This window comes from Polypterus senegalus, chromosome 10, assembly GCF_016835505.1.
Source record: "Polypterus senegalus isolate Bchr_013 chromosome 10, ASM1683550v1, whole genome shotgun sequence".
NCBI lineage: Eukaryota > Metazoa > Chordata > Cladistia > Polypteriformes > Polypteridae > Polypterus > Polypterus senegalus.
The window spans coordinates 56859942-56932030 of record NC_053163.1 but is presented as its reverse complement, the minus strand read 5'-3'; the positions used below and the strand labels follow the sequence as shown (position 1 = coordinate 56932030).

At 38.9% G+C, this 72089-nt stretch overlaps 1 long non-coding RNA gene across 1 annotated transcript; it reads left to right on the top strand.

The window, feature by feature from the left end:
- The first annotated feature begins 26197 nt into the window (after positions 1-26197).
- Positions 26198-33595, top strand: LOC120536229. The gene is made up of 3 exons (XR_005635073.1): positions 26198-26356; positions 30297-30447; positions 33417-33595. It is a non-coding gene; the product is annotated as an uncharacterized LOC120536229 (long non-coding RNA).
- The last annotated feature ends 38494 nt before the right edge of the window (positions 33596-72089 follow it).

Sequence of the window (72089 nt, the reverse complement as noted above, 5' to 3'; positions counted from 1 at the left end):
TTTTTTGCTTTTTTCGTTCTTGAAACAACATGTATATACAGTTTTGCAATATGTGTGTAATCTCGAAACAAGAATGGTAAGTTGCATGGCTTTTTCTATCACACTTGGAAGCCAGGTCCATAGAGCCCCTATTGTCAGCTGGAAAAAGTGTAATTATATTTCACTATAGGGGCAGCACGGTGGCGCAGTGGGTAGCCTTATGTCCTCCCTGTGTGGAGTTTGCATGTTCTCCCCGTGTCTGCGTGGGTTTCCTCCGGGTTCTCCAGTTTCCTCCCACAGTCCAAAGACATGCATGTTAGGTGCATTGGCAATTCTAAATTGTCCCTAGTGTGTGTGCTTGGTGTGTGTGTGTGTGTGTATGTGTGTGTGCCCTGCGGTGGGCTGGTGCCCTGCCCAGGGTTTGTTTCCTGCCTTGCGTCCTGTGTTGGCTGGGCTTGGCTCCAGCAGACCCCTGTGACCCTGTAGTTGGGATATAGCGGGTTGAATTATGGATGGATGGATGAATTTCACTATAGAACATAGTTTTATGTAATGAATAAATACCTGCATATACCATTATTGTGCAGAAATAATTTTGACTGAAACTACCAAACTTATTCTTTAAGGCCCTTTTTAGAGAGCAGAAAGTTTTTTGCAGTAGTTTTTAAGGAACAGCTATTAGTTACGTGCTATTCACCTTTTCCCAAATATGGCCTCATAATACTTTATATGCCAGTAGATTAGTGTAGATTCAGTTAATTTTAGGAAGTGTTGTCTGTACAGTAGATGTACTCCACCAGCCAGGCTTACCTGGCAGGCCAAGGACTCCTAAAATGCCTTGTGTGAAATTTGTGATAGCAGCACTCGGAAATGTGGTGTTACCAGCACCAGTCCAATTGCTCAGTTTAAGCTGTTTTGCAAAACCATAATTAGAAGGCAAGGTTCATAATTTTGTTTTTGACATTGTTACGACTTGAAAAACGTAATAAAAAAAGAAATTTGTGTGTGATTAGGGATGCTGCTGTATTGGTTTGGCAGCCAACACATGTATAGCATAACAGAAATGTCACCTGGAACAAAAACAGTTTGCATTATCCTATTATTTTTTAATTTACAGTATAAAAAATTAAAATCTTGGAAATTAGCCAAGTTAATTATAATAGAGCTCCTCCAGAATGTCACATGAGCTCATGCCCCATTTGTTGTGGGAGTTGGGGGTCTGTAAGCATATGGTCAGTCTGCTCTTTTGCTCATCCTATAGCATGTCTCATCCTATATATAAATGTCCTACAAATCTCAGTGACCCCAAGTGTATAACACCATTGAACAGCTTTTGGGTGCAGGGGCTTCTGGGAAGAAGACTGAGTAGGTATGCCCATTAAAAAGGAAACTAAAAGATGCTGAGGGGTTCATGATCAACCGTCTGTTTGTTAATATGCCTCATTCACACAATTGAATTACGACTTGACCACCTTGGGTTACAGTTTATGTCTGTCTGTGTGTCTGTGTGAGTTTATACTGATTGGATATGTCTTTCTCCAAAGTAGCGCTCCCAATCACTTGAAACTCCACACAGCATCAGGAAACAGGTAGAATAAAACTTTTCATTACTTTCAGAAAGCTGTTCACAGGGTGTTTCAATCACACATCCATCATCAACTCTCCCTGCTGTTTTGGTCTTTGTTTTTAGTGTTTTTTGTTTGCTGTTTGTGTTATAAATTATTATTGCTTTGTGTATGTGGCTTTGGTTATATTGTGCTGTTCTTTTTTCATTATTTGATCAATATATTTCATTGTTAATTTTCTATTAATTTTTCCATAATGTCTCTGTGTTTGAGTATGTGTATGCCAGGTCAAGGCTGGATGTGTTCCTGGGGTCCCCACAATAAAGTAAACAAATCACCATCATCGGACAGAGTGAATCTTAGCATCCCCGTGTCCGCTACAATCCTACACATGCATATAGCTGCAGAACTTTTCTCTGGGTGGGATACAAATCCATTGAAGGCCACACACAGACACACGTTTCTACTTATTCATACTGAGCCAGTTTGGAGCAAGTAAGTAACCTTTGGCTCTAGGTTGTGGGAAGAACACGGGTTATGAGGAGAGCCCAATTAGGACAGAAAGAGAATGTGCAAACACAGCACACACAGTCACTGGGCTGGGAATTAAGACCACATCCCTGAGGTAGTGCAGCAGCAGAAAGAAAATGACATACTCTTAAACTATACTTTAAAACACAGCCTAAATTACAGTATGATATAAATCTTTAAAGCAGAGGAGCCTTATTTAAAATGTCACACTTGACAACAGGCTGAAATTTAAAACTGCAGTGATTCTCTTGATGTTTTACACTGGCAATCATATTCAGTGTTTGACCTTTAACCTTGGTCATTAACTAACTGATCTTTGGAAGAAAGGCTGTTCATTTGTAAATTATCATTTCCTTTTAAAGGAAGGTCTTTTTTTGTGTCACATTTGATATTATTTTTCCCACATCCGACCCTTACATTTATTAAAGATTGATTCAACATTTACTGAAGATGGTTTTACATGTGACAGCAGGGTCTCTGCAACGAAATTAGGATATTTCATCTTTAGATTGGCAAAATGGCTTTGATGCATTTGTAATTAAATGAATTATTGTGGCCTACCAGTCTGAATTCAGGAATGACAATCCTGCCCCCTTCTGTAATTTTTTTGAACTCCATCACTCCCAGGCAGCACGTTGTTCTTTCTTCAAAGATTCTCCAGTCAACCTGTGTAAAAAGAGGTTGTTTTATCTTTAACACTGAGTGTCATTTTCAATTACACACTCAACACTTATTATACATTTTTTCTTGTACTTTCTCAAAGTATAAATAAGGTTTAACCTTGCCTCTCTGTTTCTATTACTTACAAAGTACTGTGAAGATTAAACATATTTTCCTCATGGGAACACTTATTCAAAGAATTGTAATTTTATGATAATTCTACATACTGTATGTATAGATGGACATATGTGTAAAAATGTATTTCTTTTCACAAAAAAGTATAAATTGAGGGGTTGCAGTTAGCAATTTGACATGCTCTGTAAATTAGGTCTTAGAAGTATAAGAAAAAAAATTCAAATAATATAATTAGGCATTTGAAAAGATATTTCAAGCTAAAATTAATGCACCTTTACTAAAGCAAGGTTTTAGAAGCTGGTCCCTAAGTATGATTATTAATAATAAGGACATGATAAGTCATGATAAGTCATGAAAGGCTCCCTGTTTTAGATTAAAACACATTAGCAAAGTGCTGCACAGTGAAAAATATTCTAGGGCTTTATGCCAGGCTGCAGTAAAATTAAAATAAGTATGAATTTGTAATTTTTTCTAACAGATTTTTTAAGAGTATGCTATCATTGTTTGATTAATAATAAACCTGCAAGGAAAAAGGATTAATGTTAGAATTATAACTAATGCACAGAGTATTTTTCGGTTACATTTGCAACACATAAATTATTATTGTTTGAGGTGATATATAGCAAATGGACACAGGCACTACAGGATCTGTAAAAAATATACACGTCTTGGCAATGCAAAGGGTGCCTGTTTGACAAGGGCAAAAAAAAGATACCACAGGGTAGGGGATTGCCTCAAGGAAACCTTCACGGGGACACCCCACTATGGCACCAATATGTGGAGACAAAGGTAGCCAGAGGGAGGTGGGCTCTGTTTGCAGCTGTACTGTGTCCAGTTACAATGTCGTGGAAGGCTGCCTGGAAGCCAGAAGATGTCCAGACCAATAGGTGACAGCCTTCTGTCCCTCACCAGAAAAGCTGGTGCCATGTGGTCCCCATTTGGATTGAAACAGGGTAACTGGCAGCAGGCTAGTGCATCTTGTCCAGGGTGTCAGATCGGAGCACAAAAACCCAAAGCAGTGTAGAGAGAACCCAAGTCCCAAGGTACACAGCATAAAAGCTGTCTTTTTAGTAGCTCCCCAGGCCTCAGGGACAGCAGCAACTGCTGAAGGGGACTCTAACCTGATTGTCTGCAAAGCCATAGAAGGCCAATTTTGACATCCGAGGCGTATCTGGTGTTTGGCCTTAAAATGGCACCATGAAGGGGTTTAAAGCATCTTCAAGACAAAGGGTCCTACTACCAAATTGAGATGAAGGCTCAGTGTCAGGAAGAAGAATTGTCAAGACTTTTAAGAAGAATTACATTCTTAAGAAAGGTGAAACTCGGGAGAGAGAGAGAGGAAGTATTTGAGAGAGAAGAATTTTTGGTGGCATTTGAGCGGTGACCAGTGACATGGATTCATGCCCAGCGGCACAGACAGTCTGATTTGTTTTAGCCCTTTATGCTGTCCCTTATTTTAGTCTTGATGTGGGTTTTGTAAGTGTCAAACAGTAACACTGAACTTCTTGTTACTCCAGATGTGAAGAGCTTTTGGGACAGCGCTCTTCTTCTAACAAAAGCTTAAGAGTGGAGAAATGTATTGTATTGTCTGAACTTGAAAGTAGGAAAAAAAATGTTGTGCTAATTGTGAGACTTTCTTTATACATAAACTGATGTCTGGCACTATGAATATGTTATGCTTACCAAAATAATTGGCACATTATAACTTATACTGGCGAGTTTACATAACTGTATCATTTAGTTACAGCTCCAACAGTTGCTTCTTTGTAATCCTCAGAAAGTAAACCATATTTCAAAGTTAGCCCTGAGAAGAGTAAAGTAAACATTTCTTTAGTATTCAGGCAAAAGCAATAAAAGCTTCTGAGTAGGAAATGTATAAACCTGAAAAGAAATTGATAGTTTTCTTTGATGAAAAAAAAGAAAAAAATCTCCCTTTACAGCGAAATTATCCATTTTAAGCATCCGCTAAGAGATTAAAATAAACCTCCAGCATTTTGTTTGGCTGGCTTTCACTTTAAAAATAGCAAGAAGTAAAGAATCATTTCTTTGCTGTAAACAAGGAGTCTTTACCGTGTCCCATTTATTGTAGTTCTATAGTTATTATTTAAAAGACAGGGAAGGATTTTTCATTAGATGCAGCCAAAGCACAACAGACCAAAGCTTTGACTTGCCATTCCATGGCATTAACTTAGCTGGGTTGTACAGTAATTCAGTTTCAAATTAGTGATAATTTGGTTTTCTGATGTGTACTCATGTACAAAAAGGAGTAGACTGACATTCTCTGACCTCATTTCAGGAAACATGTGCAGCATACCAATTGTTAGCCAGCACGCTTGAATTGTATTCAGTGTGTCTAAAAGGTGAATGGCTTTGCATATTGATGGTGCATTTTATCTACTGCTACACAAAAGCCCTTTAATTTAACTTTAATAACCCTCACTTGAATCTATGTTTGAAAACCACTTTATTCTTTACTACTTAGTGGAGATTTCCTCTCTCACCCTTCAGCAGATTTCACAAAGAGATTAAAACAAGCCCTTGGATCCTGCCTGCCAGTAGCTGAAAGACATCTTAAATAAATCTGTACAAGAGACATGGATATCACTGAGCAAACTCACCGTGCTACGGAGGATGTTAACATGTATTACAAAGTCCTGGCCCTTTGACGGCATGAACAGCCTTTTATCGTTTATGCCCCTTTTTATCCCTATTTTTGTTGTTTCTTAAAAGTTAAAAATTCTGAATTAGAGATAGTGCTTTTTAAATACAGAAAGTGGACCTTAATAAATTCCAAAAGATTTTACATCAGAAATATTTGCAGTAATTATGTTTTGCTTTTTTATTCCAATAAATGGTGCATCACAAACATTACCACTGCTGTAACAAATCCTATACCAAAGATACTGTAGATAGATAGATAGATAGATAGATAGATAGATAGATAGATAGATAGATAGATAGATAGATAGATAGATAGATAGATAGATAGATAGATAGATAGATACTTTATTAATCCCAAGGGGAAATTCACATACTCCAGCAGCAGCATACTGATAAAGAACAATATTAAATTAAAGAGTGATAACAATGAAGGTATAACAAACAGACAATAATTTTGTATAATATTAATTTTTACCCACCTGGGTGGAATTGAAGAGTCACATAGTGTGGGGGAGGAACGATCTCCTCAGTCTGTCACTGGCGCAGGACTGTGACAGCAGTCTGTCGCTGAAGCTGCTCCTCTGTCTGGAGATGATCCTGTTTAGTGGATGCAGTGGATTCTCCATGATTGACAGGAGCCTGCTCAGTGCCCGTCACTGTGCCACAGATGTCAAACTGTCCAGCTCCATGTTTACAATAGAGCCTGCCTTCCTCACCAGTTTGTCCAGGCGTGAGGCATCCCTCTTCTTTATGCTACCTCCCCAGCACACCACTGCGTAGAAGAGGGCGCTCGCCACAACCGTCTGATAGAACATCTGCAGCATCTTATTGCAGATGTTGAAGGACGCCAGCCTACTAAGGAAGTATAGTTGGCTCTGTCCTTTCTTACACAGAGCATCAGTATTGGCAGCCCAGTCTAATTTATTATCCAGCTGCACTCCCAGGTATTTATAGGATTGCACCCTCTACACACAGTCACCTCTGATGATTACGGGGTCTATGAGGGGCCTGGGCCTCCTAAAAGCCACCACCAGCTCCTTGGTTTTGCTGGTGTTTAGTTGTAGGTGGTTTGAGTAGCACCATTTACCAAAGTCCTTAATTAGTTTCCTATACTCCTCCTCCTGCCTACTCCTGATGCAGCCCACGATAGCAGTGTTGTCTGCAAACTTTTGCATGTGGCAGGACTCCGAGTTGTATTGGAAGTCCGATGTATATAGGCTGAACAGGACCGGGAAAAGTACAGTCCCTTGCGGCGCTTCTGTGTTGCTGACCAGAAATGTCAGACCTGCAGTTCCCAAGACGCACATATTGAGGTCTGTCTTTAAGATAGTCCACGATCCATGCTACCAGGTATAAATCTACTCCCATCTCTGTCAGCTTGTCCCTAAGGAGCAGAGGTTGGATGGTGTTGAAGGCACTAGAGAAATCCAGAAACATAATTCTTACAGCACTACTGCCTCTGTCCAACTGGGAGAGGGATCGGTGTAGCATATAGATGATGGCATCCTCCACTCCCAGCTTCTCCTGATATGTGAACTGCAGAGGGTCGAGGACATGGTGGTCCTGTGGCCTCAGGTGGTGAAGCAGCAGCCGCTCCATGGTCTTCATCACATGTGATGTCAGAGCGACAGGCTGGAAGTCGTTCAGCTCACTAGGACAAGATACCTTTGGGAATGGGGTGATGTAAGATGTTTTCCAAAGCCTCGGGACTCTCCCTTGTTCCAGGCTCAGGTTGAAGATGCACTGTAGAGGACTCCCCAGCTCCAACGCACAGGCCTTCAGCAGTCATGGTGATACTCCATCTGGACCTGCTGCTTTGCTGGCACAAAGTCTCCTCAGCTCTCTGCTTACTTGGGCTGCTGTAATTGTGGGTTGGGGGAGACTCTCTCCTATGCTGGTATCAGCAGAAGGATGGGTGGAGGGAGCAGTACTCCAAGGTGAGAGTGGGTTAGGGTGGTCAAACCTGTTGAAGAAGTTGTTCATCTGGTTTGCTCTCTCCACGTCTCTCTCGATGGTGGCACCCCGCTTCAAGCTGCAGCCAGTGATGATCTTCATCCCATCCCATACTTCCTTCATGCTGTTATTCTGCAACTTCTGCTCCAGCTTTCTCATGTACTGCTCTTTCGCCGCCCTGAGCTGGACTCGGAGTTGCATTGCATTTGTCATTCTCTCCAGATGGCACATCACAAACTTTTGTAGTAATACATTTTGTTGAATTACTAGTCATACAAGATTTGGATCTGTGAAAGAAAAAAACTTTATATTGTTAGTTTTGGAATTTACTAATTACATTTCTTCTGTCCTATGATTCCAATTTACTCCTTGAATTGCTTTTGTTTTGGTGACATACTCTGTTTTTAGCTTATGACATTCCCTCTCTGTTTTATGACCACAATCCTGACTACACGTCCTGAGCTTTTCTATTTCATTGTTGCCTTCTTGCTTATAATACTGTATGAATTCCACTCCAATTCCATTTTCACTCAATACTGCTGTTATCTTATGCAGCAGCGCAAAGGATTTCTCTCAGTGCTGTAGTAGGTGACATCATAAGAACCCACTACCCAGCCTTGCAATACTCCATACTTAAAGGAGTACTACACCTAAAAATATATATATTATTACCTAATACCCCATATTGTTTGTAGTGATAGCCAAGAAAATCTTATGTTTTTTATGAAGAACAGAGGTAACAATTTACTGATAAAATGGGCTTTGCAGTGGACCAATGCTAAACAACACCTCTAGTTACTCATTTCACATAATCCATATGTCAAGTGTCTGGTCATATGCCCGCAATGTCTGAACCACTTATAGTTTTGCTGCAGTGTTGTAAAATAAACCACTTTCCCTGGAAAATACTCACTTTTTGGTATTGAATTCCTTTAAATGTTTAATGTGCTTTTTGGGGAATTTGTATCTCTCAACAGTTCAATGCACTGAGAGCCATTTAAAAAGTGCAGTCTCAGTATACCTCTGTGCCTCAAGATGGATGAATGGACAGCAAAAAACATGTCTGTACCAATTTTCAAATTAATTGTAATATATTATTCAAATATATTAAACAAACTTCAGCTTAGGTATCTATACTTTTTGAAAAAGGGGCAATACTAATGGATGAGGATGGCAGAATTTAATGTGAAGAAGAAATGAAAATTTCATACACAATATATTGCCTGATGTGTGTCACAGAATTGTACAGCTTTCATAAATATGGTGCCCTAAATGATACTTAAAACAATTAATTATGGCAAGAACCATTTTAGCCATGTATTAGTATTAAAGAAGCCTCCTTATATCCCTATCCAACACCCCTTACTAATCCCCAACCTAATCATTGATGGTGATGAATGACAGTGCAAAAACAGCCAAAAAATGTAAACTGTCCTAACCAGCAGATCACAATAATTATGGACCTGATTTCAAGTATAGATAAAAGAAACAAATTGCTCACTCAAAATCACATACTGAATTCTGTCGAAGCACAATTTCTAGAATGAAATCTATTATCTGTCTCTTAAGGCCCTGATACACTACCTGATTTTTCCAGCAATTTTCAGTCATAGAATTCATTTATATAATCTTAGCAAGCTAGTGGCAGTGTGCTCCAAAGACCAGGAGTCATGTAGTTTGCCATACCCAGCTACTTAGTCAGACCGGTCAGTGACTAACCCAGGTTGGTGACAGGTCTGACGTTCTCTTATGTAGCAGCATGCTCCATGTGCATGAGAACTAACAACCAAGGAGTACTCATTTGGAATGCATGCAGTGCAGCTGCAAGGAAAAAGAGATTTTCGGACCTCAAAAACAAAAGAGAGTCTCATTTGTCTGATATCTTGTGTTTTATGAACCACAATAGAATGGGGAAAAAATGGCTGAGAATGTGACTGAACTCCCCATACCTTGAAAGCAACATCACGGTCAGGAAGCACATTATTTGCTATCAGGAAAGCCTTGTCTGTAGTAATAGGGTGTTGTACTATGTTAGCCATTATGGATGTAATGTGAAGTAACGCAAAATAACACCTTTATTGGCTAACTGAAGAGATTACAATATGCAAGCTTTTGATTGAGCTTAGGCCCCTTCTTCATGCAAGCTGTGATACTTTGGAAAGTGGTAACTATGATGGAAGTTTGTCATTCCCTGCAATTCCTAGTCATATCAGCTGACATCCTCAGGCGATCAGGAACTGCAGTCATGCCCTCCGACTAAAGGGCTTTAAACGCAGTTGAAACTGCTGTAATTCCCTAACAGTGCAGGAAATGATAAACATGATAAATGCAGTATACTGTATCTTACCAGCCAAAGTACCGGGAATTGCCCAGGTATATCTGTAGAATGGGTTAAGGAAAGAAAGTAAAAGTTTATGAGTTTTTCTGACAGTGGCTCTGTTGTTATTGGTAGCTGTCCCATCCATCACCACCAATGTTTCTCTATCAGGGTCTCAGCTCTCGTGAGTCGAGAATTTGTTCTTTTTGAAAACTGCAGTAACTCCTTGCTGGGTTGTAGCCATGAATGCTGTCATGTCTGACTCGTTCTCTTAGTTCAAGGCGGACAGTTCGTGATGCTTAAATTATGATGAAAAGCTGACAAAGTAGGAGTTAAACAACTCTTTGATTTTCCTTTGTGTTGCACTGCACTTCCACTCTTGATCAAGCCTCACCCAACATCCCCCTGTAAATGCGCACAATATTCTTTGTTAAATTACAACAGATAGAAGCAGAATGCGGTGTTGCCTCGGTAAGTAATGTTAAGCTCTGGCCTTTTTATCTGCTAGTCAGGCTTCATTCTGTTTGGATGTTTCATTTGCTCTGAGCCAGCAGGTGGCACTGGCGTGCAAACTGTAGCGCAAATGAAGAACAAAGCAAAAACTACTGGGGCCCTTAGGGCAGTGGTCCCCAACCTTTTTGACACCAAGGACCGCTTTACTAGAAGCAAATTTTTCCAGGGACTAGTGGGGGTGAGGGAAGGATTCGGGGCGGGTTCCTAGGGCAGTTTTATACACAATTTACATTACATTTCTATTATTATTTAGTTATAATATCATAATAGAAATTATACAATATACCATAATGCAGAATCAGTGGGAATCCTGAGCTTGTTTTCCTGCAACTAGATGATCCCATCTGGGGATGATGGAAGACAGTGACATGCAAAGTGTGTTGCTTATGTTTAGTCTACTCCATAATCTCATTTTAGTTGCTGTCACTGCAGAAGATGCTGCCTCACAAAGATAGGATGTTGGAAATGGAACCAGACTTTTCAGTGCTTTTGTGGCTACCTCAGGATATTCCGCTTTGACTTAAATCCAAAACGTATGGAGATTTGAAGTTGTCTCAAACATACTTTTAAGGCCACTATCATTTGCAACCTCAAGCAGTTGAACTTGAACAACGGGTATCTTCTGCCTCTGCCCCACGTGCTGCTGCTCCACCGCTGCCTCAGATTTTCCTCCTCAGGCTCCTCCAGAACTCCTCCAGCCTGTGTCTGCAGATTGCATAAAGGTGGGTAAAGGTGGGGTGTAGTGCAAATACAGGTACAATTCTGTTACAACGAACTGCCAGGGACCTAAAAAATATTCTGTTGTAATGAATATTTTGTTGTAATGAGATTCTGTATACTGTATGTTGCTATAGTGCTTTCTTTAACTTGCGTACAGGCCTTTGCAATCATTTCAATAGCTTCTTTTGCATTAATTTGAATCTCCTCCTGTTCTACAAGTTATGCTGACAAAATTTTTTCTCAGCATTTACTTGCGATAATACATTTTCAGGGTGAGAATGAATGCACTGCTGTGCAATTGGGTGAGAGGAATTCAACACAAACATTATCTAAATGCGGAAGCATGTTCTGGGCAGCACAGTTATCAATCAGAAGCTGAATCATCCTTTTCTTCTTCTTCATATTGAATTCAGGAACGTCACTCTGAAGTGCGCCCTGAAGCGCGATTGCCGCGTCTGTGTAAGATTGTTTGTCCGTTGCTGGGGAAAGGCAACAGCAGGCTCACAGCGGTGGAGTGAAGAGCCACAGAAGCAAATCCTAAGAGATCGTGGTCGCACTATAAGTCCCTGTCTTACACCTCAAAAGTCTCAGTACTTTAACAAAACCAACTTTATTCAGCTTGAAACAAGAACAGCAGGGTTATTTATTGTAGCGTGATCTGCCACTCTGCTATACACAGACACAGCAGTCAGGCAGGGTTGTGGCCAGGTTAGTGGCCAAGTAATACTGTGCCCTGCATTTACAATGTTTCTTGTATCATCCATCGAGACCTTTTCTATTTGCTTTGGCAGTGAGAAACTCAGCAGAGCTGTGAGCCTGCTGTTGCCCCAGCAACAGATAAACAGTCTTCCACAGACGCGGTGATCGCACTTCAGGATGCTCTTCGGCGTGTTGTCCCGTTGACAGAGGGCCCAAGAGAGTTTAGAAAGCTCACATTAATAGGAATGTTTCTTGAACGATTATCACTGAACCACATAAAAACTGCTTTTTTGGTGACTTCAAATGCAGCAGTTCACATACATTTGCAATCTGAGATTTTTCTTTTTTTGCATATAACAAAGACATATGCATTGTTGTCATTCCAGCAGATTGCACATCACAAACATTAACACTGTTATCATTTTTTCATGTCTGCCGTTTGTATAGGAGGATGTCAATGAGTTAATAAATTCCAATGGATGCTTTTCAAATGTTGACGAGCAATAAGCAAAAGGTATCACTGAAAAGCACAGAAAACAAAAACAGCAAAAAAACAGTATAAGGAATGTTCGAAGAAAGAACATTTTTTACAATGTTTCTGTTTGGGGATCGTTGTGCACAACTGACCTGCGACCACAGAACTAACTGTTCTGTGGATGATTCATTCAAGCATTTCAAGGTCACTTTGTTGTAATGAAAGTATCTGCTGAATGTACTTTATAGTAACAAGATTTCTATAGACTCGTGTCATATGGAGAAACTGTCGGGACCATAAAAATACTTTGTTGTAATACTCTCTCAGCTCTGCGCCGCTGCAAAGCCCTGCCCGCGTTAGCATTCTGAAAAGTATCGTCAGTGAAGTGGGCAGCCATTTTGCTGTATCCCTTCACTGAGTGAGTCTCCGTTGCCAGCAGTTCTCTCCCGGCTGTTAGATGGCAGGCCGCAGACCCGAGGTTGGGTCTATCTGGTCCTAGAGAACAACTATGCAAAATTTATTCTGGATCAGTCAAAAGTTATAGGATTGTACAGGGAACAGACAGACATACAGACATTCAACTTTCTATTTATAGGTTTAATGACATTGTCTCAGATTCCATAAATGAAGCTTCAGCAGGCAAGAAGATCAACCCAAGTCATAACTATAAAAATACAAAAAACAGAAATGCAGAAAAAAAACAAAATAATGTTTACAACTATAATTATATTGTAAACAAGTAAACAAAGTCTCCAGATAATAAATGCCTTTGTATCCTGTTTAGCTCCTACCTACAAATTAGTCAAACATAATGCAAGAAGTTCAGAAAATAAAATAAGAACCCTTTAACTCCTAGTACACAAAATACCCAGACGCAATACACAACAAAAAGAAATGTCTACTCATTTATTCATTTGACGTTGAATGATCAGCTCAGTGCTGTGTTTTATTAAAAACTAGCAGAATACCCGCGATTCGCAGCGGAGAAGTAGTGTGTTAAAGAAGGTATGAAAAAGAAAAGGAAAAATTTTAAAAATAACATAACATGATTGTTAATGTAATTGTTTTGTCATTGATATGAGTGTTGTTCTCATATCTATATCTATATATATAGCAAAATACCTGCACTTGGCAGCGGAGAAGTAGTGTGTTAAAGAAGGAAAGAGAAACAAAAGGCAACATTTTGAAAATAACGTAACATGATTGTCACTGTAATTGTTTTGTCACTGTTATGAGTGTCACTGTGATATATATATATAGCAAAATACCCGCGCTTCGCAGCGATGTCGTGTATTAAAGAAGTTATGAAAAAGAAAAGGAAACATTTTAAAAATAATGTAACATGATTGTCAAAGTAATTGTTTTGTGTATTTGGCGGCAGCGTCACAAAGTTGTTTTCGTCTAGCTGCATCAGAAAATGTACCACGACGTCTGACACGCCTCCTTTTTACTGTTTTCTCACAGCTTGTATTGGTGCTGTCATAATGGGTTTGAGTCTACATATATATATATATATATATACAGTATATATATACATACATATACACATATATATATACACATACATATCTTCATATCTATATAAATATATACATATCTATATACATATCTACATATACACACATATATATATATATATATACATACCTATCTACATCATATATACACACACATACATACATACATACACACAAATTATATATATGTGTGTGTGTATGTATGTATGTATGTATGTGTGTGTGTGTGTATATATATATATAATGTAGACAGGTGTGTGTGTATATATACACAGGTGTATATATATGTATGTGTCTATATGTGTATGTATAGCTTTGGTCACTGAGTGCAAGGGAAAAATAATAAAAAAAATAAAAATAATAAAATATAGTCTACAAGTTATTAAACAGTAAAACATTAACATTTTAAGAAGTACAGGTACATTGAGCATTACTGGAGTGGTTGCGGGTAAACTACATTTTAAAGACTGTGTAACACAACAGGTAAGTAGTACTAACAGCAGCTAAAATGTATATGGATCATCTCTCGGTAGTTGATCCCTTTTGAAAGGCGCTACACGACGGCTGTGGTATAGAAATGACATTTTCTATGTGAACGTTCAAATTTCTGCCTCTGGTAATGTGCCTTACCGGCATTACCAGCAATTAAAGAAAATTAGTTTTGTGTCTTCTGCAGTGTTAAGAGAGAAAGGCTTTGGTTTGGGTTAAAAGGAAAAAAGGTGTAAAGAAAGGAAAGTTGCCTTTTTCTTTTATATACTATAGAGAGATGTGTTCGCTGACGATATGAGCGCCTTTTGGGGTCAGTCGCGGTGGGTCTTGTGTAAACTGGTGAGACGTCCCTGCCATTAATCGGCTGTGATGGCACTGTCAGTCCTCCACTCGTGTGCGTGTCTTCATAATCCGAACTGACGACCTCATAATCGTATACATGCAAAAGAAAGTGTGAATCGCCTTAATATTAGTTTGCCGCAGTGTAGAAAAGGGGTCCCGTGTTTGCACTTGTCTGGGCTATAGCTCAGGGGGAGGATGAAAAAATTTAAAGTGCTCACTTTGACTTAAAGCAGAAGCGCAGTCAGCGTCTCAAAGGCCGGCACAGCTATGCTGGCGCTGGCTGCTCGACTTTTGCTGCACAGGAGACCCCAGTTTTTGCAGACATGTTCACGATATCAAAAGTCTCAGAGCTCTTTGGAGGTCATTCATATATATATATATATATATATATATATATATATATATATATATATATATATATAATATATATATATATATATATATATAGCAAAATACCCTACCAAGCGGAGAAGTAGTGTGTTAAAGAAGTAATGAAAAAGAAAAGGAAACATTTTAATAATAACGTAACATGATTGACATTGTCATGAGTCTTGCTATATATGCCTGCCTAAATAAGTCACCCTCGCTTTGCTCTTACTTTTTTACTGTTTATTTAATCATGGCTAGTGGCGGAAAAATTATAAAATGGAAGGAGGATTACACTGAGTATGGCTTTACCAAAACAATTATTGATAGCGAATCAATTATTCATAAAGCTTGAATTGGTGATCTGTTTTTCTGTGTTAACCTCATATTTTTTCATACTTCTTCTCAAACTAAGGTGGTGCGAGGGTAAAATGAATCTGGATGCATATACATTCACCTAAAGGATTATTAGGAACACAATACTAATACGGTGTTTGACCCCCTTCCGCCTTCAGAACTGCCTTAATTCTACGTGGCATTGATTCAACAAGGTGCTGAAAGCATTCTTTAGAAATGTTGGCCCATATTGATAGGATAGCATCTTGCAGTTGATGGAGATTTGTGGGATGCACATCCAGGGCACGAAGCTCCCATTCCACCACATCCCAAAGATGCTCTATTGGGTTGAGATCTGGTGACTGTGGGGGCCATTTTATTACAGTAAACTCATTGTCATGTTCAAGAAACCAATTTGAAATGATTCGAGCTTTGTGACATGGTGCATTATCCTGCTGGAAGTAGCCATCAGAGGATGGGTACATGGTGGTCATGAAGCAATGGACATGGTCAGAAACAATGCTCAGGTAGCCTGTGGCATTTAAACAATGCCCAATTGGCACTAAGGGGCCTAAAGTGTGCCAAGAAAACACCCCACACACCATTACACCACCACCACCAGCTTGCACAGTGGTAACAAGGCATGATGGATCCATGTTTTCATTTTGTTTACACCAAATTCTGACTCTACCATTTGAATGTCTCAACAGAAATCGAGACTCATCAGACCAGCCTCAAGGTTGTGCGTGTTGTGGCTTCACAAATGCTTTGCTGCATACCTCAGTTGTAACGAGTGGTTATTTCAGTCAAAGTTGCTCTTCTATCAGCTTGAATCAGTCAGCCCATTCTCCTCTGACCTCTAGCATCAACAAGGCATTTTCGCCCACAGGACTGCCACATACTGGATGTTTTTCCCTTTTCACATCATTCTTTGTAAACCCTAGAAATGGTTGTGTGTGAAAATCCCAGTAACTGAGCAGATTGTGAAATAATCAGACCGGCCCGTCTGGCACCAACAACCATGCCATGCTCGAAATACATTACACGGAAGCTTCAGGGCTTTCAAGTGCCAGTAGCAAGTGTGACACTTTAGTATCTGTCCCTTCAAACCCTCCAGTTATTCATTGACATTTAGAAACTCATTGCTCTCCATTGTGAGAAACAGTTTTCTGTGGGATCTTACAAACAACAAAAACAGAGAAAGAGTGATAAGCCATCACACACAGCACTGCCACATGGGGCTATTCTTCACTGATGATACATTTTATATGTCCATGACTTGCTTGATAAGCCCACACATACAATTCTGAAGTTCATTTGTTTTTCAAGGTTAGCCAATAGAAAAAGGCTTTTAAATTTCTATGTAATTCAATGGCCTTTGAAATAAGACTGCTGCTTATAATCCAAGTTACCATTACCACCAGATGTGGCCATATGCCTTTTCTTTCAAAGCCATTTCTACATCAGAACACTGGATGTTTTTTTTACTATCAAAGCATGTGGTGAAATCATTAAATGGCAGTAAGTAGATGGTACATGATGCTGATAAGGTAGAAATTGGCCTTTAGCACAACTATCAAGGAGAATATTATCCATTTTTATTGATTAAAATAGGTTGTGTTAAAAAGAAGAGGAAATTTCTTCACTAAACAATTCTCATATGATAATTACTATCATTGATTTAACTGGTTTGTAGGCATATAAGAAAGAATACAATTTTAGGCTTCCCACTTTAATATTAAAATTGTAGAATTATAAACTCATAGATCATTTTCTTTAAATACTGAAGTCAATAACCAAACCAATAGAATCTGCCAGCTGTAAATTGGCTAGCAATGAATGACAGAAAAGTGTGTGAACATTTCAGATATGAATAGCCATCTGTCTGAAATTCATTAGGATTAAAGTAATGAAATTAAGATCATTTAAACATAATTAAATATATGTTAAAGTGAACATTACCGCAAGATCTATCAAATGTAATGAAAAGGCTGTCATCTATTAAACACAAAGTGACTCAAGGTTTAAATGTTGCATCTACCAAGAATGAAATAAATGATATCAGACCACAAGTTGCAAGGAACACCTGCATTACCTTACAACAGATGGCCTTCTGAAGAAGACTTACATTTTAAAGTGTATACTAATATACAGCTTTCCTATTTTTTGAATTTATGAAAAATTCATACTGTTGAATCCAATTTCAAAATATCGCGATAAATGTTATCTAAATTCTTTTTTAGCATATAAGTAATAGGTGTACCCTCCTAAATAAAAAAGTGCCAGACTACTCCTCGAACAGATAACAAAAAAGCAGTTAGTTACTACCTCAAGAAAAATAAAATGTCATTTAAGGGAGAGCACCGGTCCGATACGTTCCTTTCTGAGAACATGTGCCTTCAAGCCCTCAAAATGGAGTGCCACATCTGAGGGTTGCTATTCAGCCTCATTCTGTTTATAGGAAGAATCTGGATGATATATTGGACAAGGTTAACTATCAGCTAAACAATCGGAACTTGAAGAACTGTGTTGTCTCGTCTCATTTGTCAAATTTCTTATGTTCATAGCAGTGGTTCAGGCAGCCTTGAGTCACCTGTCTTCTGCTGTCCTTGGAGAACATGATCTGCTTTCACCCAGGCTGCACTTCTCTCTCATGGTCCCCCTGTTAAATGCTCTTTAGTGGCATTCAACATGTGAACAGGACATATAACGCCCTGGTAGTGCCCAGTGCTGTGCCCTGACTTGACATAGTATACCGTTACGGGTTGCACCTTGCCAAGCCCTGTTCTTTTTTCATTCCATTTTTCTTCTTTGCCACCTGTACAGAATAGCCATTACAATGTAAAAAAGGTAAAATGAAGATATATTAAATAATTCCACCCTCAAGTTTGATAAGGACAAAAGTTATCAGTGACACTACACTGTGTGTGTTTAGTCAACTGCAGTAATCCCATTTAGTCTCACACCAGACAGTACTATTCTTTTAAATTTTTTAGGATTTGCAAAGATGCCCAGTTTACAAAGGCTGTCTTTTCAGCTGCATGTGCACTCCGTAGTGGTTAGGGATTCTTCATTTCAAAAGAATTTAATTAAAGAGTGGCACAGTGCTCAAACAGTTACATACATAATAAGTCTGGGTATAGTTTCATATTATGACTTGGGGCAGGAAGACCTACAGACATAATAAGATTCTGCAAGATCAACATTCAGTGAAACAACTTTTGCTACACTGCATGGAACTGGTATTCTAGAACCTGAAAACTTTGCACTTATTGCAATGAAAATTCATTACAACAAAGATAAAAACATACAATATATTATCTCTGAAGACTAAATACCAACATCTTAAGGAAAGGTGTTAAAAAAAGGAATGCAGTGTTACAAAATAATTGACCAAAAAAATGAACTTAAAGCTCAGATGTAGATGCAGACTAAAATATTTTGACAGTGAAAATGAGGATCTGTCAGGTTGACAGCAAATGTCATAATAATAAGAAATACAGCCCACTCATAGAATTAGAATTATCGGTTTAAAACAGCAGTGCCCACATCCATATAGCAGTTCTCACGAGCTGAAGCATCCATTGCCACTTAGCCCACAGCATGCACTTGACAATTTGGGAAAACACCTTGTAGTGTTGTAGCACAGCTTACTTTAAAAAAATGCAAGAAAATGTGAATTCAGATTTCATCACTTCAAGTGGTCTGGGAAGGGGCCCTTTTCAACAAATGTATCTACTGTAGTATTAGGGTGTTGAACCATGTTAGCCATTGTGAATGTAGTGAGAAGTTAAGCAAAATGACACCTTTTATTGGCTAACTAAAAAGATTACAACATGCAAGGTTAAAAGGTATCCATCCATCCATCCCGCAATAGCCTAACTACAGGGTCACGGGGGTCTGCTGGATCCAATCCCAGACAACACAGGGTGCAAGGCAGAAAACAAACCCTGGGCAGGGCATGCGCACACACACACACACACAAACACACACTAGGGACAATTTAGAAACACCAATGCACCTAACCTGCATGTCTTTGGACTGTGGGAGGAAACCGGAGTACCCAGAGGAAACCCATACAGACACGGGGAAAACATGCAAACTGCATGCAGGGAGGACCCGGGAAGCAAACCCAGGTCTCCTAACTGCAAGGCAGCAGCGCTACCCACTGTGTCACCATGCCATCCAGGTTTCAAGACAAGAAGCATTATTGTATGACATTTTACAAAAGGAAGGTAGCTCCTTTAAGCTATTTGTGTTGTAATTTAATTTAGAGGATTAACTCACCTGAGAACCGATGATGTTAGTAATAATAATTGGACTTGGAAATGTAGGGATTTCTAAGAGAGAAACCAAAAAGATATTCCATCAGGAAGAAGTTCATTTGTTTAGCCAAAAACTCTGTCACCAAATCTAAAATAAGCTAAACTCTATTGTGAACAGAAAGCAAACCTTGTCTCCTCTCCTCTCCTCTTCTCTTGGCTAAGGTTCCTTTTTTTCCAGATTTTTTGATCAAAAGATTGGACAGGTTTGTTAACTATACTGCCATCTTTATAATTGTCGTGTGTGTGATGCCATTGGACCTGCAGCCAAAGTCACCCATCTTTATCTAAGGACATCTGTACATCTTAGATGACTGGCAGTTTATTTTTAAATTAGAAAATCAAAATAGCAAAGGTGCAGTAAAAAGTGCATCTTCCAAAATAAACAATTAAATAAATAACTAAAATGCATGCCATAAAACCAATGTCTTTTGGAGAACAAATACACAATCCAATAAACAGAAATAAAACCCATATGGACCCAAAAATAAGACTCTTGTAGTCATTTCCATATCTCACACTTGGAGAAACCTCATAGCCTGTGACAACCCCGATCCTCAAACAGATCCAACCTGTGGCAGCCTGCAGCTCCCAGGGCACCTTGTCCATCTAACAGATGCCTCTGTCTCTGACTCCTTCACAGATGCAACCTGCCTCACCACAGCAGCTCCCAGAGCTCCCAGAATCACGTTTGTATCAGATATTAAACTGAATAGCACTGAATGCAGTACAAGTTTGTGTAAAATTTTAAAGGAAATTCACTTTAGCATTTAATATGTAAATAAAAAAGAAAAGCCTGCTTTGATTTAAGCATGTATATCACAGTCATGGATCCATTAATTCACCAAGAAAGTTAAAGAAAAGCATTGAAATGTGCTAACACTAATTTGTCCTTACATGTAATAAACTCAGAGAATGTATGATTTTAAAAATAATTGGTGAAAATCGGAAAAGCAAGATCTATTACAACACAACTAAATTAAAATATTGTTTACTCTCCTTGAGATTTTTTAAATTCTATTTTTAGAGATACTATTTAATGTACATACATACTGGCATATATTTCAAATTAGATATGATGTGTAAAACCAGGAAAAATAGTATTACTAAACTGGTCATTTATATTTGTTCAATAAAAAAATTGTCACATTTGCCTTATGCTAACATTTGTGGTCAATTTTATAATCATTTTGGACAATTTAGGTAATCTGAAAGTATAGAAAACATGTATGCTGCATGTTTTTGAGCTTTATAGTTTTATGACCAGAGGCTGAAGCAAAAAAAAATATATACATTTGCATTGAGGAAGAGGTGTGGAGAAAGGACTTGTTCTTAATAACAGTAGTCAATACCTTCAACTTTACTCTTCCTTAGCTCCCTGTTCTCTATTCCCATGTCAAATCTAATATCCTTAGGTTTGTATTGTTTCTGCAACACAACTGAATTCGTTGCTCCAGGAGCCACAGAAACCCACCGACATGAGATCAACCATTCTCCCATAGACCAGACCACAGTTACACAGCTTGCCAGTCTCAGCCCTTAGTTATCCACTTTGTATAGAAGAGGTTTGTATAGACTGCAAGTACTAATCAAAATGCAGCATTTTGTCATTCTCTTGTGCTACTATTAGTGAATATAATTAACTACCTTATTTTGAAACATATGTCTTCCTCACCTGAAAAATCTCGGAAACAGTAATACATTTCTACATACAAACATTACCATGTGAGTCTATTAAGCTGTGGCAATTAAATATCTCTTCGTGTATCTAAAGACAAGTTATGTACTCACTTCAGCACTAATGACATTGGTATCCTTCTACTAATAATACCTACCAGAAATTCACTTCTTAGAAATTGTGGCAAATAAACAACACAGCAAGGGCCCTACACTTTTATTGTCTAGGAAATAAAACATCAGCCTACCCAAAGGCAGTCTCAGACTTTAGGTATTTGCATATGGAGTAGGATTAATAATTTGAGAAGTGACAAAATTAGAAGTTATAAATTCAGAGAAATCACAAATTCTACCCTTCCTCAACTGCACAAATTGCTACTAGTCTACTGATTTTCAGGTGCTTCTTCACTTTACAAAGCGACTTGAAATTGTTTGGCCTTTCTACCCCATTGCACTTTTGTGAATATTTAAAGCTCATTTGGCACTGTTGCCCGTCAACTAACTCTGATTTTGCTATACTGCTAATTTATCATCAAATAGTAAATGTCTTGTGCTCTCTTAATTGTTCTTTATTAGCTATACACTTTGTACATTCTTGCCAAATACTCAAATTAATAATATGAATATACTGTTTTGTTTTTACATTGCCTTCAGTAAATCTTCCACTGAACAAACATTAAAGATATAATGTAGTGACCCATCTTGGTACAGCAATACACTTAGTCAGTCAAAAATGCAACAATAAAGCTTGACAGACTGCTAGTGAAATCTGTGGTGACCCCAAAGTACAAGCAGTAGATATTGAATAGAGGTGACACACATAAAATAGAAAGAGTATCAACATTAAGTGTGGTGGGCTGGCACCCTGCCCGGGGTTTGTTTCCTGCCTTGCGCCCTGTTTAGGCTGGGATTGGCTCCAGCAGACCCCCGTGACCCTGTAGTTAGGATATAGCAGGTTGGATAATGGATGGATGGATCAACATTAAGAGACTAAACATACACAATTACCTGTTAAAAGCTGTCACCACCTTGCCAACTTCTTCCAGTTTTCTGTGAATTGTAGTTTGGGGCCTCCATAGAAATCAACACTTACACAGCACTTCGAACATGATGTTCCAGTAAAGTCAAGGGCAGCTCTGTCAATACTGAGACATATTGTGTCTTCAGAACTACTAACAAAACACATGAGGCTGCATATGTACCATAAAAAAACAGTGTCCATAAAAAGTGAAAGTAGGCTTTCATATTGATATACAGTAAAAATAGGAATTTCAGAAGAGTCAGAATCAGACAAAAATGGAAGTCAGAAGTACATCGAATACAGCAAGAGATAGTGTCCTCCATCTAAAATAATAACAGGCAATGCAGTACTGACTGCACTGGATGGCAGCAGTTCAAAAGGAAATGGATTGAGGAGAAAAGGAGAGGTCTAAACTAGCCAAGGTCAACTACTAGGAGTCTGAGAATCTAGACAGTGCACAAAACCAAAATTGCAATTGGGAGAGTCAAAAACTGGATATAAACATAAACTGAACCAAAATGTAAGCCGACGGACATGGTCAAAACACTAGACTTTTTAAGGTGAATCCATACAAATTTGGACAAACCCAGAAGTGCACAGCACTGACCTTTCATACCAGTCTGTTAATGAAATTATTATGAACTGATGCTCGTGCTCAGAAATCCCCACTAGAGGGGCATATACTATTAAAAACAGAAAACACTGGATCTTTATAAAATAAAGGATTTAGTCTTCAACAATGAAGCTCAGTAGAGGAAAAAAGGCAATAGGAGTTGCCCAAAACAATAAGGCATTCCAATTCAAACAATTCCCAACATAGTAATTCAGAGAAGTTTGGGGTCATTGGAAGATGCCTGTCCAAAATATCCTCAATTATAAACCAGCTAGCCCTCAACTACTACCTGCAGGCTTTATTTTCTGTACAGCAGGCTCCAAAATGTGTAAACAGGCTTATTCAGTTCAAAATGCCTTAAATATCCTAATCTATCCTTAAATGGCTGTTACGTGAGAGAAACCGTGAATAAACTCTGGCTTACCAAGACAAATTGGAATGAAGAATCTTTATAAATCAAATATTTATTACAAAAGTGAAAAATAACAAAAATGCTGAAAAAGCAAAAAGATTGTGCCTAAAAGGCAACCCAAAGCAAACAAGCCCTGAAAGTATAAACTAAATTCAGAGACAGAGCAAAATTAATCAGAAAACCAGTAAATGCAAATGAAAAGTAAGACTCAAACCAAAACCCCCTAGCACCTTCACCCTACCTGAGATCCTCTTTTCTGGATTTAAATAGCCAAAGGGAGGTCTCAGGAGTGATAACATCAGGGGGGCCCTGCCTCTTGGGGTTCAACCCACTAAGCACAATAGTCATACAAGAACAATACATTACACATAGCTATATTAACAAATGTTGTATAAACACATGACAAATACTTTAATATAAACTAAAACGAAAAAGTTCAACCTAAGCCAGACAAAATAAAACACTGCTCAAATATAAAAGTGTGCCCTACTCCAGGGCCATCATGCCAAACTACGGCAAGCAACATCAAAACAACTGATTCAAAGTCATATCATAGAAAACCATGAATTAAATGTAACAGTATTTAAACACATCAGATCAAGAAACACATGTAAGCACATGAAACTTTTGACTTCTAGAACCCCCAAAATGAAGTCACAATTCTTTATTGAGGTCAGCAAAACTTATTCAAAAGAGTAAAGAACAAAAAGTAAAATTGTGACACATGCAAAGTTCCTCCCAACTAGCATAGAGCAGCGTTTCCCAACCTGTGGGTCGTGAGGACATTGCATGTGTTCTGTGGCCAAACTTGGATGAAAATCCCCCCTACCCCACCGCTACGGTGATCAAGCTTGATTCACAGCAGCAGTACTGCAGCCAATCCTGGACAACTTCCCCAAACTCCTCTCTGACAATTCTGCTCGATTCACCAATGAGGAAAGGAATTGTCAAATGTGCTTCATTAATCTAACGTGCAGGAACCCCCATTCAGGTGATCACATTAAATTCACTGATGGGGAAAACCACTCCACCGCTAACCTGTGGATCTCACCAAAATCATGGAGAGGGAACATGTTGATCATGCTCAATCCAAGGAGGGAGACCTAGGTGAGTCATGCTGACCCATTGTGTCTCACTAAATTCACATAGGGGTAACTCTCCACTTCCCACTCAGGAGATTGCACTAAATTCACTGAGGAGGATAGGTGGGTTGCACTAACCTGTTGAGTCTTGTTATATTCACAAAGCAGAAAACAGCCCAGCAAGGATGGATTGTGAACACACTGGCATGTGAAAAACTGGGCTGTGACACACAAAATTTGGAAAGCACTGGGGTAGATCTTGTTGGTTAAAGAGTCCATGTGCAATGGGACCTTACCAAAGCAAAGCATTATCTACACCTTCAAGAAGACACTAAACCTCATTTTCTATGCCTGAGCATATGAGTGTGTTAGATAGGACAACAGCAATACTCCTACCCAAAATGCTAAGCAATAGAGCTGATGCATTAAGATTTCACATGCAGAGGCACAATATCAAAATACACTGATAAAGAACGCCTGCTGCACAGGAATTAACAATAAATTATTTACCTATAAAACACCACATACTGGTTGAATTTATAATTATTAATTGACATTCATATTTATTAGCTATGGCAAGGAATTGGAAAACTTTCCACAACTACTAACTACAAAATTAAACAGAATAGTGTCAAATACTGACACTTATGTAATTAACAAAATAAAAATCAGAAAAACCTGCTAATGTGTGGTCAGGCCTGGAGCAACCATAGCTGTGAAATCTCTTGAATTTTATCTCTTCATACATCAATACAGATTAACATTTCCATTCAGGTATTTTTGTAAGAATTTTCACTAAAAAAAGAATATTGATTGCGTTCCATACTAGATCATTGAATAGGCTACATTCAAAGAAGATAACATAACCTGTATGCATATATTAGCAAATGTTGGACTCTCTGAACATTTAACAGTTGCTTTAGTCAGCTTATTGGCCAGATTTATGGACAGAAGGTTATTAATACAGAGAAGCAGAGCCTGAGAACTTTAGAAGTGAATTACACAGTTGCTCACTTGACAGGTTAGTAGCAGCACCAGCAAATAAAAGGTCACTGTCTGATAGATGTTCCTGCTCTGAACACCGACTTGTCTCCTAATTCAAGGTCAGTTGAGAGGCATTTCAGTGCAACTCTCTTTGTGGAGGTAGACATGCAGGCAGTTACTGATTTGTAGTCTGCACATCAAGAAAGAGAACACCAAAGACAGGTAACAAGATTGTTGGCAGCGTGTAAATGTTTCATATTTTATTGATTTTTTTTATTACATGTTTACTAACCATATATGTGCTACACTCCTGTTTCACTGAATGTATTTACTTGTCTTTCAAGAAATACATTAAAAAAACTCCAAAAATATTAATCTTTGTAAGTGGTTTAAAGGCCAGTATTTGAACAAATATTTGGTTTGTCTTTTTAAGAGTAAAAAAAAAGGTGCCAGCTGTAAGCATCAGTCTGTTAAAGAGATTTTAAAGGTTGCCTTCCCTTCATCTTGTACCAAAATATTAAAGAATATTACTTGCATCTCTCTCACTAATGATTCTTTCGTACGATTTCATAGAAATATGCTATAAAAATAAGTATAGTAGGATCAAAAAGCATGTCTTTTAAATCAAATATTCATTTAATATATAAAGAAAGAGAGAAAAACCAACTCAAACTGAGTCAGGACTTGGTAATGTTTGCTGGCCTATTTGAATAACCTTAACAGCAGTTGGGCTGTTTACTTGATGCAGCAGCCATAACGCTCATGCATTTTAATGATCTTTATCTCTGAAATGTTTAGTGATAACATTAAAGCAGCATGAAACTCAGTGCACCTCTTGGTGATTTTCTGCACAGCACTCTGTGCCTTTACAGGCTTCACTAGTGTGGCAATACAGCCATTTCTTTACCTGTCAGAGCAATGAGCACCCCAGAGAACTGATGATTTACCGTTGTCAGATGAGGAATGATATGCAAACTCTGAACGGAGGTAAGGGAAGGAGCACTGTGTGGGTACTTGAAACATAAAATAACCACGAGACGCTGTTAACACATTTTTCATTTATGTAATTGTTATCAAGTGTCTCTGGATTAGAACCTATAAAAACATGTATACCTTGTATTTATTATAGGATTTAATTTGTTCTCATTTTTATAATCATAGTAATTCTACACAAATATGAACATAATGTGTTATTTGACATTCACAAATTTCTTTTCTGTTTCATTATTTGCCTTTCAGAATTTTAAAATCTGCATTTTGTTTATAGTGACTACTGATTTGTTCTGTTCTCTGCTATTGGTTATATTGAATGATTATTTGTTTTGTAAATTCTCCTTCATTCTGCAAATTGCATTATGATGTATTTCTATATACATTTTCCCACCTTTCCCTAGTCCTATTTTTTATGTTATACACTTGATCATCATAAATGTGGAAATGTCATATGTTAAATAACATACATTATCATTATTATGTTTATAATGTATTTTATGAGACATTCTTATTTTGATTTGTCCTGGGGATGCAGTAATTATCTTGAAATATTCTGTATGTGTGTGTTAGAATGCTCTATAATGATACATGTCTGTTAGTTAACTGGCCAAAGAAGAAGAAAGAAGAAGATTGGGGAGACGTGTCCAGAGGCAGGAGGAGAGGAGGAAAGTAAAGACAGTGGAACTGAGGGTAGGAACTTTGAATGCTGGCAGTATGACTGGTAAGGGAAGAGAGTTGGCCGATATGAGGAAAGAAAGAAGGCTGATATATTGTGCATGCAAGAGACTAAATGGAAGGGGAATAAGGCCAGGTGGATTGGAGATGGATTCAAATTGTTCTATCATGGTGTGCATGGGTAGAGAAATGGAGTAGGAGTTATTCTGAAGGAACAGTATGTCAAGAGTGTTTTGGAGGTGAAAAGAGTGTCAGGCAGAGTAATGATTATGAAGCTGGAAATTGGAAGTGTGATGATGAATGTTGTTAGTGCATATGCACCACAAGGTGGGTGTGCAATGGGTGAGAAAGAAAAGTTTTGGAGTGAGCTGGATAAAGTGATGAACAGTGTACCCAAGGGACATAAAGTGGTGTTTGGAGCAGATTTCAATGGGCATGTTGGTGAAGGGAACGTGGAGACGAGGATGATGGGTAAGTATGGTGTCAAGGAGAGGAATGAAGAAGGTCAGAGGATAGTGGATTTTGCCAAAAGGATGGACATGGCTGTGGTGAATACGTATTTTAAGAAGAGGGAGGAACATAGGGTTACGTACAAGAGTGGAGGAAGATGCACACAGGTAGATTACATCCTATGCAGAAGAGTTGATCTGAAGGAGATTGAAGACTGCAAAGTGGTGGCAGGGAAAGTGTAGTTAAGCAGCATAGGATGGTGGTCTGTAGGATGACGGAGATCAAGAAGAGGAAGAGAGTGGGCAGAGCCAAGGATCAAATGGTGGAAGTTGAAAAAGGAAGGACTACAAGGTTGAGTTTAGGGAGGAGGTGAGACAGGCACTGGGTGGCAGTGAAGAGTTACCAGACAGCTGGGAAACTACAGCAGATGTAGTAAGGGTGACAGCAAGAAGGGTGCTTGGCGTGACATCTGGAAAAGGAAGGAGGAAAAGGAAACCTGGTGGTGGAATGAGGAAATACAGGAGAGTATACAGAGGAAGAGGATGGCAAAGAAGAAGTGGGATAGTCAGAGAGATGCAGAAAGTAGACAAGAGTACAAGGAGATAAGGCAAGGTGAAGAGAGAGGTGGCGAAGGCTAAAGAAAAGGCGTATGATGAGTTGTATGAGAGGTTGGACACTAAGGAGGGAGAAAAGGACCTGTACCGATTGGCTAGACAGAGGGACCGAGCTGGGAAAGATGTGCAGCAGGTTAGGGTGATAAAGGATAAAGATGGAAATGTACTCACAAGCAAGGAGAGTGTGTTGAGCAGATGGAAAGAGTACTTTGAGAGGCTGATGAATGAAGAGAACGAGAGAGAGAAGAGGTTGGATGATGTGGAGATAGTGAATCAGGAAGTGCAACGGATTAGCAAGGAGGAAGTAAGGACAGCTATGAAGAGGATGAAAATGGAAAGGCCATTGGTCCAGATGACATACCTATGGAAGCATGGAGGTGTTTAGGAGAGATGGCAGTGGAGTTTTTAACCAGATTGTTTAATGGAATCTTGGAAAGTGAGAGGATGACTGAGGAGTGGAGAAGAAGTGTACTGGTGCCGATATTTAAGAATAAGGGGGATGTGCAGGATCTGCAGTAACTACAGGGAATAAAATTGATGAGCCACAGCATGAAGTTATGGGAAAGAGTAGTGGAAGCTAGGTTAAGAAGTGAGGTGATGATTAGTGAGCAGCAGTATGACAAGAAAGAGCACCACAGATGCAATGTTTGCTCTGAGGATGTTGATGGAGAAGTTTAGAGAAGGCCAGAAGGAGTTGCATTGCGTCTTTGTGGACCTGGAGAAAGCATATGACAGGGTGCCTCGAGAGGAGCTGTGGTATTGTATGAGGAAGTCGGGAGTGACAGAGAAGTATGTAAGAGTTGTACAGGATATGTACGAGGGAAGTGTGACAGTGGTGAGGTCTGCGGTTGGAGCGATGGATGCATTCAACTTGGAGGTGGGATTACATCAGAGATTGGCTCTGAGCCCTTTCTTATTTGCAATGGTGATGGACAGGTTGGCAGATGAGATTAAACAGGAGTCCCTGTGGACTATGATGTTTGCTGATGACATTGTGATCTGTAGCGATAGTAGGGAGCAGGTTGAGAAGACCCTGGAGAGGTGGAGATATGCTTTAGAGAGGAAGGTCAGTAGGAACAAGACAGAATACATGTGTGTAAATGAGAGGGAGGTCAGTGGAATGGTGAAGATGCAGGGAGTAGAATTGGCGAAGGTGGATGTGTTTCAATACATGGGATCAACAGTACAGAGTAATGGGGATTGTGGAAGAGAGGTGAAAAAGAGTGCAGGCAAAGTGGAATGGGTGGAGAAGAGTGTCAGTAGTAATTTTTGACAGACTGGTATCAGCAAGAGTGAAAGGGAAGGTCTACAGGATATATAGTGAGACCAGCTATATTATATGGGTTGGAGACTGTGGCATTAACCAGAAAGCAGGAGACAGAGCTGGAGGTAGCAGAGTTAAAGTATGCTAAGATTTGCACTGGGTGTGACAAGGATGGATAGGATTAGAAATGAGTACATTAGAGGGTCAGCTCAAGTTGGACGGTTGGGAGACAAAGTCAGAGAGGCGAGATTGTGTTGGTTTGGACATGTGCAGAGGAGAGATGCTGAGTATATTGGGAGAAGGATGCTAAGGATAAAGCTGACAGGGAAGGGGAAAGTAGGAAGGCCTAAGAGAAGGTTTATGGATGTAGTGAGAGAGGACATGCAGGTGATGGGTGTAACAGAACAAGATGCAGAGGACAGAAATGGTGATGATCCGCTGTGGCAACCCCTAACGGGAGCAGCCGAAAGAAGAAGTCTGTTAGTTAACTAGCCAGTTCTGTTCTGTGAGTCATGTAATGTATAAGAACCTCATTGAATCCTCTGTTGTTAGCTGCATTATTCAATAGTGTTACTGTAATAGAATCACTCTTTTTTTAAGTGTCATGATACCTGTGACACAACACTGCTATGTTAAAAAATAGTTTTATGGACTGAATAACTAGCTTTCGATTAGCAAAGCAAGTGACCAACAGCCATGACTCTCCCAGGAATACTGAATCTTATGGCCTGAAAATTTTTTCACAGCAGGTAAAGAAAAAAAAACATTGATGTGGCGCACCTATGGCACTTAATCACTTAACAAATCTTGATTGACTTGTTCGTCAGTAATGACAACACAACCTACATTTCTTTTTATTCTGTTACTTAAAAAATAGTTGGAAAGTCTAAATGTAGTTTTAAAAATCATATCAATGTGTGTCTCTACTCAGGAATTTCCTTAGGGTGATCCATCCCTCCCAAGACAGCAGGAGTTGGATGCAAACCTGGGACCTTAGGATGACATTTAGCCCTGCTCAGCCAGATGAACAAAATTTAGAAATCTGTCAACCAGCAACTGACAAATCTGAAATTCTAAAGAAGGTGACAATGATCTTAAAAATGTAACTATAGTGAAATGTAATTTATAATATTCTGTTATACTTCTCTATGTCTAGTAAACAATATGATGTAGTTCATCCATCTTTTCTTAAAATTTTAGATATGTCATTGGCATCTTCTTCCAAATTTTTATGTTTGATATAATTTTAAAATCTGTTCTATATTCCTTACACTGTATATGTTAGCAAAAATTATGGACAACATGCCATCCACATTAAATATGATTTTGGAAAGTATCACATACAACTCAATCTTTTCATCTGTAATTAATAAAAGAAATGAAAAGAATATTGTGGTAGATTGAGTAATAAAGGCAATGATTGAGCTGATCATCACTCATTCTTGGAAGTCATAACCAAAGCAGGTTCATCCATTACTGTATGGGGGCATTTCTGGAGCTCTTCTTCAGGAATGTGGGAGTTTGCAAAGGTTCCTTTAAATGCAAAGGGGTCTGTCTTCTTTTAATTTCTAATTTGTGCATCATGACTGGCTGAGTCAGATTTAGTAAAGAAAAGACAAATCAGCATTGTTTCCATGTATTTTTGAGGATTTGTCTATAATTTCTTTGAGCTAAGTGCAGCACTGTTGTTCAGCTCTACAAGTTGTTAGCTGTTAAGTGTTATTTGTTGAGCTGTGCTCCCCCTTCATCTTGTCATTTATTAACACACCCGTCAGCCACATTCCACACTCACAGTGGTATCATAAATGTCTATGAAACTCACATAAAGCATGTAGGTCCCATAATAAACTTTTGAATACAATACACCCCATGTGTCTCACGTAGGCACCCCTTTATCTCTTGTTTCAGTCACGTCCGAAGCGTATATTTAAGATATATAAACCCCTGGGTCTGGTTAGTTGTGGTACACAGCTATTGTCTTTGGTTGTACACCTGTATATACCTGTATGTTTCTTTTGTATATATTTCAGTTTACAACGAGGTACATCCAGTAAAAGCCATCAAGAAAGCCTTGCCGTTTTTATGTGGATGTGCTGAGTTGTTTAAGCTCTCTGCGGCCTCGTTGCACGGACAGCGTGGAGTGAGGCAGAAAAACTATGGTTTAAGAGTGGAGTACGAATTCTGTTTTTTGAAAAAGTGGGGGCAGCGGTCTTAAAATTTTGTTGGTTTTCAAAAACACGGGAACAAATTCCATGCTTTCAAAACTGTTGTGGGATATCTCCCTCATGACCCCCATATCCATCCATCCATTATCCAACCTGCTATATCCTAACTACAGGGTCACGGGGGTCTACTGGAGCCAATAAGTTAAATATATGAATTTGATTATTATTAAAACAAACATACAGTTTTCTGGTTATAACTTATTTCTCTAATTTAACAGTTGTTTGGAAAGACCTCAAGTATTCTAGATAGATAGATAGATAGATAGATAGATAGATAGATAGATAGATAGATAGATAGATAGATAGATAGATAGATAGATAGATAGATAGATAGATAGATAGAACTTAAATTCCCCGTGGGGAATTTTGCTTTTCACAGAGGATCAATAAGTAAGTATAACAAAACAACAAACCCCCAAATACACATCAGTGTTGTATTTACCAAAGGCATTATAACACTAAGAACATTGTTAATTCCATTTTAAGAATGATTGTTAATTTGCAAGTGTTTCTCACACCCCATCATGACTAAACTAGCACTTTAAATTCTCCATAATCAATGTGCTCCCCCAACAAAGTGGTTAATTGCTAAGTGCTTCTTAAACCAGCTTTCCTTTGGCGCTGACTGCATTCATAGGCCGCAGTGCCTGCACAGAATATATTAAATTAATATTATGACAGCTCTCTGAATGTTTAGAATGCTAAGACTTATTGAGATTATACATATTTTCATAATGAAATGCAATAAAGCATTTATAGTATGACATTTTGTAGATATGTACTGTAAATTGTTAAATTAATATAAATAATTTAGACTGTTAATAATTATATATGTAAAAGATATTTCTATGTAATTTAAAGTTTTGAAAGATCAGTGTTCTAAGGCTGCAGCTAGCTTTACTTTCATGAAGATGCTTTCTGTGTTGATTATGAACTGAATACATGGAGAAGCACAAAGAAAGAACAGGGAAGGATGGGAACTCGGAGTGACACATTGGAATGATAGAGTACAGCTGCAATAAAGAAAGATGACCCAGGAGAATATTCATTGTATTTTCTGTCTTCAAATACCAGCTCACAAAGCCAACACTTACACATTATTTAAATAAACCAATGAGATGCAGCAGAAAACCATTCATGCACCCAGTCTCTTGGAGCCTCGTTACACCTGCTATAAAGGTTCTCTGCATTGGACTTACAGGTGATTTTAAAATCACTACAGACTTTTCATGGATATCATGGCAAGGTGCCCTGGGACTACCCACAGTGTCTTCAGTGACCCAATTCAACAGTGTGTCTAAAGGCAAAAAAATAGTTAAGTAGTGGACAGCTACTGGGTGTCAGCAGGTATTCCCTTTGTGCATGGCTGTTGACACCTATAACTAACCAGTAGGTGTCTGGCAAAGAAGAACACAACCCAGTACATCAGAAAATCTGCATGTGTGGAAAGCAAGGTATGCAGTAGACATAGCCATATGGAAAATGCACTTCCCCTGTCTTCATATGGGTTCCATATAATATAATATAATATAATATAATATAATATAATATAATATAATATAATATAATATAATATAATATAATATAATATAATAAGACATCCTTCTGTCTGGCGTCCGTGCCTTACCTGGACTTAATGTCATTCCGGCAGCCACAAGAATGTTGAATGTCCAGTGAATAAAGGAAAGAGGCCAGTGTAAGATAATAACCATGTGGCGCACGCTTGGCTAATCATTTAGAATTTTTTATGTTGGTTTACTTAATGATCATCATGAAAATAGCAACCTTTGATCCATCCATTTGTGATGCTGCTTTATCTTTAACAGTGCTTTTGAAAGGCAGATCCTATCCCAACAGCAATGAGCACAAGGCAAGTATGGACTCAGAAAACTCACATTTTTAACCACAGTCACACAGTTTGGGACAATTTTGATGGCATTTAAAAGAAACACCTAAGCAGAGGAAGAACATGGACACTGCACAAAGAAGGAAGCTCAACTGAGAATTAAATGATGGATGGAACCTTTCCTATTATAATAAATACTGTATGCCTATATATTCCCTTTTCCTGTTCAATTCTCTCTTACCCCTAAATGTAACTGTTCAAGCTTTTTTTTGTAAAACAATCAATCATTTTAAATCTAAATGCTGAAAATTGCCTATGTGTAAAGTGCAAAGAGGTGAGTCTTACTGTACGTAGTCTTTAAAAATGAAAAGAATTATGATTTTTCTCAGTTTCCTTAGAGGTAAAAAATGTGAGTGCATTATTGATAATTTTATCGATATATTATAAAGTTCTTGCAATGATTCTGAGGAAGCCATTTCTACTGATGTCAAAGCAGTGGGCCCAGTGCTGTTATATTCAATAGGAGACACTACCATTAAATATATTATACTGTATATGGCATTACTAAAGGATAAGGATAAGAAAAGGAGAAGGATACAAATAAATCATTATCTGCCTCAATGCCATCGCTATGACACTCTTTAAGTATTTCAGTCTGGATTATTCTGGCTGAGCCCCAACTCCAAGCTCAGGGGGTTACCAATAGGGAGTGACTTTTAAACCCAATCTAGAAACCAACTCTGAGGTTGCAAATGTTTTTCTAAAGTACAGCAGTGGTTTTCCTCTGGTGGCTCCAGCAATGGCCATAAATAAAGTGGTTTAGTATATAGTCTATATAATATTTTTTCCTTCCCTGGTGGTACACTGGTGCTTCTAAGATAAATAAACAAAAATAACACTAAGAATACACTTATTTTCTTTTAATATTGACTGGACACTCACAATAATACAATTTTCAAAGGAGAGCTACTGGCAAAAGCGTGCAGTCGGCTCTGTCCTGTTTTAAGAGAGTACAAGAGAAATGTTTCCTAGGTACAGGCAGGAGCGATGTCTTCCATCCAGCCGTAGGTGAACTCTAATGTTTGGTACAGATGCCAGAACTTTATACTTTCCCCATGGTGTTTGTTCCAATATAAAAACATGCATTTGCCAAACATGGACAACAATTCAACATAAGGAAAATGGAAATAACACACAGTAACTGTCGACCATAAACTCACCATAATACCATCGGATACACCCAGTAGCCTTTTCGTAGTAGCCTGCCTGAGTTGTCTACTTGTCTCTTCCCATCTCCTTGTCAGGTTGCTTACATGGCAGTAATGTTTCTCCCATTCTACTCAGGTGGCTTGTGTGGCTTCTGCTGTATCTATTTATGGCCTCAATTGCCTGTTTTAAATAAAATAAAGTCTATGGAATAAACCTCACAGATCACAGCGGCACACTTCAAGTCTTTGGCTACAGTCTGTCAGTGTGTCATATGTCACTTTTAAAACAAACAGAACTTTCTGACATCCCAGTTTATCCACACTAGAACTTTGAATAGCTCTAAACTATCTTAAGTTCAGTATACAGTGTGGCACTAAAGAGCACTAAACCCCAGTCACAAATCCACAAACAGCTGTCCCAGGATTGAGTATTGTTTAATTCTGAACAGCTATACCTTCAACAGGTGTCTCCTGCAATCCACAATCCACAAATACAATTACAATTCTCTTCCTTTCCTTTCTCCTCTACTCCTCTCCAGGCGAGCATTGTCCTTCTCCTCTCTTGACTCCAACTTGCCTGGTGAGGTGGTGTGGCTCCTTTAATGTTGGACCCAGGAGTACTTCTTGTGCCACAGAATTACATCCAAGAAGTACTTGCAGAAATTCCTTAAACTAGAGAAGTCCTCTCCCAGCAGCTCACCCTGGTGGCACCCAAGTACCCCAGCAGGGTTTCTCTGCAAGATTACAGCTCCCATGTTGCCCTGTGGGTGTATAAATGAGAGCTCCATGAAGGAGATACTGACATCTGGTATATTGGAGAGGTACATCTCTCTGTGAGGCAGTCTGTCTCTGTCCGTCCATTATCATGGCCTCCCGGAGGAAAAAGATATTAGCAACCAACTTAACACCGGGATGCAAGTCGATCCATTATCTTCCATTATAAAGGTTTATGGAGCAATTCATCAGGAAAACTGTGACAACAATAATTTTAATAAATGCTCAAGCGATGGCCCATTATCGAATTTTGACTTATTATTGTGCATTAATGGTGAAATGGTACTTACAGGTGTCCAGAATGAGCCCCAAAACTCCCATTGTGTAGTATACTTCTGCTGTCAAGCAGTTTCCTCATCAAGATACAGAATTTTACTTAGATCTGTTGAAAATTTATACAGGATGAGTAAGAAAAAAAGAGAGATGGTTACTCCATTAATCCTGTATAACCAGACTTTGCACATTTTGTTACACTTTTTTAAATATCTACAGTCATATGAAAAAGTTTGGGAACCCCTCTTAATTCTTTGGATTTTTGTTTATCATTGGCTGAGCTTTCAAAATAGCAACTTCCTTTTAATACAGTAGACCCCTACAAAGTTGTGGTTCATAGTTTGCGGCCTCAGTCATTAGCGGATTTTTCCTTAGAACTTAACTAATAATTGTTAGTGGAAACCGCAAATATCCTCCGCAATTTTTATGATTTTTTTCGTGGCAATACTGTACTGTAGAGAGAACAGGAAGCAACTGTAGAGAACTGCGGCTTGGGATGGTGAAAGTGGCCAATAGAATTTGAAACTCCCAGCAATCCCTGCAGTGGCTCTGATTGGTCTTCTGCTGAGGGTGTTGAAGTCAAAGGATGTCAGTGCGGCTTTTAAAAAGGAGGGCCGGTGATCAAAAGCAAAAAAAAGAAGTTTTTGTAATTTGTGTTTCAAGTTCCTCAAGTTCCTGTCTGTCTGCATTCTTTTAGGTTACCTGTACTTATTCATTTTGTCCTGGATCATTTCGTGTGTCCGGATTGTCTGCCATCTGCCGGTGTACATGAGGACTGTAAATGGATTCATGGCCAACCTGCAAAGAAAGGAGCGCTCCTGAACCCGTCCACCCATCTTCACCTGGAGCTACCAGTAGGACTATCTTTACATTCCCATTCAACATGCGGATCTATGGACCTATGGATCTATTTTCATCATTACATTTCATCTGTTGCCGTTTTCATGAACTTTTTCATAATTTACTGTGTGTTTTTTGTTTGTGCTTTGTTGTATTTAATGTGTAATCACCATAAGGGGAACAGGGGTAGTATCGTTGTTTGCTTATTTCATTTGTTTTCATTACATTCTTTATTTGCTGTTTGATAACTGGTTTGCTTTGTCGTTGTCTCTGTTTGTGAGTGCATGCATATCAGGTCAAGGCTGGGTGCATCCCTGGAATCTCCATCATAAAAATAAATAAATCACCGTCTTCTCAATGGTGTGAATCTTAGCGGCATCCCCTTGTGAGCAGGGGGGCTGAACGCACCCCTAGAAGACACAGACGCTCCTCTAAAACCCCCTCTTAAAAAACACAGATAGATCACCTTCACATTGCTCCCTTGCCTGCTGGGCTTACTTGTGGCTGCTCTGTCACATGATATGCTTCTCGTGCGACGCTTCGCTTACTTAAAAGCCTGAACAACACCTGTTCTTTTTGGCTAATTGCTTTGTTTCTTTCTCCTCCCCCAGACATCCTCTGGTCCTGTTGGGGGTCCTGCTTCTGTTGTGCCCCCTATGATGTTTGTCTATTCTTTAAATCGATAACTAACTGCATACTGAGCTCCTTTTACTTCTGTAAGAGACATGTTTGTTTGAAGTGTTTGAATAAAGTTCCTGTCTCTACAATCTCCTGTGTTTCTGTGCAATTCTGTGACCCAAGCGTGACACCCTGCAGCACTGCAGCCTCACTGTCCTTGGGATTGAGGCGCTGCACTAGACTAACCTGCCAACATCAGCGCTTACCTATGTGTGCTTGAGTGCAGCCAGTTCAAGTACAGTTGGCTCAGTGATTTACTGAGTTTTATCCATGGCATCAGTTGCACTTTGTACATATTGTTTCAGCAGTTTTTTAAATAGATTTTACAGTTTATTAGCAGTGTGTAAAATGATCAGTGTTGCAGTAATTGCGATGCTCTTTGCATGAAAAAAAATGTGTTTCATTAAAATTTCACTTTTTCTTTGCAAATTGTGATGTTTACTTAAAGTGCAGCTAAAAAGTATTTGGCGTCCAGGAACCCCCAAGTATGTGGCAGTTTAAGGGTTAAAGATGTCGCCAAAATGAGCTGCACCGTCTAAGGCTTCTGGCAATGAAAACTCACTTGCATGAATTACAGTACATATAACGGTAACATCAGTATTTTACATTCTAGCACTGCGGGAGACATAGCAGTACAGTACTGTACAGTATACGGGTTTACCTTTACATTCTTTATTTTTAGTTAATGTATTAAGCTGAGTTTGAAATTAAATTAAAGTGTTTTGGGGGCATATTTAGGGTTTAAACTATGAAAGTAGGCATTTTGTTTTTAACCACATCCGAAATTTGCGGTTTTTCACAATTCGTGGGTGCTCTAATTTTAGGGGTGTACTGTATATGACATGTCTTATGGAAACAGTAGTATTTCAGCGGTGACATTAAGTTTATTGGACTAACAGAAAATATGCAATATGCATCATAACAAAATTAGACATTTGAATAGATTAAGGCACCCCAACAGAGGTATTACATCAGTACTTAGTTGAGCCTCCTTTTGCCAATATAACAGCCTCTAGATGCCTCCTATAGCCTTTGATGAGTGTCTGGTTTCTGGATGGAGGTATGTTTGACCATTTTTCCATACAAAATCTCTCCAGTTCAGTTAAATTTGATGGCTGCCGAGCATGGACAGCCTGTTTCAAATCCTCCCATTAATTTCAATGACTTTCAAGTCAGGGGACTGTGATGGCCATTCCAGAACATTGTACTTCTCCCTCTGCATGAATGCCTTTGTAGATTTCGAACTGTATTTTGGGTCATTGTCTTGTTGGAACATCTAACCCCTGCGTAACTTCAACTTTTTGACTGATGCTTGAACGTTATCCTGAAGAATTTGTTGATACTGGGTTGAATTCATCTGACCCTTGACTTTAACTAAGGTTCCAGTCCCTGAACTAGCAACACAGCCCCACAGCATGATCAAACCCCCACCAAATTTGACAGTAGGTAGCAGGTGTTTTTCTTGAAATACGGTGTTCTTCTTCCGCATAACTCAAGTTTTGCGTCATCAGTCCAAAGCACTTTGTTCCAAAATGAATCTGGCTTGTCTAAATGAGCATTTGCATACAACAAGTGACTCTGTTTGTGGCGTAATTGCAGAAAGGGCTTCTTTCTCATCACTCGGCCATGCAGATGTTTTTTGTGCAAATTGCGGTGAATTGTAGAATGATGTACAGATACACCATCTGCAGCAAGATGTTCTTACAGGTCTTTGGAGGTGATCTGTGGGTTGTCTGTAACCATTCCCACAATCCTGCCAGACCTAAGTTTAACAGCAACTGTGCCTGTGGCCTTTCATTTCCTGATTACATTTCCTACAGTTGAAACTGACAGTTTAAACCTCTGAGACAGCTTTTTGTAGCCTTCCCCTAAACCATGATACTGAATAAGCTTTGTTTTCAGATCTTTTGAGAGTTGCTTTGAGGATCCCATGCTGTCACTCTTCAGAGGAGGGTCAATGGGAAGCATACCTTGCAATTGAATGCCTTAAATACCATTTCTCATGATTGGACACACCTGTCTATGAAGTTCAAGGCTTAACAAGCTAATCCAGCCAATTTGGTGTTGCAAGTAATCAGTATTGAGCAGTTACATGCATTCAAAACAGCAAAATTACAAGGGTATTTGTCTCTAGTTTTTCACATTTGATTTAATTTCATAAAACTAAATACTGCTTCACTAAAAATCTGTTTGGAAAACACCCCAGTACTCAGATGTTCCTAGGAAATGAAAGACACACCAGTGTTATCTTTTTTGTTGAAAGTAGAGTAAATTATTATGCAGGCTGAGAGGGGTTCCCAAACTTATTCATATGACTGTATATTGTTTCACTTACAAATGAAAAACAAAAGGGTTATTACGCTCCAACCTGTTCTAATCCATTGTGTCATACTATGTTTTTTTCCAAAATGTATATCTTTAAATAATTCAAAATCATGTACTTTCTATTACATTTTTATTATATACAGCATATTCTATTTTTCCATTTTTTAAAACTAGAGGTCTAGATCCAGCATATGAATGGTTGGATTGCTGCACTGGAAGTCTAATAAAACCAGTAAATAGTTTTGAGGGATGATTATGAATTCATGGCAAGAATTATTGACTTTATAATATTCTAATTTCATACAAGAAATTGGGAAATGAAGATTATCTCTTAAAAAGCCATGTGAAACAGTACATGAGGAAAACCTGACCTATGGGAGCTCATGTTGAAAGCAGAGAGAATGAGGTTAATAAATCAAATTTCTCTGCAGAAGCCCACTGGACCTGGACTAAAAAGAAGAACAATAAGCAGATGAGACCACATGGAGGGAAAAAAAGAGCTAAGTGGGGCAGGCCACTGCAGCACAGTGAGCTCCACACAGAGCCTCTTAAATGCATACAGTAGTTCAAAAACTGCAGGCAGCCTTCGAAGTTTCTTGGAGTTGGAAAAGATTTTAATGAGACATTCCATTACTGCAGGCACACTTTGAAGTAAGAAATGTGTTTAATCTTTAAATTCTGGTAAGTGCCCTCATGACCAAAGACGAATGACTTGGGCAAAAAGTGAAGCAATCTGATATCCCATTTTAGAGTCTGTAATGTTTCTGCAGAGAGGTTGCAGAGGGAGTGCAGGAAAAAGTCCAACAAAGTGACGGAAGGCTCATCAGTTACATAAGGACTGCATTATTAAACGGTTAGCACTGCCCTGGAGCTGCAGCTCCCAAGATTTCACATGACAAGTTTAGTCTAAGATATTTTGTGCGAAAAAGTGTGTATTTAAAAATGCCTTTTACATAATATGCAGGATAATAAGGAAGGAAATAAACACACCCAACTTATTTCATGTAGCCCCTTTGTGTATTAAACACTCTGACAAGTGAAGTGACCGGCTTAGGGACACACTGACTCAGTGCTTGGAGACTTCATCTCCATCTGAGTCAGCTCAGTGTTTCACATAAGAGCTGGGCAAAGAAGTTTTATGGCTTAACTCCCAGTCAACCAAAAAGCAGATTGAACACATTAACATCATTAACATCATCTAGAATGTAATGGATGAAATTTTTCAAGCAAGGACACTTAAATTAGAAAAAAAAATTACACAATTTGTCTTCAGACTTACTGGTGATGTTGTACGGTAAAGTCAATACATTTCTTGCAAACCACTGCAAACTGCTATTTGAATGTACTGTATGAGCAGCCCATCTCTATAAAAAGCATTTCAGCTTATCAGACACCTCAGTAATCCCACTTTGAATTCTCTCATTATGTTAAACAGAATCAGTCTTTTACAATTAGTGCAAATTGATAATTAAGGTAAGTCTGGGAATTGTGCATGTGATTTGGCACATTTCAATATGCCATAATTAATAGTAATCAGCTTAAAACATATTAATGGGAATTAGTTTTTATTTGCAAACTACAGCCAACCCCACTTGGTGCTGTCTATTGTCTGAAGGCAATTTTTTTCTGATGTATTACAAAAGTAGTATTACCAATGGTATAACCTCCATCTGTACAAAACTCGGCTTGTTATACATCAATGTTAGCTAAACGAGGCAAACTCCTGCTGCTTTCTAGTGCTGTTACAGAAGATAATAAATTGTGTGCACTTAATATAGAAACACACAGAGGACAGAGTTTTACTTTTACTGCTCTTTTTTTGCACCCCTGGGCAGATTTGGTAAAAAGAAAGTTTTAAAATGAGTATTTTGAAAATGGCTTTTATAGTAATTCAAATTAAGTTGCAGATTTTTGTGATTTTCATCATGTGCCTCCTCTGTAAAAAACATATTAATGTTTTTTTCACACACTGCCTTCAGATTTGAGAATTTTGTGGAATTTTGTCAAATGTTAAGAATATGAATTTGAGATTCAAATAAAGTGAATACTGTAGAAAATAGTACATTGTTAAAGATTAAGATCCAAATATTGAAATGAATTAATTCCTTATTCCAATAAGTAAATGATTTGATTCTATTTATAAAAAAAACTAGCAGGGTACCCGGCCCAGCCTGAGTCGGGGCAACAATTAAACTTTGAAACAAATCATAGCCTGTGGTGTTCTTATGTACAAAAGATGAATATGCTGTCTACCGGACAAGCACACATTCACCTTTATTGTATATACTGTACAAGTTATATAAAAACATTTGCTTCTTGAATTCATAGTTGAGGGTTTTTGCTTTATTTAAAACTTTATTTTCTCGAATGTTGCTCACAAGTTGTTGTTTGGCCTCCTGCAGCATTACAGCTTTGTTCATCCAGGTGCTTTGTAAATACAGTATATACATCGTGTAACAGGTGTCTGGTCACACTTTCAGGTAATCTAACTAGACACCATCCAAATATCCGACTACGCCACCCAGTTTTATTAAGAGACTTGGAACTCCTGAAATTTACCAATGATAGTACACAGGTTTCTTTAAATTGGGCGGTGAGTAAACACACAATGAAAGACACAACAGCAATTTCAGGAAGTAACAGTAACTTCTATTACACCAGACAATCATAAGTACATTAAAAAGATAAATGAACATAAACCAAATCTAACAGTATCATAAAGAAAATTTCTTATCTTAGAAAGGAAAGCCCACAGTCCACACTCTAAAAGTCCATTAAAAACATGAATTGGATGATTCAACCTGTAGTGGTGCAAAGTCCTGTTTGTTCTCAGTGTTACCCCAACACTTAATTGTTCAACTGTCCACGGATGCACTCTGTTCACCGGACACTCGTTTCCAAGAGAATTGTGGAATCCCTGTCGGCGTCTCTTCGTTGTTCCTTTTTTTCCACTCTGGGCTTCTTGTATTGCTTTGACCTAGGCACGCCTTATTTCTTGTCTGCCAGCTTGGCTCGGTCCTTCCATGCAGCTTCCCTCTCTCGCTGGGCCCACAACCGGCGTCTCCTTATGGAGCTGTCTCTTTCTCCCTGGAAGTATTGCCGTCCTTGTGCCTCACGTCGTGCCAGCCACGTACCCTTGTCAGCCTGTGAGCCCCTTTGCTCTGTCCGAGTGTCTTGGCAGCGTTCTTAGTGGACCGTCCCCTTCTCTTGCCTTCTCCTGGCCAGAGCTTAAATCTCCTTCAGTCCCTGCAATTATCAGTTATGGACAACCAGATTAAACAAGTGGCACAGCTAAATTTCCTGGGTTTAACAAATAATGAAAACACGAGTTAACAAAATGTATTGTTACCAACCATTAATGAGTACAGATCTGCTGTTTAGAAACCAATATTGTCAAAAATGTTAATTGCCAAGTCAGGTAAATACAGAAATCCTCCAAGGCAAGACTTCAAAGCGGCGACTCCTTTGCAAGACAGCTGATACTTACACAAACAATCCTGACACAATCAGTAACTGGATTATCCAGGCCCCTCCAAGGAAGCAGCAGTTCTGTTATCGCACGTGGTATTGTTTGTATGGTTTGTTTGTTTGTATCTCAACCAGCCATAAACTTCAAAATGGCAACTCCTTTGCAAGACAGTAAATACTTACATCCTGCAGACAGCCATGACACAATCAGTAACTGGATTATCTAGGAAATTGAAAAACAAGGTCCCCTTCTGACAATCGCACAACATTACACAGCCTATCCATGTCGTGTTAGATGCAGGGCAAAATCTATCCTGGGTCCCAGCTGAATTATCAGCACAAACTAACCTACCATACACCTCTTTGGGATGAGTTCCCAGAGGACAGTCCACACAGATGGCATGAAGATTCAGATGGCATGAACAATGACTGAGCATGTGATTTAAAGCCAAAACACCGGATCAGCAGAGGCACTGACCGCAGTGCTACCATTCCAGTGTTTGTGAATACGTGTCATTCACATTGAAATGTGTTACACTTTATACAGGGAGGCGCAGGGAAACAGATGAGTTGTTTGGGACCAATACAACTTCGTTTAGAACCCCTCGCCATTAGTTATAATAGAACAGTGGAGCGTTTTGCCTGTGACAGCCTTTTATAATAATGGTAATAGTGTGACTGCTGCGCAAAGGGAATTTTGGCATCATTACCAGTTAGGACCAAGGTTATTATAGTTAACGAAAACTAAAATCAAAACTGAAACTATTATTAAAAAAACATTATCGTAAACTGAAATAAAATAATTAACAAAACCAAAATGAAAAATTAAAACTCAACAAAACAAAGTACCTGGAAAGACTAACTGAAATAAAATAATAATTTACTAAAATATTTTTTGCTTTCATTTTTGAATGAATATTCTTGCCATTAGTCTTTAACCCTTGTAAGTTTTAACTCTAAAATAGAAAGTCATCCACCATGAGCCACCCGCACATATTCATCCAGTGAACAGCTGCTGGTGACGGAGGGCAGCTGTTCACACAGCATTTGCGGTGACAGATCAAGCTAAATGCAGGTGTGTAAAGCGTGTGGAATAGAAGCGATTTACATGCCATCTTTCTTTGTGCTTGTTGTATATCAAAATGTAATTCAAACAGCTGAAATCGTTTACCATATTGACAGAAAAATCACGAGTGAGTAACGTTTCAGTTTATTTCTCAGGTGACTGCTTTTTGTTAACAGCAATTCACCTGCCACTCTGTACAGGAGAAATCATTTTTACTTTCACATATATGAAGTAAAGAGAAAATATAGTAATCATGAAACAATTCAACCTCATATTTTGATGAATCTTGACGTTATAGACCTCCCAGAGACCAAAAATACCTTATTTTGGAATTGTGCGCATGTGTGTGTATAAACACATTAAGTCAAAAACGCAACTAGATAGATGGATGAAATTCAGCATGTGGTTCTTACACCACAATTGTAGATCTGTAACTTTTGGGCCAAATCCATCACCCATAAGTGGTACTTTACCTGAACACATACTGTACTTAATTTTTTTTTTTTATTCATGCAACTGCAGAGTCCAATTTATTCAACTTTCCTTTTATAATAATTATTCAATATATTATTAATTTGATTTGCTGTTGATGGTTTCTTAATGTCCATCCATCCATCCATCCATTTTCCAACCCGCTGAATCCGAATACAGGGTCACGGGAGTCTGCTGGAGCCAATCCCAGCCAACACAGGGCACAAGGCAGGAACCAATCCAGGGCAAGGTGCCAACCCACCGCAGGTTTCTTAATGTACGTAATATAAAAATATAATCATTGTTTTGTGGTTTACTCCTCAAATATCCATCCCCATACCTGAGTATACAAGAAAGTCGAGGAGAGACCACTCCCGGTTTTTGAAAATTAAATGGCACTGATCGAGAGACTCACTAGGCCATCATACAAGATCAGCATATTGTTGCTGACCAATTACTTTTGCTTTAAAAACATCGTTTAACAACAAAGCGATACAAACAAAGGTAGGTAGGCGAAGAGAGTCTGCCAAGTTATGAAAACTAAACATTCTAATGGGTTTTTGTATTTATTATATATTTATTCATTTATCTTTTTTAGTTCATATTCACAACTCAAAATACCTGATACTGTATTGTGAAAGTAATCCATTAGCAGAATTGTATTTTAAAATATTTGTCTCCCTTTTTTCAATGTTTTTCTCTCTCTCTCTCAAAATAGATACTTGAAATATTATATTTTTTTGTTCTTGACATCAGCCTTATCATACATATTGTATACCAGGGATTTTTCCTGCTTTACATCCAAATCTGCTTGGGTAGGCTTCAGGTTTCCTGTGATCCTCCTCTGGATAAACTGGTTTAGATAATGTATATATTGTTCTTAATCTCAGCTGCTGTCTCTGTCATTTTATGCCTGTCCATACTCCTATTACCTGCTCTTGCTCTGCTCATTATGGGTTTACTGTCCTTTATGGTGGGCTATTCAAGTCTCACTGTCCCTAACCTTCTCACTACATGCTTGTTTTTATTTGTTTCCCTCAATACAGCTAGGTGGAGTCTACAAACTGATTCAAGTCAAAGAGCCATGTTCTTCCTAAGCCCCCATGATTTTCATGAGAAAATATTTTAAAAATGATAAAATTTTTCATATTCAGTGTCTAGTTTTGATTCTGCTTGTTTTTATCAGACAAAAACAAAACCATGTAGTGTAGTAAGCGTCCACTAACATTAAACTCATATCCAAATCTGTTAAGTGTACAGTTCTGTCTGATTGTGACACAAGACTAAACACCGTAGGAGCACCATGCCATAAGTACTAAAACTGAAACTAAGAGATATAAAAATAAAATACAAATGTCTTTGTGAAATAAAAACTAAACTAAAAATACACGATGAAGGAAAACTAAAACTAAATTGAATTTCCAAGTAAGGTCAGAAAAAATATAGGAATAAAAACTAATATAAAAAGGCAAAACTATAATAACCTTGGTTAGGACATCATGACTGTGTCCCGTCTGCACATGCGATTACAACATGGGTGTGTAATTTAAAGAAACGGGTTCAGCCTTAAAAAAACGAAGTCACCAGGTGGAGCCACTTCGCATACTGCCCAACAATCGATGGAAGCTATTCGACGATTGTTTGGAAGGTGCGTCATTTCTCACAATGGCGACATTCCATGGCCTCCGAGATCCCCATATCTCAATGTTTGTGATTTTTTTCTTTGGGGATATCTTAAAAGCCAAATGTACCGCACATGTCCTGCAACCATTGCTAAACTAAAAAGAAGGATTAAAGTGTGTGGACATTGGCCCAGACACAGACAGGTAGACATGGTTTTAAATCACCCAACACACATTTATTTACAACTATTTACAATTAGTGCTCACACACAACCCCAAAACTACCCCAATGTCCAGGCCTCACAATGCCCCTCTTTTCTTCAGGCCCGCCTCCACTCCTCTTCTCCAAGACTTCGTCTACTCTGCTCCCGGACTCCAGCCCTCGAATGAAGGGAGGTGGTCCCTTTTATCATCACCCAGATGAGCTCCAGGTGCCTCCCGATAACCTTCCGCCGGCCCTCCCAGGTGTGGCATAAGTGCCGACCATGTACCCGGAAGCACTCCGGGTGTCCCTGATCTTCTTCCCCCCAGCACTTCCAGGTGTGGCGGAAGTGCTGAGGGCCAGGGCTCCTCAGGCATATGGGCGACACCTGGTGGTGACCACGGGCCCCTATAGGGTTGAGCGTCTAAGCTCTGTTCCCTTGGTCCCCAAAGCCACCAGGACGGTTGCCCCCTCGTGGTCTGGAGGAGGCTTAAGCCATCCCCCGGTCCTTCTGGGCATACCGGCTGTGTACCACTCCCAGCCACTTGCCGCAAGTGGAAATCGATAGCGTTCCTCTTGACATGTTACCTCGAGCAATGCAGAATTTCCTCAACAGGCTGTCAGCATGTGTACAGAGAAATATATAACACCTTCATGACGTTTTCTTCAAAACAAAATGAATACTGAATGAATATTGAATATCATCATTAATTGCATATCCTGTACAATAATTTCATCATTAAATGTATTTTGTAATGTGTTTATTCGTGCATTGAACCTTTGAAAATTTCCCTTTTCCCTGGGTCACCCTGTATTTCTGGCAACATTTTCTGATGTTACAACCTTTATTGTTTGTTTCAGTATTACTAGGGTGTTGTACCATGTTAGCCATTGTCTGTGCAATGAGAAGTCAAGTAAAATGACACCTTTTATTGGCTAAATAAGATTATTACAATGTGCAAGCTTTCGAGGCAGACCAGGCCCCTTCTTCAGACAGCTTGTAATCTTGATTCTTGATTTTTATTACAACCTGCCTGAAGAAGAGGCCTCAGTTGCCTTGAAAGCTTACACATTGTAATCGGCTCATTTAGCCAGTAAATGGTGTCATTTTGTTTGACTTCTTATTGTTTGTTTCAAAAATAAACTCTTATTTTGATTTTGATACGTGGAACATGTTCCAAAAAAAGTTTGGACAGTCAAGAATTTACAACTTTGTAATGTTTGCTTTTTCTTCTCACAACACTTATAAATGTTTAGGTACTGAAGATGCCAATTTATCGAGTGTTTCAGGTGTAATTTTGTCACCATCATTCTTGCAAATACTGTAAGTCTTAAGGTGTGCAACAGTATGGGGGTCCTCATTGTTATTATTTACTTCTCCAAATGCACCATATATTCTCAGATGGGACAAGTCAGAACTGCAGACAGGCTGGCTGAGCCACCCTCACCTGATTCCTGTGCAGCCATGCCTTTGTAATGCATACAGAATGTGGTTTTACATTGTCTTGCTGAAATATTAGTGGGCATCCACAGAAGAGATGACATCTTGAAGGCAACATGTGCTGCTTCAAAATCTGTATGTACTTTTTAGCATTAATGGTGCCTTCACAGAAGTGCATGTTACCCTTGCCCAGGTCACTGACAGAACCCCACACCATCACAGTCACTGGCTTCTGGACTTGTGGGTCGTAACAGTCCTGATGGTCCTTTTTTCTTTGGTCTGGAAGATCAATATACATTTCCTTTGAAAAAGACTTGCAATATTCATTCGACTGAATATAATTCACATTTCAACTGCAAGATAGTCCATCCCTGATGCCTCCAAGCCCAGAAAAGTCAATGGCGTTTCTGGAAACTGTTAACATACAGCTTTGTTTTTGTACAGTACAGTTGTAACTGGTATTTGTGGGTGTAAATACACATTGTGTTTCTTGATAAAGGTTTGCCAAAGTATTCCTGAGCCCATGTGGTTATATCAGTTATTCATGACTAACGTGTCTTGATGCAGTGCCAGGCAGTCAGCTTAGGCGTGTGGTCTTGCCCTTTATGCACCGAAGTTTCTCCAGATTCTCTTAATCTTTTAATTATAGTATGCACTATAGAGGGTGGGATACCCAAATCCCATCCAATCTGTGTTTGACAAACATTGTTTTTAATATTTCCTCACACAATTGTGAAATATGAAAGGTCCTCTGCCCCTTTTTACTCCTAAAGGACTAGGCCTTGCCTGGATGCAGCATTTATATTAATCACTTATTGAGCATTATCTGTTTCTACTCACATCATTATTTTCTTTTTTTAACACATTATTGTCCTTAAATTGCCCCATCCTGGCACTTTTTGGATCCCAGTAGCAAGAATGGATATTTATTTCCAAAAAACAGTGAAGCTGACTAGACTAAACATTCAATATCTTGTCATTGTACTGCTCATGATGACTTACAGGTTTGGGCTATATAGAAATGCTCTTTATTTTATAAGGTATTTTCATAACGAGCCTCATCATATAGTCATACATTAGCAGAAGAAACCAAAACAAATGATAAAACTCTGAAAATGACACAGGAGCATCCTGGAGAAAAGTGGTCACTAACTGCCTCATCTCTTTCGCCCACAGCCAAGCAGATGAAGCTTACTGATGTCTTCTGTCCTGAGGGCTATTTAAAAGAACGAGGCACCAGAAGTTGGCATTCACTTGTGAACCTGAAACCAGCGATCACAGAACGTCCTGAGGCACCAGAGGCTGACCAACGACTGCAGCATTTTTATTTTTTACCCCTTTTCTTTAATTTTTTGCTGCAGTCGAATGATGTAACTGGGGTCCCAGCTGGTCCTCAAAACTTTGTTATTTCCCTCTTGTCTGTTTTTTTTGTTATAACACATATAATGCAATTTTAAGACCATACAAATAATCATATTTCCCAGGTGATTTTAAAAGAATATTAAACATTTCTGTAATAAAATAATACCACTTACATTTAAGAAACCAGAAAGAGGAACAAAGTATAGATATTAATCTACTCATGAAAAAAGAAACTTGCACAGAAGTTATATATTTTAAATAATAGTCATTTATATATTTGTTAATTTTCAGTTCAATCTGATGTTGTTAATTAGTTTTCGATTTCGGGCACTATACAGTATTCACCGCAGGCATCCATAATCAGTTCATACAAAAACATTTTTTGCAATTGTTTACCACTACTTCATGTATCATGTACTAATGGGCGTAATAATCAAGACTCTTGATCTTTAGAAGAGGTAATGTTTCCTTGGAAATTCAGTTGAATTTCAGTGACAAATACAAAAAGAAAAACTTAATCATTTATTTTAACAATTGAACTTTCAGAGCTGCACAGTGGTGCAGTGGGTAGCGCTGCTGCCTTGCAGTTAGGAGACCACGGGTTCGCTTCCCGGGTCCTCCCTGCGTGGAGTTTGCATGTTCTCCATGTGTCTGTGTGAGTTTCCTCCCAAAGACATGCAGATTAGGTGCATTGGTGATTCTAAATTGTCCTTGGTGAGTGTGTGCACCCTGTGCATGGTTTGTTTCCTGCCATGTGTCCCATGTTGGCTCCAGCAGCCCCTGTGAAACTGTAATTAGGATATAGCGGGATGGATGGGTGGATTTAAACTTTCATAAACTTGGGTTTCTAGATATTTACTGTATACAAACAGCACTTTTCACAGTGAGGTTCAAAAACAGACTTTAAAATCAACACCAGTTTAACACACTTACTGGTTTTACCCAGGTGTTCCAGTTGCCCCTCAAATAATTTTCCTCTACACTCCACAGTCCTGAGCATCATTTAGAATGAGACCTTCTCATATCACCTGACACCATCTCCGAACATGTCTTCTTGGGTCTCTTTCTGAACCTCATCTTCTCCATCTTTTCACTCAATCAACCTCTGTGTTTCAGTCCACAATTACCAAATCACTTTAGTCTGTTGCTCCTCAGCATAATACACAAAAATACATATACTATTGTGAACGGGGTTGCCGGTGATTCCTCATCTCTAATGGTGGTTGCACATGGACACCTCTGTAGCTGGTCTACTGTATCAAGTAAACAGTAAACCGAGGGCAAAATAATTGGTTGTCCTCTGCAGGATCAGGCTGTGTGTGTAACGTGCTGGTTGCAAGATGTTTAGAACATTTAACACCAGGCTTTGACCTGGTCCTCCTCACACTCTCTTGGTCTGCCAGGGCGGTGATTCTGAGCCTCTACTATTCTTCCAATCTGAATATGGGCGCTAAAGCAGGACGATTGCCCCAGTGTTGCGGCTCCTATCTTGTGTGCTCATTTGAGTGCTGAAATAACAGCTCCTATTTTGAATGAAGTCTTGAGACTGTACCTGCCTTCTCTATAAAGTAATAAAGTACCTGTATTTTCCTTGGAAACCTGGACTCGCCTTCCTGTCTCTCGTGCAACTCTGTGACCCAAGCTTGACAATACCTGTATAACTGCTTATAGATGTATCTTTCATAATTTCACTGTATACAGTAGGTTCAATAATAATAAAGGCTTTCCATTCTACTCTTTTCTGATATATTCTATTCTATTATATTCTAAAAAAAATAGCACTTTTTAAACTGCAAAAAATATTTTGAAAATGAGGCATTAGATGTAACTTTTTTAATAGAAATACAGGTGTGAATACAGAACAGTACGGTATCCACACACAACACAATTATCCACACTGACACTGGGCCCACAAAAATACAATACAATACAATTTATTTTTGTATAGCCCAAAATCACACAAGAAGTGCTGCAATGGGCTTTAACAGGCCCTGCCTCTTGACAGCCCCTCAGCCTTGACTCTCTAAGAAGACAAGGAAAAACTCCCAAAAAAAACCCTTGTAGGGAAAAAAATGGAAGAAACCTTGGGAAAGGCAGTTAAAAAAGAAACCCCTTTCCAGGTAGGTTAGGCGTGCAGTGGGTGTCAAAAAGAAGGGGTCAATACAATGCAATATATGGTTTGGATTTGTTTAGAGTCCTGGATACCTCAGCCATCAAGCTGCCGCCCCCAATTCATTCCACAGCTGAAACATTGCTACCCTACAATTCCTGTGATCCTCCATCAGGGGTGACTTTACCTTAGGCAGGCAAAACAACTTGGCAGGTGTACCGTGGCACCAAGTGCCACATTTGAGTACTGAGAAGAGAAACAGAATAGGTAAGGGTTAGAAACAAATTATAACGATCGTGTTACTTATGTTTTAGTGCTAGAGATGCAGTCTGTACAGTTAATCAGCAGCTCTAGTCAGGATATGCTAAACTGAAGTAGTGAGTCTTCAGCCGGGATTTATAAGCTGAGACCGAAGGGGTACCTCTTATAGTAGCAGGCAGACCATTCCACAGTTTAGGGGCCCTGTCACTAAAAGCTCGACCTCCCACTGTTATTTTATTAATCCTTGGAATCAGTAGCAGACTAGCACCTTGAGATCTTAATATGCGCTCTGGTTTGTAAGTCATGATAAGTTCAGACAAGTAAGCTGGACCTTGGCCATTTAGTGCTTTATATGTTAACAGGAGGATTTTGATATCTGTCCTAAACGTAACCGGGAACCAGTGTCAAGATTTAAGAACTGGAGTTATGTGTTCATACTTTCTTGTTCTTGTAATAATTCTTGCAGCAGCATTTTGGATTAACTCGAGGCTGTATAAACAACAGTTTGAACATCCAGTGAACGCCACATTGCAGTAGTCAATCCTACTAGAAATAAATGCATGAATTAATTTCTCAGAATCCTGTTTATTTAGAAAGCACCTTAATTTCCCAACATTTTTAAGATGGAAGAAATATGATTTGGACAACTTTGTAATATGCTCTTTAAATGACATGCTAGAGTCAAAGAGAACTCTTAGATTGCGGGCTGATTCAGTAAAATAAATGGTGATTCCAACTGAATTAAATGATGTCAAAATATTGTTGTGATCAGCATCATTCCCTCCAACAATTAACATCTCTGTTTTATCTGTGTTTAAAGACAAGTAGTTCTCATCCATCCACTGCTTTAATTTACTAACAAAACTAATTAAAGTCAACATCTGAGAAACTTCATTTGATCTAAATGAAAGGTATAACTGGGTGTCATCTGCATATGAGTGAAAATTAACATTATGTTTCCTATATCTCACTTCTATGTGTAATGATGGAGTACTGTCAGCACATTTCTGTACATATTGGAATCAATTTGATAAATAAGATCTAAACCAAACGAGCACAGTGCCTGTAAGCCCAACATTATTTTCTAACCTGTGCAGTAAAATAGAATGGTCAATGGTGTCAAATGCTGCACTTAACAGCATAATTAGTTTCCTTCATCAGAGGATATCAGAATGTCATTTACAACCCATGTTAGTGCCGTTTCTGTACTATGACAAGTGCGGAAACCAGGCTGGAATTTCTCCAATAAATTGTAATGCGTAAGGTATGACTGAATCTGATTGGCAACTACTTTTTCTAGTATTTTAGAGAGAAAGGGTAAATGTGAAATAGGCCTATAATTATTTAGTATGTGTGGGTCTAGGTCTGACTTTTTAAGTAATGGTTTAATGACTGACACTTTTAGTGCATCAGGAACTATGTCATGCAATAATGACTGATAATGTTTAGAATAGGCGCTGCAAGAACATCCATTGCACTTTTTACTAGTTTTGTTGGCACTGGATCTAGGGAACAAGTAGTGGGTTTCATTTTAGAAATTAAAGTTAAGACTTCCTGCTCAGTTACAGGATTATAATTACTAAAGTGCTGAATGCAATGTAAGGCAGGGTCTGCTAAGCTAATATTTGGTTTGCACTGTGATACTGAGATCTGGGATCTTATATTTTTAATTTTCTCATTGAAGAAGTTCATAAAGTCTGTACTGCTCATGTCTATTGGTATTTTGCACTGTAGATCTGAATTCCCATTTGTTAATTGTTCTAAACAGTACCCGGAGATTTTTATTATTGCTATCTATTATTGTAGAATAGTATTCTGAGCAAGCTTTAAAGAGAGCTTTTTTATTTTTTAACACTCTCTGTCCATGCATTTTGAAAAACATGTAGCTTTGTTGTTCTACATCTGCGCTCCAGTTTTCAACACTCTAATTTAAAAGCTAGAGTTTTTTCATTAAACCAGGGAGAGTTTCTATGTGCTTTGATCACTTTTGTTTTAAGGTGAGCCACTGCGTCCAGAGCATCTCTCAAGGTCACATTATAATGTGATGTTAGCTGATCTAAATTGTTTTCCACGTTTACATTTGATTTTTACTGATCTAGATGGTTTTCCACAATTACACTCGACTTACTCAAAGTATCTATAAATTTTGAGGCAGAATTACAATCTAGATTTCACACTGTCTTTGTTTTAATCTGTGAGTGTGTTGGCAAGGGCAGGACTGAATAAAATGTAATTAAGTAGTGATCGGAAATAACTTCATTTAATGGAGTAACATTTAAATTTTGAATTTCAACTTTGTAAGTTATAATTAAATCTAATATGTGGTTATGATTATGAGTTGGACCTTTGACAATCTGACAAAATCCTACTGAATTTAACAAATAAGCAAAACATTTGCTAAAAGTGTCAGTTTCCACATCAATGTGTACATTAAAATCCCCCATCAGTACTATGTGATCATAAATTCAGTCATGAACAATGAATATGGCCCTGGTGGTCTGTAGACTAGCACTATAATTGTGTTGGAATCTGTTTTAATATTTAAAAGGAATGCCTACCCCTCAACCAGAATCTCTAGATTTATGAAGGAACGAGTATCCATCTGGTGACACCTCACTTTGGGGAACAGTTTCACATTTACTAAGCCAAGTTTCAGTGAGAAGACACAGATCAGATTATGTACTTAATATAATATCATTTACCAAAACAGCTTTGCTGCCAAGGGTGCAAATGTTCAATAAGCAGCATTTAAACCTGCATGCTTCTTTCTGAACTGGTGATATATTTTTTGTTTTAATTTGAAGTAAATTTCTGGGATTAATAAAGTATCTATCTATCTATCTATCTATCTATCTATTACAGATGCCCCTGGTGGAGGGTCTGGTTTTATCCCTTGGTCTAATTATATACCTTATTTTTTGGTTATCAAGTAATTTAAGGTTTGCATCAAGACTAAATTTACTGGATGCCCCACAACAGGGATTATGGGTAACAGCTTCAGGATAGTAGCAGGTGGGATAAACAACAGCCTGTGATTTAAGATCACATGACTGCAGCCTGGATGATGCTCTAATCAGTCAACCAGGCAGTTTTGCTGCCATATTTTGGGATAATACATAAGAACCCCTCCAGTTAGGATGAAGACCTTTCCCAAAAATCATCCCAATTGTTCACAAACACTTGCTTTTATTTGCACACCAGGTTTCTAGCCAGCATTGAAGGGAATGCAATCTGCTATAAATCACATCCCCTCTATATAATCTTGGTAAGGGGCCAGATAAAACTAAATTCCGACATTTTCTTTTAGCTTTGGTGCATAGAGAGATGAAGCTCCCCTTTAATACCTCAGATTCCTGTAAATAAATATCATTAGTGCCAACTTGCAGCACTAAGGTAGATACTTCATTGTCGGCGACACGGTCCAATGCAGCCTCTGTGTCAGAAATCTTGGCCCCTTTGAGGCATTTGACATTAACTGCTGGTTTAACATACAGGTAGTTTGGAATTCTAACATTCTGCACTATGGAAAAAAAGTGTTATTCTGAAAATGTGGTTACTTTTATATTTACAGTATAACGGGATTTGAGGTGTAGATGTTAGGAACTTTTCATAAACTGTCAATTAAACTAATCCCATTGTCTTTGAGATATCTTGACAGTTCTTTGACATTTTTAAAAATATTTATTTCACTTGAAAAAATAGATCACCAGACCTAGAAGAACTAGAAATTATTCTTATTTTCTACTATATCATGTTTTGCAAGCCCAAAACACAGAAAAACACAGATCATTTTACAGATCTCCAGATAAATTAAAATCAAAAACAGGTCCTAGAGCCCTCATCCATAGGATTCCCAAATGTAAAAGAGATCTCCTCACCAAAGTGAGGGCTGTCTCATTGCTAAACTCCATATCTGTTTTATAACTTTCGATATAGGCTGTGTTATGAGAATCATAGCTATATAATGTTATTAATCAGTTAACATTCCTTTTTGTCTCTTGTGTCGTAAGTATGGTGGCATTCAGTCATTTTCTAACACTCTTATGGTTGCAGGTGGTGCAGGTGCCTATCCCAGCCAGCATAGTGTGTAAGGCAGGAGCAAAAGTGCCTCTCAGGGCAAACGCACACTTACTTACTGTATACTCCAGAGCCAATTTAGTATTACCAATCCACCAAACCAGCATGTCTTCAGACTGTGGGAGGAAGCTGGAGCAACAAGAGTAAACCCACAGAAAAAAAGGAGAGCACATGCAAACGTCACACAGGGAGGACTTGAGCTCTGGTCTCCTTAATGCAAGGCAGGAGAATTACCACTGCACCACCATGCCAGCCGTAGTGGCACCACCTTTGCTTCAATCATCTTCTGTATGCACTGAAAAAGACTCTTACATGAGACTGAAGAAGTTTCAAAGCCAGTCTCAGGCACCAATTCCTGACAATTTACAGTGTACTATTCCACCATCATCAGAGCCATTTATGTGGAAGTTTTTTGAATCAGTGATAGACTTGATGCTTACTTAACCTTTGTTCACTATACTTTAGACTTAACCATAACCATTATTTTCCAAAATTTTTTTCACCATTTTGAGATTATTTTTTCTCTCATCTGAAATTTGGCCTTTGTCCATTCAAGTTATATTCCCTATTAATAATATTTTATTATTGTATATTTAAAGTATTATTTTTGAATGTGTGCACTCTGGTATTTGGCAATCTAAGCTATCTGCTGTGAAGGATTAAAAGGTATTCCCACAATGGAAAGGGGTGAAAGACATGACGTTTTGACTGAGGGGCCTTCATCAGATGTGTGACACTTCTAATAAAGGCTACAGAGCTGAAATATTGTATTTCCAGCCTTCTTTTCTTTATCAATGTGGGAAAAATGTTTACTTTTTTCATTTTCTAGATACACACTGATGCAGCCTTTCACTAACTGCCATAAAGGATGCCATTATAACAAGGAAACTGAATTAAATTGATGTGAAAGAATGAAAGCCATATGAACAGTTATGGTGTGGAAAAAAGTTGATAGTGGATCCGTTCTTTTCATTTGTCCATTTATGCCTTTATCTGCTTCCTAGCTAAATTGTTGAGAATGACATAGCAATCAGTGCTAAACAGCAGCTCATACAAGACATGTTGCTATTTTATCAGTGGTCACACACAAGCACAGCGATTCAAAAGAAATGGTCAATCAGCCAGCAAGCAGGTGGTCTGTCTTTGCAGACAAAATTCACATAAACAGTAAAAAACAACATGCAAACACAATACAAAATAAAGTCCAACCTTTCTAACCCTGAGTCTTAAACACTACCAGTTAACTTTTTAATGTAAACATTTTCTGTTTTCCGTTGTTTTTATCAATTAATCTATGCAAACACTTTTTAAATAAATTAAAAAAATATACAATGTTGTAAATGTATTAATGACAAGCTTACACTTTTTTTATGAAGTGTACCTACTTTGTGATGTCTTTCTAATCTACTGTTCTGGTGCTTCCTGTACTAAACAGTAGAAGCCTAAGCAATAGTTTCAGAGTTTATTTGAATAGTCTGCAATTTACAAAGCAGCAAAGTCAGCGTCATCTTCCTGTATTATTTATTTTTATGCCATCAAATGCACACTTAATTTTTGAAATTTTAAATAAATCTCTGCTTTAGGTAAATACCTGGATTTAGGGATACCATAGATAATCATGTGCAATATTGAAGTATCTGCATTGCATTTAAAAATACAGTAACAAACAGTCCACAGAGTAGTACACACATTTTGATAATGATAACTTTCATCTTCATGTGTTTTCAAAGATTTCTGAGTTTTCACATTCTTGAGGTAGCTTAACCCTCTGGCACTGAGTGGTTTTATTAACAAAAAGACGTAGACAGAATTTTTCTTTTTAGGTATTACAAATATTAGGAAAACATGACTCTCACAGTAAGGAGACCTGCATGGAGTCTGCATTTGCTCCCCGTGTATATGTGGGTTTACACTGGGTACTCCCAATGTTTAAAGACATGGAGGATAGGTAGATTGGCCCTACTGTGTGTTTGGTGTGTGGATGTGTGTGAATGTACACCTTGAGATGGAAAGCACCTTGAGCATTGGAATGGTGTTATATAAATAAAATGTATTATTACAGTATATTATTATTACTGGACTAGAGCTGCTTGTGCAGAGTTTGTTCCTGCCTTGTGCCCTATGTTATCTGGGATAGGCGCCATCCTTCTCAGCAACCCAGGTCTGGATTTTTGGATCTGGAGAATTGGAGTTTGTTGGCTCAGCCTTTTTGGGTTCCGGGGGTGCTGCAGTGAGTGGGGAGCTGTACTTTGTCAAGCTACCAACTCACCTGGAAGTGCTTCCGGACCATGCTTACAGGACACTGGAAGTACTCCCAGGTGTTACATAAAAGAAGCCAGAGTTGCTAGGAAGGAGAACAGGCTTGCGTGAGGAGCGGAGGAGGCAGAGGTAGAGAAGACAGAGAGATGCAGAGTGCTTTATTGCCATTGTGTTTTGTAACTGTGGCTGTAGTGGGAAATTCTTCTTGGAAGGGATTCCCACATAATAAATGCTTTTGTTTGCTGTGACTTGTGTCTGAGCCTGTCTGTATCAGGTGTTTTGGGAGCTGGTGGTCACAAATATATAAAAAAAATTAAACTTGCAATTAGACAAAATAATTGAAGTATATCATTAACTGTTATAGGGTTATTAAATGTACTCCATGGTTGTGTTATTCATATGCTGTTTATATCCTGCCTGAGCATGGCACAATGGTACAGTGGTCAGTGCTGCCATGCCACAGTTTCATTTTTCCAGGTTCATATCCTACCCGTGGCCCTCATGGTCTGTGTGACGTTTCCTGGTTCTTCCCATTGTTGTGCTGGTCTTCCCATTTTCCTTTCATATCCCCTAAATGGAATCTGCACATGTATCGGTGCTGTGACAGACTGTCCCACTACCAAGGTCTGGCTACTGCCCTGTGCCTGATGCTGCAGAAACCAGCACTTCATGACTCTAAATTGAATTAAGCAGTCCTGAGAATGTTATGTTTGTTTTATAATATGTTGCAGTTTGCTGTTAACATTGCAATGCCCACTACATGTAGTTTTCGGTTTTTCTCTTTATGTATATATTGGTTTTCTCCAGATAATTCACTTTACCTCACACTTAAATATATGGTGTTGAGTTGTCTGTAAATTGTAAATTCTACCTAGTGTGAATACTGTAACTGTAAATTGATTCATAAGGATGATATGGTATAAGTATGTGTATGGATAATTACCAATTTGCTATTCTATAAAAATTTATTTAGCTTTCTTCTTAGGAAAGTGAAACTAAATCATTTAAACCTACTTGGAAAGCAATGGACTTCAAGGATGTTATTTAAAATAATGATCAGGACAGGTAAAACACTGTTCACTATTCCTATAATACAATTAATAATCAGTGTGTTTATGCACATACATAAATAGGTTAAGAGGAACACCCCAATTAAGGCAGAAAACTGGTTTGTTAATACCTGTAATCTGTGTTTACATACGCAAAGTAATCTTCTGGCGCTCTCTTTTGGAAAAACACTCCTACATCATTAAACTGTGCAAAAAAACTGTTACATCTCATCATCAGCATGATAAGCATGTTATAATTTTCTTGAATTTTATAAATATATTTAAACAAATTAATGCTTTATTCACAGGGTTCGACTCAGCAAACACTTTTCTGCTTGGCTGTGCGACTGAGCCCTGCAAAAGACCCGGTACGTGTACTTCTTATCTTACACTCAGTGCTGCTGGAATAATAATAACACGGGTATTTTTACTTCAGAAAGATAAGTATTGCGTTAGGTCACTTTTTACTTTAAGAAGTAATGAGACTACATAATGCATGTTACCTTTAAGGTGTTATCCTACTGCTCTCAAGATTATCTGTTGCTGCGTTTAGCACTGTACGTTCACATCCTCAACATAAATTTAGCAATTTCAGAAATATTTAGACAGATTATTTCAACCAGAAGAAAGAATAATGCAATTATCCAAAAATTGGCCACTGGAAATGTGTTTTGTGGACACTTCTAACCATAGTTGGTATGTGTCAACAGAGTGTAATAGCACATATTAGGTCAGCCACGTAATGCCCCACAACGTCAGCCATGAAATGGCCATTGAATGTCCGGTTATACTATGGTTAAAATTATTGTTGTGAAAGAGTTCTCTGAGCCAAAAGGCATTTGTGGCATTTCCGTGATGTTGTGGGCCTTCCGTCCCGTGACCTACGTTATACCTATTGGGGGCTATAGTTAGACCCCTCTCGAATGCATGTGCAAAGCAAATACATGGGTAGGTTAACAATGTAGTGCACCCCCCGACTTCTAGCAAGCGTGGAGGTTGCCACCAGATTTACGTAGCAAAGAAGCTGTTACATTTAAAATGAGGGATGGATAGAATCAGGCCAACACCTAAGCCCTGTATTTCCACCCTGCCACCCAAATACACCCCAGGAACAACAAAAACATTTATTTATATATAACGTTTTCATAAGAGATGCCCCTTCAGTCTCAGCCTTTAAATCCCGGCTGAAGACTCACTACTTCAGTTTAGCATATCCTGACTAGAGCTGCTGATTAACTGTACAGACTGCATCTCTGTTGTTAGTCATTAGCACTATAACATAAGTAACATGATAATTATATTTGAATACTAACCCTCACCTATTCTGTTTCTTTTCTCGGTACCCAAATGTGGCAATTGGTGCCACTGCCCACCTGCCAAGTTGTTTGCCTGTCTATGGTAAAGTCATCCCTGATGGAGGATCACAGGAATCATGGGAAAGAGGGGTCCTTTCATCGGAGCAACGTTTCAGCCGTGGCATGGTCAAATGGGGAGGCAGCTAGATGGATGAGGTCTCCAGGACTCTAAAAATATCCAAACCTAATTATGTCATATCATCTACTGTTAAACCGTACTTCTAAAATTTTTATTATTATGCTGTCTTAAGGAATTGTTCTGTTCTGTATATTGTATTGTATTGACCCCCTACTTTTGACACCCACTGCACGCCCAACCTACCTGGAAAGGGGTCTCTCTTTGAACTGCCTTTCCCGAGGTTTCTTCCATTTTTCCCTACAAGGTTTTTATTGGAAGTTTTTCCTTGTCTTCTCAGAGAGTCAAGGCTGGGGGGCTGTCAAGAGGCAGGGCCTGTTAAAGCCCATTGTGGCACTTCCTGTGTGATTTTGGGCTATACAAAAATAAACTGTATTGTATTATACAAATAATGTAGCTCAAAATGCTTTACATGATGAAGAAAAGAGAAAAAAAAAGACAAAGTAAGAATTAAAATAAGACAACACTAATTAACATAGAATAAGAGTAAGGTCCAATGGCCAGGGAGGACAGAAAAAAAAAAAACTCCAGCCGGCTGGAGAGAAAAAAATAAAATCTGCAGGGGTTCCAGACCATGAGACTGCCCAGCCCCCCTCTGGGCATTCTACCTAACATAAATGAAAACAGTCTTCTTTGTACAGTAGGACCTTGGTTCACGACCATAATTCATTCCAAAACTCTGGTCGTAAACCGATTTGTTCGTGAACCGAAGCAACTTCCCCCATAGGACTGTGTGTAAATACAATTAATCCGTTCCAGACCATACGAACTGTATGTAAATATATATATTTTTTAAGTTTTTAAGCACAAATATAGTTAATTAAACCATAGAATGCAGAGCATAATAGTAAACTAAATCTAAAAACATTGAATAACACTGAGAAAACCTTGAACAACAGAGAAAACTAACACTGCAATAGTTTGCGCTATAGCGCTACCAACAGCCGGCTAAAAGCACTTTTTAAATGAGTTTTAAGCACAGGGAAAAAAATGAACATTTGAAAAAATCCGTAATTTAATAAACCACCAAGAAAAATAACATTGCAACAATGCACGCTACGAACAGATCGCTGGAAACAGAAGTGAAAACAAAATCAAGCCCAGTGCATTCTTTAACTGCCTTCCTACCTTAATGCATTCACCTCTCTCTTGCGCTGCCTGTGTGTCTGCATCTCGGGCTGCCTCTGTGTGTGTGTGTGTGTGTCGCAATCTCTTGCGCGCTACTCTCTCTGTCGCTGCCTCTGTGTGCGCGCCTCTCTGCGCTGCCTGTGTGTGTGCGCATGTGCGCCTCTCTTGCGCTGCCTGTGTGTGTGCGTGCCTTTCTCTCGCTGCCTGTGTGTGTGCGCGTGCCTCTCTCATGCTGCCTGTGTGTGTGTGTGTCGGTGTGTCGCGCTCTCTCTCTCTCTCTTGCTCTCTCTCTCACTGCACAAGAAATGCACATTGAGAGACTGAACATGTACAAACTGAAAGGGAAACTGGCTTGTTCGTATACTGAGTGTGTGGTCGTGAACCAAGGCAAAAGTTTGGCGAACTTTTTGGTCATAAACCGAGTTGTACGTGTACCGGGACGTTCGTGAAACGAAGGTTCCACTGTATTTAGGGTTCTCATGGAAGGACTTGATGATGATGGTCATGATGAATTCTGGCTTTTAATCAATCAATGTAGGAACATCATGGTGCTTTGATTAGGTGGTGGTGGCACAGGTCACCACCATAGAAAACCGGGAAAAGAAACAGAAGAGAGAGTAGGGGTTAGTACAGATTTTAGAGCCACCATGAATAGCTATGATAATAAATTGAATATACAGAGTATCAGGATTAAATTAAAATGAAGTTATGGGAAAGCCATGTTAAAGTAATGTGTTTTTAGCAGTTTTTTTAAAGTGCTCCACCGTATCAGCCTGGCGAATTCCTATTGACAGGCTATTCCAGATTTTAGGTGCATAACAGCAGAAGGCCGCCTCACCACTTCTTTTAAGCTTAGCTCTTGGAATTCTAAGCAGACACTCATTTGAAGATCTAAGGTTACGATTTGGAATATAAGGTGTCAGACATCCTGAAATATAAGATGGAATGAGATTATTTAAGGCTTTGTAAACCATAAGCAGTATTTTAAAGTCAATTTTGAATGACACAGGTAACCAGTGCAGTGGCATCAAAACTGGAGAGATGTGTTTGGATTTTCTTTTCCTTGTTAAGATTCTAGCAGCTGCATTCTGCACTAGTTGCAAACGATTTATGTCTTATTTGGGTAGTCCTGAGAGGAGTGTGTTACAGTAATCTAGTCAACTGAAAACAAAAGCGATGAACTAATTTCTCACCATCATTCAATGATATAAGAGGTCTAACTTTTGCTATGTTTCTTAAGTGAAAAAATGCTGTCTTAGTGATCTGATTAATATACGATTTAAAATTCAGGTTACAGTCAACAGTTACCCCTAAATTCTTTACCTCCATCTTGACTTTTAATTCTAATGCATGAAGTTTATTTCTAATAACCTCATTATATCCATTATTGCCAATCACTAAAATATCTGTTTTCTCTTTTAGCTTGAGAAAAATACTATTCATCCATTTAGAAACACAAGTAATACATTGTGTTAGTGAAACAACAGAGTCGGGGTCATCAGATGCTATTGATAAATACAGCTGTGTGTCATCAGCATAGCTGTGGTAACTCACGTTGTGCCCTGAGATAATCTGACCTAACGGAAGCATGTAGATTGAAAAGAGCAGCAGACCCAGGACAGAGCCTTGTGGAACACCATATAGAATATAATGTGTCTTTGAGTTGTAATTTCCACAACTAACAAAGATTTTCTACCTTCCAGGTTAGATTAAAACCAATTTAAGACACTGCCAAAAAGGCCCACCCATTGACTAAGGCAGTTTCTAAGAATGTTGTGATCAATGGTGTCAAATGCGGCACTCAGATCTAAGAGGATGAGAACAGATAAATGGCCTCTGTCTGCATTAACACACAAGTCATTTACTACTTTAACGAGTGCAGTTTCTGTGCTGTGATTTGTTCTAAAACCTGACTGAAATTTATCAAGAATAGCTTGTTTATTGAGGTGGTCATTTAGCTGCATAATGACTGCCTTTTCTAGAATTTTACTTAAGAAAGGCAGGTTAGAAATAGGTCTAAAATTTTCAAAAGCAGAGGAGTGAAGATTATTTTTCTTGATTAGGGGTTAAACTACAACAGTCTTAAGACAGTCTGGGAAGACCCCCGTATCTATGCCGAGTTTACTACGTCAAGAATACTATCAATTAGCACACCCGATACTTCTTTGAAGAAACTTGTTGGTATTGGGTCAAGGATGCAGGTGGAGGGTCTCAGTTGAGAAATTATTCTATGTAAATCAGGTAAATCTATCCTGGTGAAAGAATTTAATTAAGAAAGGCAAAGTGAGAAAAATAGTTGAGACAACAGAATGGGTAAATAGTAGAGAAAAGAATGGTGATATGAGAGATCTGAGAGACCTGAAGAAATGGATTAAAAGAGAACACTACAGATTGCAATGGCAGGTGCTTGCTTATTCTCTAAACTAGACGCATCATCAGGTTTCTAGCAAATTGTCTTGGATGAAGACAGCACCAAATTATGTACTTCCAACACACCATTTGGAAGACACTGCTTCCTCCATTTGCCTTTTGAAATACACTCAGTTTGAGAACAGTACAACAATTATTTGAAGGTATGGAATGTGTAGGAGTCTTTCTTGATAGCATAGTTGATTGGGAAAAACCTCAAACAGAACACGATGAAAGGCTTTAAAACTAAACAAGCAAAAATGTGAATTTGGTGTGAATGTGATCATGTACCTTGATGATAAATTGTCAGCAGTAGGTACACAGCCGAATGTGAAAAGATGAGGGCCATAGTTGAAATGCTGATGTCTAGAGACAAAACTGAATTGCAAAGGGCTCTATGTTTAGTGAACTATATGGGAAAGTTTATTCAATGTCTTTCAGTCAGTACAAAGGCTTCTCGTAGCTAATTAGAAAAAAAAACATGAATTGCAGTGTAAACATGAGCATGCCAAAGAATGGGATATGCTAAAAATCAGTCTCATCTAAGAGCCAGTGTTAAACTTTTTTGATACAGACTAACCAGTGTGTGCCCGGTCGGGACACCCTTCTAAAGGAGAGGACCTGGGGAGAGGACATGTCATCAGCAGTACCTCCCCCAGGACACGAGAAGGCAGCTACCCTGGGTTGTATCAGGGCCACGGGCTTGGAGCTTAAAAACTCAACCCTGCTGGGGTCTGTGGCCACCAACAGAGGGCGCCTGGAGCAGCTCCAGAGCCTTGGCATGCAGCGCTTCAGCCACACCTGGAGGTGCTGCCAGAAGACGAGCTGGTTTTACATGCAGCACTTACGGGTGCAGTATAAAGGAGGCCACCTCAATCCATTCAGGGAACTGGAATTGTGAGGCAGAGGACAGAGCTTGAGAGGAGAGGAGTGGAGGTGGCAAAGAAGAAGAGAAAAGAGAGGATGGAGAGCTATTTATGGTGCTTTGTGCACTGTGTGCTGTAAAGGAAGAGCAGGAAAATAAATAGTGTGTATTTTGGGACTTCTGGCTGTCTCCATGTCTGTCTGTATCTGGGCTTCCTCTACACCAGTAAAACTGTCAACATATGCATCTAAACACGGATTGAGAGCTGTATTACTTCATCAGCATGGCGCAGAGTGGTTCCCTGCAGCTTATGCTTCATGAATGATGACAGAAGCTGAAATAAATTATTCACAAATTGAAAGACACACTGGGTGCAGTTTTCGGCTGTGAAAAGCTTCATGGATATGTTTATGGCAGGGAAATTATACTTGAAACAGACCATAAAGCACTAACAGCCATTTAGAAGAAGACTTTTGAAGATATGCCACCACATATTCAATGCCATTTACTTCATCTTCAAAAGTATAATCTGAGTTTGGAGTTCACTCAGGCAAACGCCTGATCAAGCAGCATCGAACAAGAGTTACAAATTCATATAAACTTTGTATAAACTACCCTGGGTTGTATCAGGGCCACGGGCTTGGAGCTTAAAAACTCAACCCTGCTGGGGCCTGTGGCCACCAACAGAGGGCGCCTGGAGCAGCTCCAGAGCCTTGGCATGCAGCGCTTCATATAAACTGAGGCCACAGGTCCGTCACGCCCTAGACCCTCTGCAGTTCGCATACCAGGAGAAGGTGGGAGCGGAGGATGCCATCATCTATATGCTTCATCGATCCCTCTCCCACCTGGACAGAGGCAGTGGTGCTGTAAGAATTATGTTTTTGGACTTCTCTAGCGCCTTCAACACCATCCAACCTCTGCTCCTTAGGGATAAGCTAACTGAGATGGGAGTAGATTCACACCTTGTGGCATGGATTGTGGGCTATCTTACAGACAGACCTCAATATGTGCGTCTTGGGAACTGCAGGTCTGACATTGTGTGCAGCAATACAGGGGCGCCGCAGGGGACTGTACTTTCTCCGGTCCTGTTCAGTCTATATACATCAGACTTCCAATATGACTCGGAGTCCTGCCACGTGCAAAAGTTCGCTGATGACACTGCTATTGTGGGCTGCATCAGAAGTGGGCAGGAGGAGGAGTACAGAAAGTTAATCAAAGACTTTGTTAAATGGTGCGACTCAAACCACTTACACCTTAACACCAGCAAGACCAAGGAGCTGGTGGTGGATTTTAGGAGGCCCAGGCCCCTCATGGACCCTGTGATCATCAGAGGTGACTGTGTGCAGAGGGTGCATACCTATAAATATCTTGGAGTGCAGCTGGAAGACAAATTGGACTGGACTGCCAATACTGATGCTCTATGTAAGAAAGCTCAGAGCAGAATATACTTTCTGAGAAGGTTGGCATCCTTCAACATCTGCAGTAAGATGCTGCAGATGTTCTACCAGACGGTTGTGGCGAATGCCCTCTTCTACGCGGTGGTGTGCTGGGGTGGCAGCATAAAGATGAAAGACGCCTCACGCCTGGACAAACTTGTTAAGAAGGCAGGCTCCATTGTAGGATTAAAGTTGGACAGTTTAACATCTGTGGCAGAGCGATGGGCACTAAGCAAACTCCTGTCAATCATGAAGAATCCACTGCATCCACTTAACAGTGTCATCTCCAGGCAGAGGAGTAGCTTCAGTGACAGACTTTTGTCACTGTCCTGCTCCACTGACAGACTGAGGAGATCGTTCCTCCCCCACACTATGCGACTCTTCAATTCCACCCGGGAGTAAATGCCGAACATTAATTTTATTTTAATTCTTTTCATTTTTATTACTATTTAATTTAATATTGTTTCTTTGTATCAGTATACTGCTGCTGGATTATGTGAATTTTCCCTTGGGATTAATAAAGTATCTATCTATCTATCTATCTATAAGCCCAGTTCCCCATGTGTCTGTAGAGAAATGGATGCCAATTGCAAAGGCAATAGAGAGTGGCAAAGAGTGGCAAAATGCTATTCAGATAATTAGGCCATCACTTCCAAGATGAACTGTCTGTAATTGATGGAGTTCTCTGGAATCATACCTACCACAATGAGACCACAAATGGCTAAGCTAGGCATTGAGAAATGCAAAAGACGATTTCATGTTTTTGCCATTTATGAAAAGAGACATTGAGACACTCATACAGCAATGTGACATTTGCCAACAGAATAGGTGCAGACAGCCCAAAAAAACATTTTTGGCTCATAACCAACCAAATGAGCCAGGGAGAAAGGTGGGAGCAGATTTGTCCCAGCTAAATGGGTAAGACTATTAAATTATAATTGATTACCACTCAAAATACCTAGAATTGGCATTGTTGCCAGATACCATTTCAAAGCAGATAATTTTACATTCTAAGGCTATCTTTGCAAGGCATGGAATCCCAGTTACTCTAGTGAGTGTTAATGGAACACAGGTCAGCAGCAAAGGGTTCAAATGCTTTACAAAACAGTATAGATTTTGAACATGGAACCTCTAACCCATTATACCCTCAGTCCAATGGACTAGCTGAAAAAGGGGCACAGATTGTAAAACGACTACTAAAGCAAGCAGCAGAGGCTGGCGAGGACCCTACCTCATTGTCCTGAATTAGAGAGCACCACCATTAGAAAGTGACCGATCACCAGCTGAGTTACTCATGAACACAAAGCTCTTCAACATACAGAGCAACAGTCACGGAGACAGCACAAATACCATCATTCTTATCACAAAACAGCAAGACTTTTGGGGCCACTAGAGCAGGAGGACCTACTATGAGTCAGATGCGATGGTAGATAGAGACCAAATGCAAAAGTTCTCAAAGAGACAGCTCCAAGATAATACAAAGTACTCACTGTGCATGGCAACACACTATTCAGGAATCAACGGCACCTACTACAAATCCCATCTAGGGAATTCCCAGGCCCAGAGAGCTCTTATAGCACAGGATTATTAAGCACTCAGTCTAGTGCTGAAAATAAACAATTGGGCACTCCAGCTGAAGTTGAGAGCTCAGAGCTAAAACCATCAGTCCCTCTGACAGTTGGAGTCAATAGGCCAAAGTGAATGATTATTAAATCTTAAAGACTCATTGAAGAGTGCTAGTTAGCATTGCTTATTTCTTATTAGCACTATACAGTATAAACGATTAGAATCTTGTTCAGTGAATTTGACAGCATACCACTGATTACAATAATTTAAAATGTTTATTGGAATTAAATGTTAGTGACATTGATGTTATGTTTATTCATGTACAAATGATTACTTCATAACACAGTTTGTGAATGCAGAAATATTATCTTCTTTAGAAAAAGGGGGATGTACTGAGAGGAAACAGTAGAGAGCACTCTAGCTGTTATGTATATATGGAAGGATGTTTTCAATAAAGTTATTATTGTATCTGAGACTGGCATGAACATGCATAACCGTACAATTAAAGCTCATGTAAATGCTCTAAACGTAAATCTGAATAAGTAGACTCACTCAAACTTTAAAGGAATTAGGACAGTTCTTTGAACATAGGAGTCTGTTAACGTGCTTTTACACGTAAATACCATCCCTTGCAAAACACTGACCTTTATTAATAGTGCCTTGATTTTAGGGGAACAACAGACAGGCTGCTTAGTATCCATTAAAACATTTACTAATAACCCGATTTGTCTTACAAAAGCTCCATTCTTTCCATCAGTGGTCTCAATTTTGGTCACTTTTTACACTATTGCTTTAAATTTTTTTTCACACTATATACAAGGGGGAGTCAAGCTAAAGTTAGAAAATGGGATTTATTAGAAAATACAACAAACCTTAACAAAACTAATGTCATTTTTCAATGTAGTCTCCACCCTTCTGCCTGGAAGTGCCTGGATTCCAACAGAATAAAAGGTTTTGTCTTGTTCTTGCTGCCACTCGTGTTGTCATCTGTCTTGAATCGACGACCACCCAGATGTTTTTTTAGCAGTCCAAAAAGGTTGATACGGCAATATTTTCGAATCAGATTGTCCATGGCTTCAATGTTTTCCACCGTCACAGCCATCTTTCCTCTTTCAGGCTGGTCAGCATTGTGTACAAAAGTGACGGCTTTCTTGAATTTTTCAACCCAGTTGTAAACCTGAGCCTTATACATACAGCCTTTACCGTACACCTCGGATATCTGTCAATGGATTTCTGATGGGTTCTCACCTTTAGCTTGTGAGAAACTGACTGCACTTCTTCCTTGGAGTAAGTTTCCAGCTGATCTGCCATTTTTCAAAGCATTATTACGTAAGGAAAAGTGTAAGTCAGGGTCAAAAGCACTCATCAGAGATCGCGTTACACAGTGGTGGTCCAATATTCACACTCTTTAGTACTGGTGTCATTGTATACTCATTTTCTAACTTTATCTTGACTCCCCCTCATATTTTTATTAAAATAGGGTTAACTTTACTTTTTTTTAAGTACAAAGCCATCATTATAATTAGTTTTTATATTTTAAAATTAAACTGCTTAACTATATTTGACTTTATTTGTAGGAAGGCTACACAACTTGACAGTCGTGTTGGCTTCCTGGACTGTCTGTCACGTTATTATGTTGGCTAGAATGCTGTTTGTAAATAACCCTTCAGGCACCTTTGGTGACATTCCAGTCTGGGAGGACCCTGCCTGGTAAATATTCCAGCTGCCTGTTGCCGGCGTGAGGTTTCCATAACAACCGAGAGGGGCAAGGATGTTTCGGCGGGAAACTTTATCTATTTAAGGGGAATGGCGGATCAAGGCAGGAGGGAAGAAAAAAAAAAAAGAGAGAGAAATAGAAAAGAAAAAAGAAAGGAAGGAAGGAAGGAAGGAAAAGGCAAGGCGGAGAATATTCACGCTCAAAGGATCATTCAGGATCTTTCTTCATCCAGGGACGTCTGCTATTTGTGGATGGCCACCCTGAAGAAATAATCTGGTGACGAATCCCCGAGAAGAGGCCAGGTTCTGGTGTTCTCCGGGTGCTCCCGTCTGGTGAATTTGCATTTCTTTGTGATAGTCTGCGGAGAAGCCGTTCCACCAGAGGACTGTTATGTTTTCCTCCTGCCCTACGGAAGGAACTGAACTGCAGGATTTATAGTTTTCTTATATGTGGACTAAGTAAAGTTTTCTTTTTTGGCATTTTCGGAGAACAGCCTTTTTATTCTCTTGTTTATTGTCTACGTCAAACTGGGGATTAGGATTTGGGCGCTGGGGAGGGCATCTGGGAAAGGGGCTCACTAATGAGCACTCAGGCACCGGGCAGGTAAATGTAAATAGTAAATGTCAATATATTTTTCAGTCCCACTTTCTTTTGCGTGAGATTTTTTTGCCAGTTATATAAGGGCGTGCATAGGGGACAAGAGGGACTGAGGACTGAATATGGTAATGCTACTTTAACCTTCTATTATCGTCCACTTCCCTTTGGGTTGTGAAGTGTAGGAATCGCGTGCCCGTATCTTGCGGTTGCTACATAATTATCAACTGTTAAAAATATTTTAATTACATCCAATCTTCGTTAAAACTCTAACGTTTAATTTTTTAAATAATGAAGGTATATTTTCCTCTAATAAGGTCAGTGTCCACTTTTAAAAAATTAAGTTACATTTGAGTGCATATCCTATTACAATAATTTCTCACCGTGATTATAAAAGAGTGCAACTTGCCTATTCTCATTTCAAGTCTTTTTCCCAACGCAATTAAACAGCTTTGTCTTCATTCTGGCAGCTCCGATGTTGCAGGTGGCTTCTCTTTAATTGCAACTTAAGCCATGAAATGCATTTTATTTCACTTTTTACAATCTTTTACTTTGAATGCTTCTGTATAATTAAAGAAACCTTGAGTCCCCAATGCCTCAGGCAGCGATGAATCCTCTACTTTAAGGTTAACACTATAAAAAGCATAAAATGTAATTGTAATTCTTTTGCAGTTTCTGTACAACTCTCAAGCATAGGGTGAAAAGTTAAAGTACATGGTAACTACCCTTTCACTTTCATAATAGCTGGCTTCATTTTAATTTTAGTCTTGGTATAATTTAGAAAAATCACACTTAATTAAAAAGAAGAGAGAAAAAAGTAGTCAAGCTGTTGACATTTATTAAATTAAACAAGCTTTTAATGCACAGTATTTTTGTTCTCATAAACCCTAAGGAATGCATTAAAAATGTAATATTTCAGAGAAACATTAACTTTGCAAAAATAAGCATTTTCTATTTTAACATGTCTGTTTAGGAAGTTGGGGAGTAATGTCGGATGCCTTACCTTTAAGGAGAGAAGCATGCAGTACGGTGTGGTGATAACCAGGACACCAAACCAACTTATTTAGTATCCACCAAGTTACTACAGATTCATCGGGATTGGAGGACTGTGACCAAATGCAACTGTCCCTGTAGCTGGTTGAACTGGTGCTGCAGACCTTTGAATCGCTGTTCCAACCATTGGTCTTTGTCTTCCTGCACAGCGATGAATTGTCACAAAAGCACATCCACTGCAAGGATATCCCCAGTGACTTGGACTTCTTCCTCTGCCTGTGCTGCTCCGGAGGCCACTCCTGTGTTGCAGTCCGGAGTGCCAACTCCTTGAAGCTTCTTTGGAGCCATTCTACCAAAAACTGTCTTCGTCCGTACTCCAAAATCATAAATACTGTCTCATTTTTACCACACCTGATCGGATCCCACCGCTGCCACCAAAATGTGACACCCCGTGTAGCTGGAACTAGGATCACCAGCCAACACTCTAGGTGTCTAGTATGTGGGGCCGAGCTTGACCAGGATGATGGTGCAAGACAGGGAGACACAGACAAAAAAAAGGGTTGGGTTTTTTTTTAAAATAAAGTGAGATTTTATTTACAGGTGCACTTAAAGAAAACAAAAATAATGTCCTGCAGAATCTATAGATCGAAACACAGTCCAATACCGCAAAGCACATACAAAAACAGAAATCAAATGGAGCCCAAAAACATGACTATATACAGTAATTACAGTGCTGCCTGAAAGTCCCAAATGAAAAAGTAAAATACACACAAACTAGTGAAAACCATACCAAAACCGAACCAAAATGAAGCTGTCTTCCTCCACAGTTCTCCAAGTCAGGGAGCTGCTCCTTCAAACAGTGTATACAGGATTCACCAAAACAAAAATATTCAAAATACAGAAAGTGTATATACAAAAATAAACAGTGCACCAATAACCACAACCCACTAAATACCTCCACCAAAGTT